This window comes from Ranitomeya imitator, chromosome 3, assembly GCF_032444005.1.
Source record: "Ranitomeya imitator isolate aRanImi1 chromosome 3, aRanImi1.pri, whole genome shotgun sequence".
Classification (NCBI taxonomy): domain Eukaryota; kingdom Metazoa; phylum Chordata; class Amphibia; order Anura; family Dendrobatidae; genus Ranitomeya; species Ranitomeya imitator.
The window spans coordinates 664,107,038-664,179,126 of NC_091284.1; the positions used below are offsets into that span (position 1 = coordinate 664,107,038).

Consider the following 72,089-nt stretch of genomic DNA (forward strand, 5'->3'; position numbering starts at 1 on the left):
TATATATATATATAGACAGTATATATATATATATTTTTTTCTTTTTGGGACACATGGATCACTTCTATAGCGGTATGTTGGTTTTGCAAGCCTGCGAGAAAACCACGCAGTTCGGATGCCATACGGATTACATACGGAGGATGCCATGCGCAAAAAACGCTGACACACCCTGCCTACGGAGGAGCTACGGACCACTATTTTCGGGACATTTCAGCGTATTACGGCCGTAATATACGGACCGTATTTTCATACGCTGAGTGTGAAGCCGGCCTTATAGTGAGATTATCCATCAAAGAGGACAGACCCTGAATGTCCATGTCCACACCTGTGTTCTGAACCACCCTGATGTAAAGGGGAAAAGAAAGACAGAACACAGTGCAAAGGAAAAAAAATGGTCTCAGAACTTCTCTTTTCCCTCTATTGAGAAGCATTAGTACTTTGGGCCTCCAGTACTGTTATGAACAGGTAATTCAGAACCACAATGGACCTTGAAGTTGAGAGCACACAAAGTGACCTGACATTTACCAAAAACATAGGACGAGCTCTGAGACGTGGAAACTCTGCTGACCGCAATCCCTAATCCTATCACGCCACACTAGAGGTAGCCGTGGATTGCGCCTAACGCTCCCTATGCAACTCGGCACAGCCTGAGAAACTAACTAGCCCTGAAGATAGAAAAATAAGCCTACCTTGCCTCAGAGAAATTCCCCAAAGGAAAAGGCAGCCCCCCACATATAATGACTGTGAGTAAAGATGAAACACAAACACAGAGATGAAATAGATTTAGCAAAGTGAGGCCCGACTTACTGAATAGACCGAGGATAGGAAAGATAGCTTTGCGGTCAACACAAAAACCTACAAACAACCACGCAGAGGGGCAAAAAGACCCTCCGCACTGACTAACGGTACGGAGGTGCTCCCTCTGCGTCTCAGAGCTTCCAGCAAGCAAGAAAAACCAATATAGCAAGCTGGACAGAAAATATAGCAAACAAAAATAACACAAGCAGAACTTAGCTTATGCAGGATAGACAGGCCACAGGAACGATCCAGGAGGAAGCAAGACCAATACTAGAACATTGACTGGAGGCCAGGATCAAAGCACCAGGTGGAGTTAAATAGAGCTGCACCTAACGACTTAACCTCATCACCTGAGGAAGGAAACTCAGAAGCCGCAGTACCACTCTCATCCACCAAAGGAAGCTCATAGACAGAACCAGCCGCAGTACCACTTACGACCACAGGAGGGAGCTTGGCCACAGAATTCACAACACTGTGGTTTTTGCAAGAAGGACAACTACATCCACCCATACATTGCTAAAAAAGGCAGCCACATAGGATCCGCGGGACTAACAGAGAGTGTTGCCTGACAAGATCTGAGGCTGCTGGATTGGGACACTGTCGGTAAGGCACTGGGCAGGAGAAGAGGAATGCCAGTGTAGTGAGATGGCTAGAGAAAGGCATACGAAAGGAGTTCTGGAAAGGTGAATCCCAATTTGCCTGGGAGCTTGCTTGACCACTAACCTGAAGAACACAGCATCAGGCTTGCGTTTGTGGACTGGACAATTGTGAGTAAAGCATTGGAACTGCACTTTCCTGTGTCCTTTCTACAACACCTGCCCGGCCTACCACATTCACCACCATCTTTAATGCCATTACTGCCCTGGGGTTTAGCTCTATCTGTGGAGAGGTGTACCAACTCTGCTGCATCACCATCAGCCCCAGCGGTCTCTTCAAACAGCGTCGACTAACACCTTTATTGCTGAGATCCACAGGTGGCGTCACAAACAATTTCCCTTTTCCCATAAACTTTATTCCCCATTTCATCATCACTCTTTTATTGGATGCCCAAGGCCATGGACTGGGTTACTGCTGCCGTGATACATCCCCTTTAAGAACTGAACCAAATGCTCCAAATGCATACCCGGCTTATACTCGGGTCAACTTATACTCGAGTATATATGGTAATAGATCCAATGGTCCAACAATAGACAAACCCATCTTGAGGTGACCTTGCAGTCACTTACCACTAATTGCTGATTAGTTCACTCATAATGAAATATACTAGATCTCCTTGAATATATGTCCTATATATGCTATAATAACAACAAAGATAATGATGCACATTTTCTTGAGCCAAGGAAAATGTTACTTAGTAATTATTTTCAGCAACTTGCAAAAAGTAGTTTTTATATTTGAATAATGACCCAAGTCTATTATATTGCACCTATAACCTGACATGTTGATCCAGAGGAAGGAAAGAAAACATGAGACAAATGCTAATTGCCCCATATTAGAGAAAAAATTCCTTCCCGATTTTACATATGCCAATCAGACTAATTCACTGGATGAACGTGCCATCACAGAATCTAGTACCCATATAAACTGTAATATTGTATTTTTCAAGAAAGACAGCCAGGCCTCCTTGTAGCTTTGCAGTGAATAAACCATTACAGCCTCATGTGGCAGAGAGTTCCATAATCTTATTTCTTCTACAGTTACTTTCTTTCTTCTCCGTGTAGAGAATGCCCTTGTGCCATTGTCGCAGGCCTAGGTGTAAAAAATATAATTAGAAGGATCCGTGCACTGTCCATTCATATATTTGAACAATTTAGTAAGATCTCCCACCCCCTCAAGCCATCATTTTTCCAAACTGAATAATTCCTAATTAATTACCTTAATAACATTGGTCGCTCTTTATTGCATTTGCTATAGTTCAACTTCTTGAACACTGGAGCCAAAAATCGTACACCGTATTCTAAGTGCAGCCACAATGCTGACTTGTAGAGATGCAAAACTATGTTCTTGTCACCAGCATCTATGCCTGTTTTACTGTATCCCAGAGAACAAAGTGATGCTTTAACCCTTGTACTTCCAATGTCAGATGTGGGTGTATGGAGTCCAAATAACTCAATACACATTGGTGCCAGCTATGGTATACAGCCAGTACCTGCCTCTTACAGCAGCAATCAGAGCTAGCTCTGATTGATGCTTAACTGCTTAATTATAATGTTTAATTTCTTACCACAGCAGGTATCAGCATGAAAAGTCCAATCTGGGGGCGTGGCCTAACTTCTGCCATGTGAAGACGCAGGAGCTTTGAGCTCTCTCACATTTCCCCAGTTTAAGCGGCAAACACTCGACTTAATGAGACAAAACTGAAAACCTTTTACATCATTCAACAGCTTTTATTACAAGCTTCAAAAAGAGACTAAAACTGGCTCTTTAGCAGGAGTATAACCGGGACTATCACACAAGCCCTTCTTTGTCTGAGGAGAAGTGTGCGGCCGCCATCTTGGATCCGGTATTTCCTCCTTGCTGACAAGACACTAGGCGCAGCTCATCGTCTGCGGAGGGGGATCCCCCTTCCAGAGGTCCGGTGTAGGGGAGGGAGGATGTGAATCCCCTCAAAAGCAACCGGTTATAAAGACTGGAGTGAAAGCCTGGTCCCTCTTACTACACAGCGACGATCGGCGGAACGCTGTGCTGCGGCGCCTGGGCAGGGGAGCTTCCCTGCAGCTGCATCACCAAGGACACTGCCGACCATGACGGAGGACCGAAGGAGGAACAGCACTCCTCATGGGGACCAGCGGTGAGTGGATCCCCCACCGCTGACTGGGGCTCTCTCCCCACGCTTGATCAGCTGCTATCTGGAGCGCGGCCGAGACTCCTTCCCTTCACATCGCCACACGCAGCCGCTGGGAGTCCTCCAGCTACCACTGCACTGCTGATTCCCCGGATCACAGCGACCGCTCCGGAGCCTTCTGGACTACCGCCAGAGATACCGCTCCTACAAGAAGCAGAGACACCAGCGCGACCTCTCAGAGGACACCGCAGCCAGGCACACAGCAGCGCCAGCACCTGAAGACCGCAGACTGAAGCAGAGGATCGGAGGGAGAGCCACACATTACAAAGTATAACATATACCCTCTAATAATTAAAGGGCCGGGAGCCAGGCTGTGGAATTGCAGCCTGCAGAGTGTGCGCTCTACATAAAGCGGGCGGGAAGTGCTGCAGGGGATATCGCCATTTATTGAAGGACAGGGAGCAACGCTGTGGAACATAAAGCAGGCTCTGTGGATTGATACAGGAAACAAATCTCCCATTCCCTTTTGAGTTTAAGGTACATAGTGCCTATAGTTAAATCTGGACTGGTGACTCCTCTCAGCGCCACAGCTCCACCTGGTGGCTAAATAAATATTTCTCAGTGACAACAGAGAATCTGATGGCAATAGCTCCATTTCTTTTTAGTTTTGTCATTTAAAGAGACAGCACCAAATTTGAGATATATGTGAGATACACGGAAGTTGCTTCTCTTGTCTTCTTAATTACTTAAAGCTGAGAATTTGACTGCTGAAAATAGATGATTCAATCTAAATAACTCGCCTATTCATCACAACTCCCAAATGGAACAAAAGTCTGAAAATAAATCACTACAAGGCCAAAAGAAATCTTCTGCAGCTTATTCCAGATCATATACAGACATTCCTAATCTGCTGGGCCCAATCAAATTTAGATCTCCCCAAAAAGCTGATGACTACAAAACTCATAAAATAACAACACAACCAAACGGTGCTAAATCCACTTCTCAAGAAGCCGCTCCAACTCAATGGTCTAATCCTATCAAAACAAACCTAGATACTAGGAGCAAAAATTCACCCTCCGCGACAGCTGTCTCCTCAGCATCGAGTCAGCTGATGGACACCACTGTCTCGGCCAAGAGAAGTGCATCGGAAGAGGAGAGAAATTCGGACTCTGAAAATAAAAAATAAAAAAGACCGACCAGAATCAGAACCAAATACTCCAAAAATGAGTCACAAAGAAATATTCTCTCAAAAAATAACCTCACTAATTGACGAGAAACTAAATACTGGCTTTGCTAAACATAACGCCTCTTTTGAGGAAGTCTGCAGAGGCTTTACCCAAAAATTGGAATTCTATGAATCCAAAATAACTTATCTTGAAAATAAAACAGACTCTCTAACCAGCCAAAATGTTGTCTTAAAAAAAGAAATTAACGACCTCAGAACCAAAATGGCAGACTTAGAGGACAGGAGTCGGAGAAATAATTTGAAAATCAGAGGTATCCCAGAAGAAGTAAGCCAATCAGAGCTACCAGAATTTGTCAAAACTATCTTTAAAAAAACAATACCAAGCCTCAATGCTTTGGATCTATGCATTGACAGAATCCATAGACTCCCTAAACCCAAAGGCATCCAAGCAGACAAACCAAGGGATACGATCCTTCGCCTACACTTTTTCGGCACTAAGGAAAAGATACAGAATTACGTTAAAACCAAGCGTTCGCTTCCGGAACCTTACCACCAACTAAAAATATTCACAGATCTCTCAAAACACACTCTGGACACCCGCAGGTCCTTCAAGCCTTTAACAGATATTTTAAGAGGGGAAAATATCCAATACAGATGGAGATTCCCTACTAAGTTGATGTTCAGCTAAAGAGATAAATTTGTAGTGATTAACACCTTGGAGGAGGGTCTGGCACTATTTAAATCTCACTCCTGATTTTATTTTAAGGATCTAAAGAGACTTCGGAAACTTTATGGCTATCGTTGTCTCAATACCCGCGGGGTAATAGTGAAGAGCTATTTTTCACAAACTTTTCCCCCAACAGGTCGAGACTTCCTTAGGGAAAAGACCCAAATTTGAATTTCTTGTTCATACCAGTTATATTGTATTGTATTTGATAAAACCGTTTGTTTTTTTATTATTAAACTTTTTATCTTTTCTTGGTGTTCCTACAGCTCCTTTAACATACCAGATTATGCAGCTAAAATGTATATCCTACAATGTCAGAGGGCTTAACAGCCCATGGAAGAGGTAAACGTTGTGGAAAGAAATTAAGCAATCACATGCTGACATCGTGTGCATTCAGGAATCGAAATTTAAAAAAGGTAACCATCCAAATTTCGCCCACAGGGATTTTCTACACGCTTTCTCATCTTCATCACCCAAAAAAAAGGCAGGAGTAATCACATTAATAAAAAATACAGTGCCATTCCATCTTATTGAGGAGGTGGTGGACCCCGCCAGCAGGTACCATATTCTGATATGCGAGATTAACTCGACTCAAAGTACAATTGTTAATGTGTACTGCCCTAACACAAAACAACTGAGTTTTCTCAATAAAGTGACGAGGAAAGTTCAGTTAAACAAGAAGGGCAATTTATTCATTCTGGGAGACTTTAATATGGTGCCTGTTAGGGGTCGAGTTCCCGCTTCTGCACGGGGGGAATCTCGAGCCACTTCCGCTGCAGTCTCCCATTCTTGTCCAGCCGCAGTGGAGCCTGCTCAGCAAGGACGTCGGTCCCAGCGTCTTGCTCATTCTCACTCTGTTCTGAGAGTTAGTGCTGCTTCTCCAGTCTCTGCCATTAAAGTCAGTGCTGGTCAGCAGCGAGCGGACTTCTCTGGGACTAAGTCCTTGTCTGCATGTACTGAGCATGCCCAGCGTAAGGTCTCCCGTTGGAGATCGAGGGTCATGTGCTCAGGCTCTGCAGCACATTCCATTGGTCCTCTTGGCAGGTCCTAGAAGGGCAAAAGTGCTGTGGCCACTTCCTGTGCTGCTGCTATATTAACTGCGCATGACCGCACGGCCATGCGCTAGTATTGTCAAACAATTGCTAATGTGTGTATGTTGTGAGTGCAAGTCGTCCTTGGAAACCCCTACCCTATTGAATGTCTGTTCGCGGAAGGTGTATGGCTGCTATCTAGCGCCCGACTTAGCCTACAGCACTAAACACACATCTCAGCGTCCTGTAGCTGTGCCAGCCAGTACGGCGCCGTGCGCCTGCCTTGCGCTTTCCATACCCGAGTCTGGGTGGTTAGTGGCGTCCGTTAGTGCGGCATCGCTCGCACTCTTGTGCACTTATATTTCTTAAGGTTCTCTACACACCCAGTTGCGGTGTTACGCCAGCAAGGGTCTAATCGGGCTCCAATCCCTTCTGGGGTTAAGTCCGCTGACCACTTGCTCGCGCACTAGTGCGGTACTGCGGTCCTGTGAATTAACAGGATCGCTTTCTTCACGCTGGGTGAGGTTTAACCCACGCGTGTATCCTTTAGTGTACCGCCATATTGTCCGTCTTGCTAGCTGCAGGGTCTTTTACCTGCACGGTGGACCTCGGACTGCGAACGCACCTAGTTTCTTACCATCTATACTTGATGCGTTCCGCCAGTCCTTAACATAATACTAGCGCCAAGGTCTGGCTAGTATGGCGGACATTCAGCAATCTTTGCGGTATATCCAGCAGTTGGAGGGTAGGTTGAAGGTTCTCGAGAACTCAACCTCAGCTGTGGATGTTACCGCAGTTGCTGTAAAGGCTGCTGGCGTGGCGGCAGCAACCTTGTCCACTGCCACCCCTGTTCCGACATTATCCCGCCTCCCGTTGCCAGAAAAATTTTCTGGAGATTGCAAAACTTGTAGGGGATTCGTGAGTCAGTGCTCTATCCACCTCGAGCTCCTGGCTGCACGTTTTCCTACAGAGCGGGCTAAGGTGGGATTTATTGTCTCGCTGTTGTCGGACAGGGCGTTGGAGTGGGCTACGCCGCTGTGGGAGCGTGATGATCATGTGGTGCAGAGTGCTCCGTTGTTTCTGGGCACGCTGAAAAAGGTCTTTCTAGGACCTCAACTCACCCATGATACAGCGCTCCAACTACTGGCATTAACTCAGGGTGAGTCCTTGGTCAGCCATTTTTCCGTCCGATTCCGTACTTTAGCTTCCGAGCTGGAGTGGTCGGATAAAGCCCTTATCCCCATATTCTGGAGGGGCCTGGCTGACCATGTTAAGGACGCTCTGGCCACTAGGGAGATTCCTGCCACACTGGAGGAGTTAATATCTATTTCTACTCGTATAGACCTCCGTTTTAACGAGCGGAGGTTGGAACGAGCCCAGTGTAGGCAGAGGTTTCGGCTGGCTCCTACCTTCGCCAAACCTTTGGAATCTCCAGTCCAGGCATCTGAGTCACATGAGACCTTGGAGGTGACACGAGCGGGATCCAAGTCTCAGTCCGCTCGTGCACATAAGGTCCGTCATGTTTGCCAGCAATCAGGACGTCTTGCCTCCAAGAGTCCTCAGCGGTCGGGGAAACGTCAGCGTCTAGTGGCAGTTGGAGGAGGTACACTAGACACGGCGACGTTTGCCTCAAAGTTGTCCTTCAAGGGGACAATTTCCATAGGTCCATCCACTCTTACGGTCGAGCTATGCTTGGATTCTGGGGCAGAGGGTAACTTTATGTCCTCCGCCTTTGCCCAGCGTCACGCAATACCCTTGGTGATGCTCACCCAGCCAGTGACCGTTTGAGTGGTAAATGGGTCAACACTACCTTCACAGATTACCCACCAAACCATTCCTTTCACGCTATCTGTGTCTCCATCACATCAGGAGATAATCTCCCTATTAGTCATTCCTGAGGGAATTGATGAGGTCCTGTTGGGGATGCCATGGCTTCGCTACCATTCTCCTCATATTGAGTGGTCCTCTGGGAGAATTTTGGGATGGAGTAAATCCTGTGAGGGTAGATGTCAGAGGGAGTGCGTTCAGGTTACTACTACACAGGTACCCGCAGATCTTTCCTCTCTCCCCAAGCACTATTGGTCCCATGCAGACGTGTTCTCCAAAAGAGCTGCGGAGACTCTTCCGCCTCACCACCCCTATGACTGTCCTATTGACCTCTTGCCTGGTGCTGAGCCTCCCCGGGGTCGAGTCTACCCGTTATCTCTCCCGGAGACGGAGGCAATGTCCCAGTATATTCAGGAGAATCTGGCAAGAGGATTCATTAGGAAGTCAGTGTCACCGGCAGGGGCTGGGTTCTTCTTCGTACAGAAGAAGACTGGAGACTTACGTCCATGCATAGACTACAGGGGTCTTAACGCCATTACCGTTAAGAACAAGTACCCATTACCCCTGATATCTGAGCTCTTTGATAGGCTACGGGGAGCAAAGGTATTTACAAAGTTAGATCTGCGGGGTGCTTACAACCTGATTCGCATCCGTGAGGGGGATGAATGGAAGACGGCTTTTAACACCAGGGATGGACACTATGAATATCTAGTGATGCCCTTTGGGCTCTGTAATGCCCCAGCCGTTTTCCAAGACTTTGTGAACGACATCTTTCGGGATATGCTCACCACCTCGGTCGTAGTCTATCTGGATGACATTCTCATCTACTCTCCAGATATAGACTCCCATCGGAGAGATGTTCGCAAAGTCTTCGACCTCTTACGGGCAAACTCCCTCTACGCTAAGTTGGAGAAGTGTGTGTTTGAGCAGGAGTCCTTGCCTTTCCTTGGTTATATCATTTCTGCCCAGGGTTTGGCTATGGATCCTGCCAAGCTACAGGCGGTAATGGACTGGCAGGAACCCCATTCTCTTAAAGCGGTGCAGCGCTTTATGGGGTTCATTAATTACTATCGCCAGTTCATTCCACACTTCTCAACTTTGGTAGCTCCCTTGGTCGCCCTCACCAAGAAGGGAGCAAATCCCAAGTTGTGGTCAGAGGAGGTCTCCAAGGCCTTTCTCTCGATTAAGTCACACTTCGCTAGCGCTCCCATCCTACATCGCCCCGATGTAGATAAACCATTCATCTTGGAGGTGGATGCCTCATCCGTTGGTGCTGGAGCAGTCCTTTTCCAAAAGGATGCTCAAGGTCGGAAGCATCCTTGCTTCTTCTTCTCCAAAACTTTCACACCAGCAGAGAGGAATTATTCCATCGGGGACAGGGAGTTGCTAGCCATGAAGTTGGCTTTTTCAGAGTGGAGACACCTCTTGGAGGGAGCTCGCTTTCCCTTCCAAGTCTTCACTGACCACAAGAACTTGGTGTATATACAGACGGCCCAGCGGCTAAATTCTCGCCAGGCTAGATGGTCCCTGTTTTTCTCCCGGTTCCATTTTACCCTCCATTTTCTCTCCGGGGAGAAGAACGTTCGTGCCGACGCTCTCTCCCGCTCCGTAGTGTCATCTGAGGAGGAGGAGGAGGAGCCTCGGCTTATTGTCCCGCCTGAGAGCCTGAGAACTGTAGCTCCGGTTTCGCTGGAGTCTGTGCCCCCGGGCAAGACTTTCGTGCCAGCTAACTTGCGACCGGAGGTTCTCTCTTGGGCTCATTCCTCCAGAGTGGGTGGGCATTTTGGGACCAAGAGGACGTCTGAGCTTTTGGCGAGAACATATTGGTGGCCGCATATGGTCCGAGATGTCAAGGACTATATTCAGGCGTGCGTTTCTTGCGCCCAGAATCGGTCTCCTCGGCAACGGCCTGCTGGGTTGCTTTACCCTCTACCGGTGGCTGACAGGCCCTGGGAGATGGTCGGAATGGACTTTGTGGTGGGCTTACCCAAGTCGTGTGGCTGCTCCATTATTTGGGTTGTCACCGACCATTTCTCTAAGATGGTACATTTGGTACCGCTTCCTCGGTTACCCTCAGCACGGGCCTTGGCGGTGTTGTTCATGAAGCATGTTTTCCGATTGCATGGTATGCCTGATAAGATTGTCAGCGATCGGGGTCCCCAGTTCGCGTCTCGGTTTTGGAGAGAGCTCTGCCGTTTGCTCAGCATAGAGTTAAACCTCTCCTCTGCATATCATCCCGAGACGAATGGGTTGGTGGAGAGAACCAACCAGACTCTGGTGACATATTTGCGACATTTCGTCTCCACTAGGCAGGATGACTGGGCATCTTTGCTACCTTGGGCGGAATTTGCCTTGAACAACGCCGTAGCCGATTCCACTGGCCAAACTCCTTTTCTCCTTAATTACGGCCAGCACCCGCGTGTTCCTGTGCCCATGCCCGTGTCATCCACCGATTCTAGGGTGGCAGACTGGGCGGTGGAGGCACGGGACATCTGGGACCGCACACAGGATGCCATTCGGGCCTCCAAGGAGAGAATGAGGGTTTCGGCTGATACACACCGGCGTCCCGCTCCGGTCTTTGCTCCCGGCGACTTAGTGTGGCTCTCCGCCCGTAACATCAGGCTGCGAGTTGAGTCCACTAAGTTTGCTCCTCGCTACATTGGCCCGTTTAAGGTTCTGGAACAGGTCAACCCTGTGGTTTACCGTTTGGCCATTCCTCCACGCCTTGGTATCACCGATACCTTTCACGTTTCCCTCTTAAAGCCCGTTCGTTTGTCTCGGTTTTCTGAGTTATCTGCTGGGACATCGGGTTCATCCACGGATGAGTTTGAGGTGAATGCTATTGTGGGAAGCAAGGTGGTACGTGGCAAAAAATTTTATTTGGTGGATTGGAAGGGTCATGGTCCAGAGGATAGAACCTGGGAGCCTGTGGAGCACATTCGGGCTCCGCAGCTCATTGCTGCCTTCGAACGTAGCGAGGCCCAAGGAGGGGGGGGCCCTAGGAGGGGGGGGTAATGTTAGGGGTCGAGTTCCCGCTTCTGCACGGGGGGAATCTCGAGCCACTTCCGCTGCGGTCTCCCATTCTTGTCCAGCCGCAGTGGAGCCTGCTCAGCAAGGACGTCGGTCCCAGCGTCTTGCTCATTCTCACTCTGTTCTGAGAGTTAGTGCTGCTTCTCCAGTCTCTGCCATTAAAGTCAGTGCTGGTCAGCAGCGAGCGGACTTCTCTGGGACTAAGTCCTTGTCTGCATGTACTGAGCATGCCCAGCGTAAGGTCTCCCGTTGGAGATCGAGGGTCATGTGCTCAGGCTCTGCAGCACATTCCATTGGTCCTCTTGGCAGGTCCTAGAAGGGCAAAAGTGCTGTGGCCACTTCCTGTGCTGCTGCTATATTAACTGCGCATGACCGCACGGCCATGCGCTAGTATTGTCAAACAATTGCTAATGTGTGTATGTTGTGAGTGCAAGTCGTCCTTGGAAACCCCTACCCTATTGAATGTCTGTTCGCGGAAGGTGTATGGCTGCTATCTAGCGCCCGACTTAGCCTACAGCACTAAACACACATCTCAGCGTCCTGTAGCTGTGCCAGCCAGTACGGCGCCGTGCGCCTGCCTTGCGCTTTCCATACCCGAGTCTGGGTGGTTAGTGGCGTCCGTTAGTGCGGCATCGCTCGCACTCTTGTGCACTTATATTTCTTAAGGTTCTCTACACACCCAGTTGCGGTGTTACGCCAGCAAGGGTCTAATCGGGCTCCAATCCCTTCTGGGGTTAAGTCCGCTGACCACTTGCTCGCGCACTAGTGCGGTACTGCGGTCCTGTGAATTAACAGGATCGCTTTCTTCACGCTGGGTGAGGTTTAACCCACGCGTGTATCCTTTAGTGTACCGCCATATTGTTGGTCTTGCTAGCTGCAGGGTCTTTTACCTGCACGGTGGACCTCGGACTGCGAACGCACCTAGTTTCTTACCATCTATACTTGATGCGTTCCGCCAGTCCTTAACAGTGCCTGATGGAGGTTTGGACTCCACTTCTTTAACTTGCCAACTATCAAATAATCTTAATAAATGGATTCAAAATAACGAACTATACGACACATTCAGGTGCCTGAATTCTTCATCCAGAGAGTACTCACATTTCTCATCGGTACATAAAACCTCTGCGAGAATAGACCTGCTTCTCACAGACGTATTCACCCTCACTAAAATAAAAAAACTCATCCATACTAGAAAGGTCAATCTCGGACCACTCTCCCATCGTATCCGAAATGTGGATCAGCCCATTTTTTAAAAACTCCACTTTATGGAGGAGCAATAATTTCCTATTGAACATTCCAGAATATAGAAACGAAATTGTCATGACATTAAAACAATATTTCAAAGAAAACGATACAGAGGGGATGAATCCGCTCACAGTGTGGTGCACCCATAAGGCGGTAATAAGGGGGAAATTGATTCAAATAGCAGCAAGACACAACTCCAAAAAAAGAGAAAGGATTAAAACTATACAAAAACAAATAAATACAAAGGAAAATTATCTCTCTAAAACAAACACAAAATCTCAGCAAATTTACAGGGAAATCCTCAATTTGAGACAGGAACTAAACAGGGCTATCCTTGATGACTTTGATAAAATCGTTAAAGTATACTCTGAAATGAACAAACCAACGAGATTCATGATGTCCAAACTGAAAAGTGAGAGAGTCCGTGGTAGAATATACAAAATAAAAAACGCAGCCGGAGATACAAAACAACATCCAATTGATATTGTCGAGGAATTTGCATCTTATTATAGAAAACTATACAATTTAAACGGAGAAAATGCAAACCCTCAACCAGATCCCCAACAAATAACAGAGTTCATTAATAAACTACAACTTCCTAAAATCCGTCCATCAGACCTATCACAACTTAACTCACCTATATCAATGTCAGAAATTACTGAAACGGTAAACTCACTAAATTTAGAAAAATCACCGGGCCCAGACAGACTAACAGATGAATACTTCAAAAACTTTGCAGATATACTTACCCCTTACATGGCAAAAAATTTCAACCAAGTTTCGGGGGGTGGGACTTTTCCTGGGGAGATGCTGAAGGCAACCCTCATTATGATTCCCAAGACACCAAGTGATCTAGAAGAAGTGAAGAATTTTCGCCCAATTTCCCTGATAAATTCAGACTTAAATTTTTTTCCAAAATGCTAGCTACAAGATTAGCCTAATCAATGATGACTAATCTGGCTTCATTGTAGGTAGGCAAACTTCTGATAGCACTAGGAGGCTTATCAATATTATTAATAGAATCAACTCTACCCGAACTCCATCAATTCTCCTAACATTAGACGCCGAAAAGGCGTTTGACAGGGTCAACTGATCTTACTTAAAAACTGTTCTCCTAAATTTTGGTTTCAACAACAAATGGATAGAAACGGTGTTCACTCTGTACTCAAAGCAAAGTACCAAAATTTACATAAATAACACCTTATCCAAATCATTCTATATAAATAATGGGACAAGACAGGGGTGCCCCCTCTCGCCACTGCTGTTCGCCCTGGCGATAGAACCATTAGCCGAAGCAATTTGCATAAACGAAAAAATCACGGGGATCAACACACCGACTAAACAATTCAAAATAAGTCTATTTGTAGACGATATGCTGCTATCACTCACAAATCCGATAGAATCCATTGAAACTTTGCTTGAGATTATAGAGGAATTTTCACAAATATCAAACTTTAAAATTAATAACAGTAAATCGAAAATCCTGCAATTCTACCTTACAAACACCACAATCAATTCTATTAAAAACAACTCAGAGTTTGGCTGGGAAGAGGAACAAATATCACACCTAGATATTGTGTTAAAAAAACAATACGTAACACAGTTAATGCAAATTGCGAGACATTTCTGGCCACTATCACAAGAGATCTCCAACCCTGGGAAAATATAGGCTTGTCGTGGATGGGCAGAGTGCTAGCAATAAAAACGGTGATCCTCCCGAAACTTTTATACATTTTTAGGGCTCTCCCTCTTACCTTCCCAAATAACATTCTTTAATAGTTGCAACAAAAAAATCTCCTCCTTTATTTGGGGAGAGAAGAGAGCTAGAGTAGACAGAACAATTCTTTATAAACATAAATACAACGGAGGAATGGGGATACCAAACATTTTAGCTTACTATCACCTAATCAAACAAAGCCAATACTGGATAACTGAGGATGTCAAACCATCTTGGATGGAACTAGAAAGAGACCATAGCATTTCAAGCCCCCTTAAAAATCTCCTTCTCAATCATATATTCAATCTAAAAAAATACAAACTAAATCACCCTATTTTTCTGGCAATTACCCAATCTGCTTTTTATGTTTCTATATGTTTGTCCTAATAAAAGTTACATGGTTTTTATTACTTTTTTGGTCTTATTGTAAAGGTGTTCTTTTGGTATTTTTTCATATGGTTTCCTTCATGACCCTGTAAGGGATATTATTTGGTGTTTTTTGATGTACATAGTTTGAATATAGAAATTCATGGAAGCTTATTTTACCAAGACAGTTCAATACTGTAGCAGCTATACAAATAGTCACAAACCTGTCTATGTTACTAATGAAGTTTTTTTTCTTTCCCTTCCCTTTCCTTTCCTAAACCTTTTCCATCCCTTCTTTCCCTATTTACCAAGGCGAATCATTACACATACAAATAAAACGCATGTGTCTTAAAAATTGTTAAAATGTTCAATAAAAACGTTTGAAAAAGAAAAGTCCAATCTGTAGGCAGCATGTTATAGAGCTGAACAGATTGATATCTAGTTTAGTGAGAAAATATTTAGTATAACCTGTGCTTTAACATTTTAAACCTCTGCTCTTTCTCGGATTTTTGGGTGGTCCCATCAGTGACTGACAGCGATCTCTATGAACACTTATACAAAGAACACTGTCAGTCACTGATAGGACCGTCCACTGGATCAAAAATTCCCAAAAGAGCAGAGGATTAAATGATGAAAACACAGGTTATACTGAATCTTTTCTCACAAAACTATACATCATTCTGCTCAGCTCCCCCTACTCTATAAGGCCAGTCTCACACGTCCAGATAATTCCGGTACCGGAAAAATCGGTACCGGAATTATCCGTGTCCGTGTGTCCGTGAGCTCACGTAGGCCATCCGTGTGGCACACGGGCGGCACACGTGTGCCACCCGTGTGCCGACTGGGTACCACACGGAGCGTGCAGGAGACAGTGCTAGAGATAAGCGCTGTCCCTTGCATCTGGTGCTGAAGCCGTTGATTCATATCTTCTCTCCAGCAACGTTCGCTGGATGGAAGATATGAAAAATCCATTTTTTTTTCATGTTTAAAATAAAGATCCCTGTCCCCACCCCCCTCCCAACCCCTGGGCACCCCCTGCTGTTAATAAAATACTCACCCGGCTCCCTTGCGGCGTCCTGTCCTTGCCGCAGCTTCTCCTGTATGAGCGGTCACGTGGTGCCGCCCATTACAGTGATGAATATGCGGCTCCACCCCTACAGGGATCTTTATTTTAAACACGGAAAAAAAAGAGATTTTTCATATCTTCTATCCAGCGAACGCTGCTGGAGAGAAGATATGAATGGCGGCTTCAGCACCACGTGGGGGGGGACAGCGCTTACTGTAGCGCTGTCTCCTGCACGGCACACGGACTGTGTGCGGTACGTGTTTTACACGGACCCATTGACTTTAATGGGTCCGTGTAATCCGTGCGCTCCAACAAACACTGACATGTCTCCGTGTTTTGCACACGGACACACGGTCCGTGAAAACACGCTGACATGTGCAGAGACACATTGATTTCAATGTGTCTACGTGAGTCAGTTTCTCCGGTACGTGAGGAAACTGTCACCTCACGTACCAGAGCCACTGACGTGTGAAACCGGCCTAACATGGTGCCTGTAGATTGGATTGTATTTTCATGGTGACATGTTCTCTTTAAGTAGCATGAACCTGGTGGAACTGATGGGCTGTCATGGCAGCCAGAAACCTGCTACCATCACTGCAATCTTGATACTTCTGTGAAGACCACCCACAGGCCTAGCTTCATAAAAGACTATATAAACTGCAGTACTGAAGTATTGCAGTATATAGCAGAAGTGATCAAACAATTGCAGGTTCAAGCCCTCTGTAGGCAATAAAAAGTTTTTAAAAAGTTAAAAACCTTTTTAAGGTTAAAATAAACATTTTTTTTTGCTATTGCCACCTCCATAAAAATCTAATCTATCAACATCTAGAATTATTGAACCTGTAGGGTAAATTGGGGCAAAAAAAAAAACAAAAAAACAGATTTTTTCAATCACAGCAGCTTTCCAAAAGAAATACAATAAAAAGGCAGTCAAAGGATCATGCAAAGATAAAGTTCTAACATAGCTACATTGACAGAAAAATAAAAAAAAGCTAGGGGTCTCAGAAAATGTTTAAAAATACACATTTTTTATACAGATGAAAAACTTTTTTAACTAATAAAATAAAAAAACCTATATAAGTTTGGTATCGCTGTAACTGTACTAACCTGTAGAATCATGTTGCCAGGTCATTCTTGAATAAAAACTGTAAAATAAAAAAAAAAAATAAGGAATTGCATTTTCCACCATTTCACCCAACTTGGATTTAATCAGTACTTTATTTGGGGAAATGAATGGTGTCAAAACTACATTTATACTGCATAAAATAAGCCCATATATGGCTATGTCAATTGAAAATTAAAAAATTATTGCTTTTGCAGGAAGTAGAGGAAAGAACAAAAGCGATGATAAGAAAATTTGCCCAGTAGGACTGTTAAAGTGAATCTATCAGAAGATTTTTGCTATGTAATCTGAAGACAGCATGATCTCAGGGCCAAGACCCTGACCCTGATTCCAGTGATGTGTCACTTACTAGGTGCTCTGTTATACAGAGCTCAGCGTTCAGAGAACTGCTAGATCTTTACATAGAAAACAGTGAGTGACACATTGACATGTTGTTGGAATCAGGGTCTCAGATTGCAGAGCAAAAATGTAGTGACAGATTCCCTATAATGTATAATAAACCAATGAAAGATTTAAAGAGACAGTGCACCTGTGTTTACCTACGTGTACAGTTGAGTGAGCCTATCTATCTTCCTAGTTGTACAGCCGATATAAGGCAAATTGCATGTGCAGCATTCAGTACAATAAACCATAGTTCCTATGAGTCCCAGATTCTGCGGAACTGTCCAGATTTGAGTGACACCTCTCTCTGGCGTCTTCATCACTGTGTTGCTCCTCCTCGGGGGGCGTGGCTGCATATCTCTGCTCAGATCATAAATTAAACTATAACATTCACCAAATCTCTTCGGACTCGAACCTGTATCTCTAAGTTCACAGGCTGAAGCTCTATGAGATGCAGGCCACAATGATGTAGATAGGAGCTGTATTGCAGGAAGTGAACCCAGAAGCAGATTATACATGTCCATCGAGATACAATGTATAAAACAATGTATTTCTATGCTTCCTGTATACTAGAAGTGAGGAAAAAGTCACATTTTTTGTCCTAATAAAGTACTAAAAATAATAAAAAGCAATTACAAAAACAAAATTTTTCTTTTCTGTTAATCTCTCCAGTATTTGAACCCTCAACCTTCAACATAACAGGCAGGAGCTAAAGCAATTGAGGCAGATTGTACTGATGGATTGTACACATATACCAACCAATCCTATATCAATAGTAATATATAGGATAAAGAAGAGATACCAAACAATATAAAAGCTCAAATTTTTATTGATAACATCATAAAATCCCCATTAAAAAGCAAAATGCCGTCTAGGGGACACCAGAGCGCTTACAGGTGGCATAACAAAACTCCCAACAGGTCAAATAGAATGTACCCTATTCATATATGTGACCACAGAATAGATTAACAACATTATATCATAATATGCTCCTATTAATAGTTGTCATAGCAATATATGTGTGAGATCCCATACGATCCCTTCTATATGTAAAGACCTTTTAGGATGACAATAGAAGACATTCAGCAATATCGGAATGAATGGCTGAAACAGAAAAGCCGAAAATAACCCTATGTATAATGACATACAGGTACCTAGAAGATGTGCCTTAGTAGGTTATCTCATCTCCATACGCTCTTCTGCCCATTTATTATCACAATATGCCAGGAATTAGTATGATGTTGTAAAAGATATTTACCAAATGAATCCTGCAGTGCCCATGGCGTCCCCTCACCCCGACGTGCGTTTCGCTGCCAGCTTCTTCCGGGGGCAGCAGGAAAATACACAGCAGTGTATTTCTATGTATTTGCATTCTAGAGAGGGAATAAAATATTTTTTTCATATTATAAAATTGCAAAAAATAATGAAAAACACTTGATAATAAAAAAATATCATTTTTAAGGTTTTTAAAAAATATATAAATAATAAACATCACAAATCAGCAAATAACAGACTTATTGTAATGACGCTGCACAACACAATGGTCAGATTATTTACGCGGATCGGCAAATGAACTAAAAATATGGAGTAATTGATATTTTTCTCTATGAAACTCATAAAAAAGTAATACAAATGTAATGTTGAGGCCATGTTCACATGTAACATAAATACTAAGTTCTTCCTACTGTTTTTTTTTCTGCAGGTGTCCTCACCACACAACACAACAATCTTCTCTGTTTATGTTTTGGATGTGACGGTCAGTTTTTTTAAATTTGTGCTCATTAGCCTTCTGACTGAGCACTCTACCTCTTAGCCTGAGGTGTTTTTAATCACAGCAGGACCATACCTCTCCACAGAGATATAGATTTCCATCCAAGAGAGGATTACCATTATGTTCCCATACAGATGAAGACTTTATTCTAAGAGAGTAATGGCATTGTTAGGTCCTGAAAACAAGAAACGCATTAATGTGGCTTCCAGATACACATGAACTGGTCAATTTATGCTCTAAGCATTCTCAATTTTTCATATTTCTAGTCCAGTAATGCAATTCAATTTTCATATTTCATATTTGCATGCTATGGCGCTACAGAGTGCTGCTTTATTTGTTTGATTGTATATGAGTTGGTGACTCTAGGTAAGCAAATGTTCACACTTAGTTTATGCTTGGATGTGACGGTCAGTTTTTTTAATTTGTAAGAAGAGGCAATTTGCATATTGACCCCAGTCCAGAGCCTCTCACCTAGCCAAATCAGTTCTCATGCTTCGCACTGACGAGGGCCAACAGCCCGAAACAGCGTGTCTGCGAATTGAGATACTGATTTGGCTTTTATCCCAAGTCATATTGCACGACTCGTTAAAGGGTTGATTGTGACTTGTAGGATCGCTACTTCCAACAGGTGGCGCTATAGAGTTTAAGTCCTCTTTTTCTCAAAAGAGGCAATTTGCATATTTAAATTTGTAAAAAAATGCAGTTACTTTTTAAACCCTTTTCCGATAACGGGCGTAATAGTATGCCAATGTCGGACTCCCTCCCTTTGATGTGGGCTCCAGTGAGCCATAGGTCTCCTGGAGACCTCTATGGTTGTCAGTGCCAGATTGCTGTGAGCGCCACCCAGTGAACAGCGCTCATAGCAAGTGAGTAATTCTGCTACATAGAAGTAATCTGATCATCGCCTCTATGTAGCAGAGCCGATCGGGTTGTGGCAGGTTCTAGTCTCCTATAAAAAAAATTAAAGTTCTAATCACCCCATTCAAAATAAAACAATAAAAAAATCACAGATACATGCCCCCCTGTGCTGCTGGAAGACACATGCCCCCCCACTGTGCTGCTGTAAGACACATGATAAAATAACAAACACGTAACTCACCTTCAGATGATGCCCCCTGTGCTGCTGGAAGACACATGCCCCCCTGTGCTGCGGGCAGACACATGCCCCCCTGTGCTACTGGCAGACACATGCCCCCCTGCGCTGCTGGCAGACATATGCCCCCCTGTGCTGCTGGCAGACACATGCCCCCCTGTTGTGAATTCTGTGGCAGAGCTCCCTCCTGTGGTCACAAGTGGTACTTCGGCTGATTCTCTCTGTGAGCTTCCGTTGGTGGAGGAAAGTGGTACTGCGGCTTCTGAGTTTCCTTCCTCAGGTGATGTGGTGAAGTCGTTAGGTGCTGCTCTATTTAACTCCACCTAGTGCTTTGATCCTGGCCTCCAGTCAATGTTCTAGTATTGGACCTGTTTCCTCCTGGATCGTTCCTGTGGCCTGCTGCTCTGCATAGCTAAGTTCTGCTTTGCTATTTTGTTTGCTGTTTTTTCTGTCCAGCTTGTCTATTTGTTTTTTCCTGCTTGCTGGAAGCTCTGGGACGCAGAGGGTGTACCTCCGTGCCGTTAGTTCGGTACGGAGGGTCTTTTTGCCCCCTTTGCGTGGTTTTTGTAGGGTTTTGTGTTGACCGCAAAGTTACCTTTCCTATCCTCACTCTGTTCAGAAAGTCGGGCCTCACTTTGCTAAATCTATTTCATCTCTACGTTTGTCTTTTCATCTTAACTCACAGTCATTATATGTGGGGGCTGCCTTTTCCTTTGGGGTATTTCTCTGAGGCAAGGTAGGCTTATTTTCTATCTTCAGGCTAGCTAATTTCTCAGGCTGTGCCGAGTTGCATAGGGAGCGTTAGGCGCAATCCACGGCTGCCTCTAGTGTTGTTGGAGAGGATTGGGGATTGCGGTCAGCAGAGTTCCCACGTCTCAGAGCTCGTTCTATGTTTTTGGGTTGTTGTCAGGTCGCTGTATGTGCTCTGACCTCTGTGTCCATTGTGGTACTGAATTATCTTATCATAACAGTACTGGAGGCCGAAAGTACTAATGATTCTCAATAGAGGGAAAAAAGAAGTTCTGAGACCATTTTTTTTTCTCTGCACTGTGTTTTGCCTTTTTTTTCCCCTAGACATTTGGGTGGTTCAGGACATAGGTGTAGCGATGGACATTAAAGGTCTGTCTTCATGTGTGGATCAGCTCACGGCAAGAGTACAAAATATTCAAGACTTTGTGGTTCAGAATTCTATGTTAGAACCGAGAATTCCTATTCCTGATTTGTTTTTTGGAGATAGAACTAAATTTCTGAGTTTCAAAAATAATTGTAAACTATCTCTGGCTTTGAAACCTCGCTCCTCTGGTGACCCAGTTCAACAAGTTAGGATCATTATTTCTTTTTTACGTGGCGACCCTCAGGACTGGGCATTTTCTCTTGCGTCAGGAGATCCTGCATTAAGTAATATCGATGCGTTTTTCCTGGCGCTCGGATTGCTGTACGATGAACCTAATTCAGTGGATCAGGCAGAGAAAAATTTGCTGGCTCTGTGTCAGGGTCAGGATGAGATAGAGTTATATTGTCAGAAATTTAGAAAGTGGTCCGTACTCACTCAATGGAATGAAGGTGCGCTTGCAGCTATTTTCAGAAAAGGTCTCTCTGAAGCCCTTAAGGATGTCATGGTGGGATTTCCTATGCCTGCTGGTCTGAATGAGTCTATGTCTTTGGCCATTCAGATCGGTCGACGCTTGCGTGAGCGTAAATCTGTGCACCATTTGGCGGTATTACCTGAGCTTAAACCTGAGCCTATGCAGTGCGATAGGACTTTGACCAGAGTTGAACGGCAAGAACACAGACGTCTGAATGGGCTGTGTTTCTACTGTGGTGATTCCACTCATGCTATCTCTGATTGTCCTAAGCGCACTAAGCGGTTCACTAGGTCTGCCACCATTGGTACGGTACAGTCAAAATTTCTTCTGTCCGTTACCTTGATCTGCTCTTTGTCATCATATTCTGTCATGGCATTTGTGGATTCAGGCGCTGCCCTGAATTTGATGGACTTGGAGTATGCTAGGCGTTGTGGGTTTTTCTTGGAGCCCTTGCAGTGTCCTATTCCATTGAGAGGAATTGATGCTACGCCTTTGGCCAAGAATAAGCCTCAGTACTGGACCCAGCTGACCATGTGCATGGCTCCTGCACATCAGGAGGTTATTCGCTCTCTGGTGTTGCATAATCTGCATGATGTGGTCGTGTTGGGGTTGCCATGGCTACAAGTCCATAATCCAGTATTAGATTGGAAATCCATGTCTGTGTCCAGCTGGGGTTGTCAGGGGGTGCATGGTGATGTCCCATTTCTGACTATTTCATCATCCACCCCTTCTGAGGTTCCAGAGTTTTTGCCTGATTACCGGGATGTTTTTGATGAGCCCAAGTCCGATACACTACCTCCGCATAGGGATTGTGATTGTGCTATCGATTTGATTCCTGGTAGTAAATTCCCAAAAGGTCGACTGTTTAATTTATCTGTGCCTGAGCACGCCGCTATGCGGAGTTATGTGACGGAGTCCTTGGAGAAGGGGCATATTCGCCCGTCATCGTCGCCATTAGGAGCAGGGTTCTTTTTTGTAGCCAAGAAGGATGGTTCACTGAGACCTTGTATAGATTACAGCCTTCTAAATAAGATCACGGTTAAATTTCAGTACCCCTTGCCGTTGTTATCTGATTTGTTTGCTCGGATTAAGGGGGCTAGTTGGTTCACCAAGATAGATCTTCGTGGTGCGTATAATCTTGTGCATATTAAGCGAGGCGATGAATGGAAAACTGCATTTAATACGCCTGAGGGCCATTTTGAGTATCTAGTAATGCCATTCGGACTTGCCAATGCTCCATCAGTGTTTCAGTCCTTTATGCATGACATCTTCCGAGAGTACCTGGATAAATTCCTGATTGTGTACTTGGATGACATTTTGATCTTCTCGGATGATTGGGAGTCTCATGTGAAGCAGGTCAGAACGGTGTTTCAGGTCCTGCGTGCTAATTCTTTGTTTGTGAAGGGATCAAAGTGTCTCTTTGGTGTTCAGAAGGTTTCATTTTTGGGGTTCATCTTTTCCCCTTCTACTATCGAGATGGACCCTGTTAAGGTCCAAGCCATCCATGATTGGACTCAGCCGACATCTCTGAAAAGTCTGCAAAAGTTCCTGGGCTTTGCTAATTTTTATCGTCGCTTCATCTGCAATTTTTCTAGTATTGCTAAACCATTGACCGATTTGACCAAGAAGGGTGCTGATGTGGTCAATTGGTCTTCTGCTGCTGTGGAAGCTTTTCAAGAGTTGAAGCGTCGTTTTTCTTCTGCCCCTGTGTTGTGTCAACCAGATGTTTCGCTTCCGTTCCAGGTCGAGGTTGATGCTTCTGAGGTTGGAGCAGGGGCTGTTTTGTCGCAGAGAAGTTCTGATTGCTCGGTGATGAAACCATGCGCCTTCTTTTCCAGGAAGTTTTCGCCTGCTGAGCGAAATTATGATGTGGGCAATCGAGAGTTGCTGGCCATGAAGTGGGCATTCGAGGAGTGGCGTCATTGGCTTGAAGGAGCTAAGCATCACGTGGTGGTCTTGACTGATCATAAGAACTTGACTTATCTCGAGTCTGCCAAGTGGTTGAATCCTAGACAGGCTCGTTGGTCGCTGTTTTTTGCCCGTTTTGACTTTGTGATTTCGTACCTTCCGGGCTCTAAAAATGTGAAGGCGGATGCTCTGTCTAGGAGTTTTGTGCCCGACTTTCCGGGTTTATCTGAGCCAGCGGGTATCCTCAAAGAGGGAGTAATTGTGTCTGCCATCTCCCCTGATTTACGGCGAGTGCTGCAAAAATTTCAGGCTAATAAACCTGATCGTTGCCCAGCGGAGAAACTGTTTGTCCCTGATAGGTGGACGAATAAAGTTATCTCTGAGGTTCATTGTTCGGTGTTGGCTGGTCATCCTGGAATCTTTGGTACCAGAGAGTTAGTGGCTAGATCCTTTTGGTGGCCATCTCTGTCGCGGGATGTGCGTACTTTTGTGCAGTCCTGTGGGATTTGTGCTCGGGCTAAGCCCTGCTGTTCTCGTGCCAGTGGGTTGCTTTTGCCCTTGCCGGTCCCGAAGAGGCCTTGGACATATATCTCTATGGATTTTATTTCAGATCTTCCCGTCTCTCAAAAGATGTCAGTCATTTGGGTGGTCTGTGATCGCTTCTCTAAGATGGTCCATTTGGTACCCTTGTCTAAATTACCTTCCTCCTCTGATTTGGTGCCATTGTTCTTCCAGCATGTGGTTCGTTTACATGGCATTCCAGAGAATATCGTGTCTGACAGAGGTTCCCAGTTTGTTTCGAGGTTTTGGCGAGCCTTTTGTGGTAGGATGGGCATTGACTTGTCTTTTTCATCGGCTTTCCATCCTCAGACTAATGGCCAGACCTTGGAAACATATCTGAGATGCTTTGTTTCCGCTGATCAGGATGACTGGGTGTCCTTTTTTACTTTGGCTGAGTTCGCCCTTAATAATCGGGCCAGCTCGGCTACCTTGGTTTCGCCGTTTTTCTGCAACTCTGGGTTCCATCCTCGTTTCTCTTCAGGGCAGGTTGAGTCTTCGGACTGTCCTGGTGTGGATACTGTGGTGGACAGGTTGCAGCAGATTTGGACTCATGTAGTGGACAATTTGACCTTGTCCCAGGAGAAGGCTCAACGTTTCGCTAATCGCAGACGCTGTGTGGGTCTCCGACTTCGTGTTGGGGATTTGGTTTGGTATCTTCTCGTCATATTCCTATGAAGGTTTCCTCTCCTAAGTTTAAACCTCGTTTCATTGGTCCGTATAGGATTTCTGAGGTTCTTAATCCTGTGTCTTTTCTTCTGACCCTTCCAGATTCTTTTTCCATACATAACGTATTCCATAGGTCATTGTTGCGGAGATACGTGGCACCTATGGTTCCATCTGTTGATCCTCCTGCCCCGGTTTTGGTGGAGGGGGAGTTGGAGTATATTGTGGAGAAGATTTTGGATTCTCGTGTTTCAAGACGGAGACTCCAGTATCTGGTTAAGTGGAAGGGTTATGCTCAGGAAGATAATTCCTGGGTCTTTGCCTCTGATGTCCATGCTCCCGATCTTGTTCGTGCCTTTCATATGGCTCATCCTGGTCGTCCTGGGGGCTCTGGTGAGGGTTCGGTGACCCCTCCTCAGATCTTGTCGGGCAACACTCTCTGTTAGTCCCGCGGATCCTATGTGGCTGCCTTTTTTAGCAGTGTATGGGTGGATGTAGTTGTCCTTCTTGCAAAAACCACAGTGTTGTGAATTCTGTGGCCAAGCTCCCTCCTGTGGTCGTGAGTGGTACTGCGGCTGGTTCTGTCTATGAGCTTCCATTGGTGGAGGAAAGTGGTACTGCGGCTTCTGAGTTTCCTTCCTCAGGTGATGTGGTGAAGTCGTTAGGTGCTGCTCTATTTAACTTCACCTAGTGCTTTGATCCTGGCCTCCAGTCAATGTTCTAGTATTGGACCTGTTTCCTCCTGGATCGTTCCTGTGGCCTGCTGCTCTGCATAGCTAAGTTCTGCTTTGCTATTTTGTTTGCTGTTTTTTCTGTCCAGCTTGTCTATTTGTTTTCTCCTGCTTGCTGGAAGCTCTGGGACGCAGAGGGTGTACCTCCGTGCCGTTAGTTCGGTACGGAGGGTCTTTTTGCCCCCTTTGCGTGGTTTTTGTAGGGTTTTGTGTTGACCGCAAAGTTACCTTTCCTATCCTCGCTCTGTTCAGAAAGTCGGGCCTCACTTTGCTAAATCTATTTCATCTCTACGTTTGTCTTTTCATCTTAACTCACAGTCATTATATGTGGGGGCTGCCTTTTCCTTTGGGGTATTTCTCTGAGGCAAGGTAGGCTTATTTTCTATCTTCAGGCTAGCTAGTTTCTCAGGCTGTGCCGAGTTGCATAGGGAGCGTTAGGCGCAATCCACGGCTGCCTCTAGTGTTGTTGGAGAGGATTGGGGATTGCGGTCAGCAGAGTTCCCACGTCTCAGAGCTCGTTCTATGTTTTTGGGTTGTTGTCAGGTCGCTGTATGTGCTCTAACCTCTGTGTCCATTGTGGTACTGAATTATCTTATCATAACACCCCCCTGTGCTACTGGCAGACACATGCCCCCCTGTGCTGCTGGCAGACACATGCCCCCCCCTGTGCTGCTGGCAGACACATGCCCCCCTGTGCTACTGGCAAACACATGCCCCCCTGTGCTGCTGGCAGACACATGCCCCCCTGTGCTGCTGGAAGACACATGCCCCCTGTGCTGCTGGAAGACACATGCCCCCCTGTGCTGCTGGAAGACACATGCCCCCCTGTGCTGCTGGAAGACACATGCCCTCCTGTGCTGCTGGAAGACACATGCCCCCCTGTGCTGCTGGAAGACACATGCCCTCCTGTGCTGCTGGCAGACACATGCCCCCCCACTGTGCTGCTGGAAGACACATGATAAAATAACAAACACTTAACTCACCTTCAGATGATGCCCCCTGTGCTGCTGGAAGACACATGCCCCCCTGTGCTGCTGGCAGACACATGCCCCCCTTTGCTACTGGCAGACACATGCCCCCCTGCGCTGCTGGCAGACACATGCCCCCCCCCTGTGCTGCTGGCAGACACATGCCCCCCTGTGCTACTGGCAGACACATGCCCCCCTGTGCTGCTGGCAGACACATGCCCCCCCCTGTGCTGCTGGCAGACACATGCCCCCCTGTGCTACTGGCAAACACATGCCCCCCTGTGCTGCTGGCAGACACATGCCCCCCTGTGCTGCTGGAAGACACATGCCCCCTGTGCTGCTGGAAGACACATGCCCCCCTGTGCTGCTGGAAGACACATGCCCCCCTGTGCTGCTGGAAGACACATGCCCCCCTGTGCTACTGGCAGACACATGCCCCCCTGTGCTGTTGGCACATGCCCCCCTGTGCTGCTGGAAGACACACGCCCCCCTGTGCTGCTGGCAGACACATGCCCCCCTGTGCTACTGGCAGACACATGCCCCCCTGTGCTGTTGGCACATGCCCCCCTGTGCTGCTGGAAGACACATGCCCCCCTGTGCTGCTGGCAGACACATGCCCCCTGTGCTGCTGGAAAACACATGCCCCCTGTGCTGCTGGCAGACACATGCCCCCCCTGTGCTGCTGGCAGACACATGCCCCCCTGTGCTGCTGGCAGGCACATGCCCCCCTGTGCTGCTGGCAGACACATGCCCCCATGTCCTGCTGGAAGACACATGATAAAATAACAAACACTTAACTCACCTTCAGTTGATGGCTCCGTGCTCACAGCTCCTCGGTTGTGCTTCCTGTTTCCCAGGCATCAGATCATGTGACCTGGGCACACAGTGATGTCATCACTGTGCTGTGCCAATCACATGATCAGATGTCAGTACAGACAAAGGAAGCAACCGAGGAGCTGTGAGCACAGGGTCATCATGGGAAGGTGAGTTAAGTGTTTGTTATTTTATCATGTGCCTGCCAGCAGCACAAGGGGGGGGCATATAAGAGTGACAGGGCCATATCAATGATGGGAGGGTGGAGATGCAGGCACATGTAATATTCGCTGCTCCACTGTGAATCAACTCAGCACAGGTTCAGCACTGAGGTGATGGACAGCAGGTGCAGTGAATATTACATGAGGCTAATGAGCAGGAGCACAGGACCTCCTGCTGTCTCTGCAGCCTGCAGCCAGCCCCCTCCAGCCCCCTGACACCACTCCAGAGCTGCTCCCCCTCCTCTACAGCACACAGATTCAGATTATAAGATGCACCCCCCACTTTCCCCAAAAATTTGGGGGAACAAAAATGCATCTTATAGTCAGAAAAATATGGTAGTTCTATGACCTCTAAAACAATGTACACTGTGATTATTTTTTCCTTCCATAAAGTCAATTTTCCGGTAATTAACTCAAAGCCTAGGGTTCTATTGATACAGGAAAGATAGCAGAAATTACATCACACGCCGAAATAACAAGTATGTTGCCAAATTGCAAAGACATATTGCACATTATTTTCAAATATCTAGTCCAAGATAAATGTGAGCTGCTTTGTGCCAAACTGAAAACTGCTAGCATCACTAGTAAAAGAACAGCTCGATCTTCTTCTTATGCTTCTGGGGACAATTTATGACTTTTTTTTTTTAACTAGCAATGCACAAATTTTGCTCTCTTTGAATTTCCATCAAAGACTTAAGTACTTGAGGGCAATATGTGCCCCAGGTTGATTTAAGTGCTATGCTTTCATTTTTCTGTATTATATGTACATCACTGCACTATTCCATGCTTTAAGCTGTAAACTGTAAATTAAGGCAGGAACAATACATTTCCTATCCACTGGCTCTCTGGCACTATGGATTAATACTTATCTACAGCATAGCCCTGAGAATAGAAAATTATATACATTTACTATAATATATATATATATACTGTATATATATATTCATTCTCCGCCCTTTGACTTTTCAGCTTTCAGCTTTTAAACTAATATTGTTTAAAAGTATTTTTTCCTACCATAGATGAGTCCAATTGCTCCCCATACCCACCTGAGCTATTTCTTTAACTCCCATAGTTATTAACATTAGACGTAATAATCTGTCCATGTGACCTGGGTCTATCTGACCAGGGATGAATTATTACATCTGCATGATAGCCCGTGCACATGGGTGGTGTGCGGGTGATCGCCACTGGGTGTCAGCTGATTCACCCTAAAAGTGATCACCTGAGGGTGATTTGTTTGTGCGCACTATATAAACACAGTTTCTTGGTCCTAACACCACCCCCTGACGAAGGAATTTAGTTCCGAAACGCGCGTCGGGTGTGTGCGTGTACTCAGGACGGCGCGGTGCCCTAAGGTAATATCCACTAATATCCACTATTTTTCCCCGAAATCTGTTATAGTTCAGCACTTAGCACTTTGTCTCTATCAGCACTGTGCAGGGTCTGGAAATAACCCTGATGGTTAAAACAATTGTGTTCTTTGAATTTATTTGCACTTCAGCACTTTTTTGCATATATTGCGCATCAATTTTGGAGTTTTTATTATTTTTTATTATTGTTTCCACATTGTGTCACTCAATTTTTCAGGGAACTAATATACCCCGATTGTGGGTAACACTTACCTTGCACTGATATATAAATAATAATTATTATTGTGCGGTTGGGTATCCGTATATTTATTTTTATATGCCGTCCCATGCTGCACACTTTTTTGTATGATTGTTTTGTATTTTTATCGTATATTTTTTAATGGTAGTTTTTTATATATCGTATCGCTGCTTGATAATTAAATAATAAAAGAATATATCTTGATCCAGTCTGGTCTTCCTGGTGCATCCTTTGGTTTGGTGATTGGTTTTGGTTCTTGTCCCACAAAAAGCATACTGCTCCATCAGCAAAAAAAGAAAAAAGTTACAGCTCTCAGAATAAAGCAATGCAAAAAAAGTAATTTGTCTAAAAAATAGTTTTTATTGTGTAAAAGCGCCAAAACATTAAAAAAAACTATATAAGTGGGGGTATCGCTGTAAATGTTCTGACCCGAAGAATAAAATTGCCTTATCAATTTTATCACACAAGGAGTGGCATAACTCACCCCACCCCCCACCCCTCCCAAAAAAAAAAACAATTCTGAATTGCTAGGTTTTGTTCATTATACCTCCCAAAAATCTGAATAGAAAGGAATCAAAAAATGCCATGTGCCCGAAAATGGTACCAAAACAAAACGATATCTCGCCCCGCAAAAAAAAAGCAATCACATGACTCTGTGGGCCAAAATATGGAAAAATTATAGCTCTCAAAATATGGTGATGCAAAAACTAGTTTTTGCAATAAAACGCATCTTTTAATGTGTCACAGCAGCAAAACATAAAAACCCCGATATAAATATGGTATCGCTGTAATCACACCGACCCAAAGAATAAAGTCGCCTAATCATTTACACCGCTTGAGGAATAGTGTAAAAAATAAATAATATCAATTCTTCACCTGCTCTTGATTTTTTCATTCTGCCTCCCAAAGATCGCAGTAAGGTCGGCCTCACACTCAGCGTATAAAAATACAGTCCGTATTCTACGGTCGTAATACGCCTCAAGATTCGAAATACGGTGATCCGTAAGTACTCCGTAGGCAAGGTGTGGTCGCGTATTTTGCGCATGTAATGTTGCGTATGTAATCCGTATGCCCACCGTAATGCGTATTTTTCTAGCAACCTGACAAAATGGACATTTAACGGTTTTGGAGGCTGAAATTGATTTAAATTACCCTCACCAACCCTATTTAAGGCCTCTACAACAGGTGGCTCACTCCCATATGGTCATTTTGTGGTTTGACATCTGTTGTAGTGTTGTGGTAACATTTGTACCATGTCTGACCACCTGCAGTTCACCCCAACGCAGCGGGTTTTGTTTAACTGGCTATTGTCTCGTCAGTTTGGGCACCCATACCCTGTGATTGTTGATCCGCGAAAGAGGAGCAGAAGAATGTGGGTGCATCCTCTTTTGACTAAACGCCTCACTAAAGGCCATTTTCATAGGCTCTATACAGCTCTGCGGGAACATCCAGAAAAGTTTTATCTCTACTGTCGCATGACAATCCAAACATTTGACAGATTGTTGGAGATATTACGCCCAGGAATCACATTTCAGGACACATTGATGAGCAAAGCCATCTCCGCCGAGGAGCGTCTTCTCCTTACCTTACGGTATGTATTCTACATCCTCACTTACTGTATGTTGATGATATTTTTTATTTTATGTGTTTGTTTCAATCTATTTTTTCCCAGAATATGTGTACATTATGTCCCAAGCAGATGTGACAAAGTTACGTAAAGGTTATAGTTAAGCACCCTAAGGACATTTTTCCCTTTCCAGCGTTAATCTAGTATCAGAAAAATGCAAATATGATTGTGCTTATTCATGTTTTGTGTGCACTCTTGAAACATACCTAATTTTTTGTTTGTTTCACTTTCAGATTCCTGTCCACTGGATTGTCCTTTGTGGGACTCCACCTGGAGTTTTTGATTGGCCGATCCACAATTTCTGGCATTGTGCAGTTAACCTGTCGGCAAATATGGGATAGACTCAAGGACCTTGTGATGCCTGAGCCAAAACAGGCTGATTGGCACAAAATAGCCCGTGGGTTCCAGGTCAATTGTGACTTCCCAAACTGCATTGGAGCGGTGGATGGGAAACATATCAGGGTACGTAAGCCGCTGAACTCTGGCTCCCAATTCTACAACTATAAGCAGTTTTTCTCTGTAGTTCTGTTAGCTGTAGTTGACAGTAACTACGAGGTTTATAATTGTAGACATTGGGGCCTATGGCCGAACTGGAGACTCTAGGGTCTTCAATTAGTCTATAATGGGTCGGTGGCTACGTGACAACCAGTTACATCTCCCACCACCACAATAACTCCCAGGCTCCACTGCAGAAGCACTGCCTTTTTTTTTGTTGGAGATGAGGCGTTCCAACTCACCAGACACGTCATGAGGCCTTATCCCCGGCGCAACCTGGACCACCGTCGGAGGATATTTAATTTGCGCCTTTCTAGGGCGCGGAGACTGGTGGAGTGCGCCTTTGGTATTCTGGTGGCCAAATGGCGTGTCCTACAGACTGCCATACAGCTCAGTGAGGCTACAGTAAATGAAGTTATCAAAGCATCAGTAATTTTGCACAACTATACCCGCATACATGATTGCTTCTCAGATGGTAATGATGATCACATGTTGCGTAGTGTAATTAGGCCAACACCACATGGCCCTCCTCCGCGCCGTCCCCTTTCTGACCTTAAAGTTAGGGATATTTTGACCAATTTTTTTGTTTCTCCTCAAGGTTCTACTCCCTGGCAAGATTATGCTGTTTCTCAGTTGTGATTTCATTATTTTCTAGATATCTTTGAGAAATATACTATTTTCATCCACTGAAACAGTACTGTGTGAGTTGTGTTTCCTTAATGACCATATGTTTATGTTTTCTGAATATGTGTGTGATGCAAAAATGATTTATCCACAAACATCAATTGGCTTTTGTGATAAATTTTTACTAACATACCAAGCCTTTTTTTGGTAACTTTAAACCATATTTTGGTCATATGGTTTTTTTAAACCTTTTTTTGGTTTTTAAAACAAGGAACTACGACAAAGTGGAAATGGTGCCCAAACAAATAACGAACATGGTAGGCAGCTCACAAAAAACAAGATAATGCAGCAAAACAAAAAACACATTACAGATCCCTGTAAGTTGGCGGGGGAGATGGTGGCAGCTCAGGGTCCTGGTCAGGGGGCCTTTGTTGGGCCGATGGGACTTTATCCTGTGAGGATGCAGTGGCTTGTGGGCCAGAATACTGGCCTTGTCCATATTGGCCAGTTGTGTGGTGACCATAAGCCAATTGTCTCTGTGCCTCATGCTGACGGACATATTGCCTTGCATCATACCCAACCCCAAAATGGCCATGTTGTCCAAACCCAGGTTGGGACCAGCCTACATCACTGGGTCTGGAAAAGTGGCCATATTGGGATTGGGAGTTGTAGCCTGCCATTTGGTAGTCTGATGGCCTTTGTAGATTTTGTGGTGGGAGGGGTTTTGATGTAGGTATACGTGGAGTAGGTGCTGCAAATCCTGATTGATCCTGCTCCTGTTGAGGGAATTGAAGGCGCAAGAGGTTGGTTTGGCCAAGCTGCCTTCGCTCCAGATATTCAAACACCTGATAGGAGTTATTTGGAGGGGTGCTTAAATCAATCAGGATTTGCATACACCCTCTCACACGTAGCCTCACCTCACGGGGAAGGGGTCTAAGGTAACGGGCAAGGCTGCGGGCAAAGGCCTCCTCTCCATCATCCGTGGCTGCCCTGGCCAAATAATTGAGGACCCCAGCATCAACATCAGTTCTTCTGGCTTCCAGCTCTCTCCTTTGGCGGGATCTCCGTAAAGGCCCAGCTGCCTGTGGGGATGACACCAGTGGGCCTGTAGGGCTGCTGCTCTGGCCATGTTCCTCATGCCTTTCCGCATCATGTGCTGCTGAGGGTGGTGGTGCTGCATCTTCCTCACTTGCTGCTGCCTGCAGTGATGATGATGCTGATGGGTCCTCAAGGATGGATGCTGAAGATTCCAAAGATGGGCCTGCCACCTCTTCATCCACACTTACAGGATCTATCAGAGCCTCCGATTCCGACCCTGTGTCCCTCTCTGTGAGGTTAGACTGTGTTCTGTTAATAAAAAAAAAAGGTTATTTATTTGTGGCCATTGTTTAATTACACATCTGTGAGCAATATTCCCAAAAAAACATACACACAACCTCAGATCAGCACAACATCTCCTTCTCTACTCCCCTCTTATCTCATATTCCCACAAGAATATACAAGATTTGTCTTGGGGATCACCACAAATGTTACAAACACTATCACATCACATCATAATGTCGCATACCATTTCACGCTACACAAAAACCATGAAGACCCACCTCTTCAAACAATCAGATAACCTGCAGGAACAACCCATCCAACAAACCACTGCATGAACATCTCTAAACTCGCATACTACATTCTCACCCATCCCTTGTTGAAGCTTGGGATGCTTTGCGGGCAGGGTCCTCTCTCCTCCAGGACCCTTTTTGAATTTATGCTTGTTTCCATTATTGTTTGCACTATATTGACACATCCTTACATGGAATTCGTAATGTAATAACCCTAAACCACAAAACTGACTAAGAATTATTTGCCTTAAAAATGTGTTGAGAGGTTATTACTTACTGCCTAAGATCCATACTGACATCCAAAAAGGAAAGACGGTCATAGTATATATATTTCCGCTTCTTGAGTGGGGCTGCTGACCCACTTCTTGCCCGCTGCTGTCTTTCCCGCCGGTATTGGTCCCGGATGCTGCGCCATCGTGTCATAACATCATCCACTGCAATTACATGGTCAGAAATATTGTTCAGTATCATTCTGAACATAGCTTATTCCAGTTGTCAGTGATATATTCTTCTTATTTTTTTTTCTTTTTCTTGCACCATTATTTCCATGGTGCTGCAGATGATAAAGGGGTTACATGCAGAGGTCTATATATCGGCCACAGTTAATAACTTTACAGTCACAGACTGGTAGAGAGGGGAGAGAACCCTGCTCTTGCAAACATACATTAGGTAAGATTTGGGATAGGAAAGGAAAATGCCTTGTGCAATAATGAGCCTAATGTGCGAAATTATGTCAAAAAAAGACAAGGGTCAACACCCCTCTGGACGAGGTATGAGGCCAAGAAAATATTTAGCAGGGCAAGATCAAGATTACCTATGTACAGAAACACTTTTGCATGTTAATCAGCTTTAGAAATTGCCAAAAATGGCCATAAATAACATAGAAAGATAAAAATGATTGTTCAAGTAATCATGTAGGGAAAGCATCTTGTAAAGTTCAATCTTGTGAATACATGAGTGTACTTACATAGACTTGTCTGCTCCGCACGTGGCCGTTGGGCATAATCGGGGAATAGAAGCCCACAGATGGCCCTCCAAGCTGCCTCTTTCCTGGCCCGGTTTGAGTAGTTGGGATCCCGCTGGTCCCATATTTCTGGCCTTTCTTGGACCAGGATGAGGAGCATATCTACGTTGATTATGCTGGCCATGCTGCTTGGAACTCCGTGGAGGCGAGCACCAGACTTCCGGGATGTCTGTGTGGCTTTTTGAGCTAATTAGCATGTCTGAGATTCATGATTGAGGGCTTGGCTCAATTCCTTGCACCTGGCGATGTCTGGCGTATTTCACGCAAGTCACACTGTTGGCCCATGTGTAATCCGTATTTTTCTAGCCCCATAGACTTTCATTGGCGATTTTTTTGTGCAATACGGTGACAAACGCAGCATGCTGTGATTTTCTACGGCCGTAGAAGCCTGTACAATACGGATCAGTAAAATACGGCAGGTAGAAGCTTGGCCATAGAGATGCATTGTACCGTATGCAATCCGTATTTTCTGCACCTCTCTTACGTCCGTAAAACTCGCTAGTGTGAGGTCGGCCTAAGGCTCGACGCACGTTTTCCTGCACTCTGCACTAAGCACTTACAACAGGGTTTCCATGTAAATCTCTGAAATACGTGTTTCAGACGGAACCTCTAGCAGAAGATTTCCTATAATGAGGCTGATTGAGGCACTGTGGATGCCATAGGACCTGTGATTTGGCGGCGTCTGTCTTTTTAGGATTGCATAAAAGTGGTGTCGTCCACAGTTTTGTGCACTTCTGAAAAGAATGACATGGCTGAACAGAGGCCAGACGGAGTCCAGAGTAACTCTGCTGCCTCATTATAGTGAATGGATCCCTCAGGGGTTTCATCTGTCATGTTACTAAGAGATTTAGATGTAAACCCTGATGTAACTCCTCAGCGTAGAGCGCCGAATAAATGTGATCATAAATGATATGTAAAATGTGCCCAATGAAAGCTTCCACCCAATCCACGAAAAAACAAGCCCTCACGCAGGTCTGTCATAAGTTAACAGAAATATAAGGGCTTCCACTGTTGTGAATTCTGTGGCAGAGCTCCCTCCTGTGGTCACGAGTGGTACTTCGGCTGATTCTCTCTGTGAGCTTCTGTTGGTGGAGGAAAGTGGTATTGCGGCTTCTGAGTTTCCTACCTCAGGTGATGTGGTGAGGTCGTTAGGTACTGCTCTACTTAACTCCACCTAATGCTTTGATCCTGGCTTCCTGTCAATGTTCCAGTGTTGGACTTGTTTTTCCCTGGATCATTCCTGTGGCCTGCTGCTCTGCATAGCTAAGTTCTTCTTTGCTATTTGTTTGCTATTTTTTCTGTCCAGCTTGTCTAATTGTTTTGCTGGAAGCTCTGGGACGCAAAGGGTGTACCTCTGTGCCGTTAGTTCGGTACGGAGGGTCTTTTTGCCCCCTTTGCGTGGTTTTCTTTAGGGTTTTGTGTAGACCGCAAAGTTATCTTTCCTATCCTCGCTCTGTTAAGAAAGTCGGGCCTCACTTTGCTGAATCTATTTCATCCCTACGTTTGTCTTTTCATCTTACTCACAGTCATTATATGTGGGGGGCTGCCTTTTCCTTTGGGGTATTTCTCTGAGGCAAGGTAGGCTTATTTTCTATCTTCAGGCTAGTTAGTTTCTCAGGCTGTGCCGAGTTGCATAGGCAGAGTTAGGCGCAATCCACGGCTGCCTCTAGTGTTGTTTGGAGAGGATTAGGGATTGCGGTCTGCAGAGTTCCCACGTCTCAGAGCTCGTTCTATGATTTTGGGTTATTGTCAGATCACTGTATGTGCTCTGACCGCTATGTCCATTGTGGTACTGAATTGCCTCTCACAACAGTACAGGAAGCCAAAAGTACTAATGATTCTCAATAGACGGAAAAAAGAAGTTCTGAGACCATTTATTTTCCTTTGCACTGTGTTTGGCCTTTTTTTTCCCCTAGACATTTGGGTGGTTCAGGACACAGGTGTGGACATGGACATTCAGGGTCTGTGCTCTTCATTGGATAATCTCGTTATAAATGTACAAAAGATTCAAGATTTGGTGGTTCAGAAGCCTATGTTTGAACCAAGAATTTCTATTCCTGATTTGTTTTATGGTGATAGAGTCAAGTTTGTGAATTTCAAAAATAATTGCAAACTGTTTCTGGCCTTGAAACCTCACTCCTCTGGTGACCCAGCTCAACAAGTGAGAATTGTTATTTCTTTTTTGCGTGGCGACTCTCAAGACTGGGCATTTTCCCTTGCGCCAGGGGATCCTGCATTGAGTGATGTTGATGCGTTTTTCCTGGCGCTCGGATTGCTGTACGATGAGCCTAATTCAGTGGATCAGGCAGAGAAAAATTTGCTGGCTTTATGTCAGGGTCAGGATGAGATAGAGGTATATTGTCAGAAATTTAGAAAATGGTCTGTACTCACTCAATGGAATGAAGCTGCGCTCGCAGCGATTTTCAGAAAGGGTCTCTCTGAAGCCCTTAAAGATGTCATGGTGGGATTTCCTATGCCTGCTGGTCTGAATGAGTCTATGTCTTTGGCCATTCAGATCGGTCAACGCTTGCGTGAGCGTAAATCTGTGCACCATTTGGCGGTATTACCTGAGATTAAACCTAAGCCTATGCAGTGCGATAGGACTTTGACCAGAGTTGAATGGCAAGAACACAGACGTCTGAATGGTCTGTGTTTCTACTGTGGTGATTCCACTCATGCCATCTCTGAGTGTCCTAAGCGCTCTAAGCGGTTCGCTAGGTCTGCCACCATTGGTACGGTACAGTCAAAATTTCTTCTGTCCGTTACCTTGATCTGCTCTTTGTCATCGTATTCTGTCATGGCATTTGTGGATTCAGGCGCTGCCCTGAATTTGATGGACTTGGAGTATGCTAAGCGTTGTGGGTTTTTCTTGGAGCCCTTGCAGTGTCCTATTCCATTGAGAGGAATTGATGCTACACCTTTGGCCAAGAATAAGCCTCAGTACTGGACCCAGCTGACCATGTGCATGGCTCCTGCACATCGGGAGGATATTCGCTTTCTGGTGTTGCATAATCTGCATGATGTGGTCGTGTTGGGGTTGCCATGGCTACAAGTCCATAATCCAGTATTAGATTGGAAATCCATGTCGGTGTCCAGCTGGGGTTGTCAGAGGGTACATGGTGATGTTCCATTTCTGTCAATTTCGTCATCCACCCCTTCTGAGGTCCCAGAGTTCTTGTCTGATTACCGGGATGTATTTGATGAGCCCAAGTCCGATACCCTACCACCGCATAGGGATTGTGATTGTGCTATCAATTTGATTCCTGGTAGTAAATTCCCAAAAGGTCGACTGTTTAATTTATCCGTGCCTGAGCACACCGCTAAGCGCAGTTATGTGAAGGAATCCCTGGAGAAGGGGCATATTCGCCCGTCATCGTCGCCATTAGGAGCAGGGTTCTTTTTTGTAGCCAAGAAGGATGGTTCGCTGAGACCTTGTATAGATTACCGCCTTCTTAACCCCTTCCCGACCCATGACGCCACGTAGGCGTCATGAAAGTCGGTGCCAATCCGACCCATGACGCCTATGTGGCGTCATGGAAAGATCGCGTCCCTGCAGATCGGGTGAAAGGGTTAACTCCCATTTCACCCGATCTGCAGGGACAGGGGGAGTGGTAGTTTAGCCCAGGAGGGGTGGCTTCACCCCCTCGTGGCTACGATCGCTCTGATTGGCTGTTGAAAGTGAAACTGCCAATCAGAGCGATTTGTAATATTTCACCTATTATAACGGGTGAAATATTACAATCCAGCCATGGCCGATGCTGAAATATCATCGGCCATGGCTGGAAATACTAATGTGCCCCCACCCCACCCCACCGATCGCCCCCCCAGCCCCCCGATCTGGCCGGTACACTGCTCCGGCTCCCCTCCGTCCAGTGCTACGCTCCCCCCCGTGCTCTTGTCCGCTCCCCCCGTGCTCCAATCACCCCCCCTGCACTCCGATCCACCTCCCCCCGGTGCTCCGTTCCACCCCCCCGTGCTACATTCCAGCCCCCCCGTGCTCCGTTCCACGCCCCCCGTGCTCCGTTCCACCCCTCCCGCGCTCCGATTCCCCCCCCCCGTGCTCCGATCCCCCACCCCCACCCCATCATACTTACCGATCCAGCCGGGGTCCCGTCCGTCTTCTCCCTGGGCGCCGCCATCTTCCAAAATGGCGGGCGCTTGCGCAGTGCGCCCGCCGAATCTGCCGGCCGGCAGATTCGTTCCAAAGTGCATTTTGATCACTGAGATAGATTATATCTCAGTGATCAAAATAAAAAAAATAATAAATGACCCCCCCCCCCCCCCTTTGTCACCCCCATAGGTAGGGGTAACATTAGTGGGAAAAAAAAAATTTCTTTATTTTTTTATAAAGAAATTTTTTTTTTCCCACTAATGTTAGAATAGGGTTAGGGTTAGGGTTAGGGTTAGGGGTAGGGTTAGGGTTAGGGGTAGGGTTAGGGGTAGGGTTAGGGGTAGGGTTAGGGCTAGGGTTAGGGCTAGGGGTAGGGTTAGGGGTAGGGTTAGGGGTAGGGTTAGGGCTAGGGTTTCGGTATGTGCACACGTATTCTGGTCCTCTGCGGATTTTTCCGCTGCGGATTTGATAAATCCGCAGTGCTAAACCGCTGCGGATTTATGGCGGATTTACCGCGGTTTTTCTGCGCATTTCACTGCGGTTTTACAACTGCGATTTTCTATTGGAGCAGTTGTAAAACCGCTGCGGAATCCGCACAAAGAAGTGACATGCTGCGGAATGTAAACCGCTGCGTTTCCGTGCAGTTTTTCCGCAGCATGGGCACAGCGATTTTTGTTTCCCGTAGGTTTACATTGAACTGTAAACTCATGGGAAACTGCTGCTTTTCCGCAGCATGTGCACATACCTTTAGAATTAGGCTATGTGCACACTGTGCGGATTTGGCTGCGGATTGGCCGCTGCGGATTTGCAGCAGTGTTCCATCAGGTTTACAGTACCATGTAAACATATGAAAAACCAAATCCGCTGTGCCCATGGTGCGGAAAATACCGCGCGGAAACGCTGCGTTGTATTTTCCGCAGCATGTCAATTCTTTGTGCGGATTCCGCAGCGTTTTACACCTGTTCCTCAATAGGAATCCGCAGGTGAAATCCGCACAAAAAACACTGGAAATCCGCAGGTAAAACGCAGTGCCTTTTACCCGCCGATTTTTCAAAAATGGTGTGGAAATATCTCACACGAATCCGCAACGTGGGCACATAGCCTTAGGGTTAGGGTTGGAATTAGGGTTGTGGTTAGGGTTGTGATTAGGGTTATGGCTACAGTTGGGATTAGGGTTAGGGGTGTGGGGGGGTTAGTGTTGGAGTTAGAATTGAGGGGTTACCACTGTTTAGGCACATCAGGGGTCTCCAAACGCAACATGGCGCCACCATTGATTCCAGCCAATCTCGTATTCAAAAAGTCAAATGGTGCTCCCTCACTTCCGAGCCCTGACGTGTGCCCAAACAGTGGTTTACCCCCACATATGGGGTACCAGCATACTCAGGACAAACTGCGCACCAATTACTGGGGTCCAATTTCTCCTGTTACCCTTGTGAATCTAAACAAATGCTTGCTAAAACATAATTTTTGAGGAAAGAAAAATGATTTTTTATTTTCACGGCTCTGCGTTGTAAACGTCTGTGAAGCACTTGGGGGTTCAAAGTGCTCACCACATATCTAGATAAGTTCCTTGGGGGGTCTAGTTTCTAAAATGGGGTCACTTGTGGGGGTTTCTACTGTTTAGGCACACCAGGGGCTCTGCAAACTCAACGTGACACCCGCAGACCATTCCATCAAAGTCTGTATTTCAAAAGTCACTACTTCCCTTCTGAGCCCCGACGTGTGCCCAAACAGTGGTTTACCCCCACTCATGGGGTATCAGCGTACTCAGGAGAAACTGGACAACAATTTTTGGGGTCCAATTTCTCCTGTAACCCTTGGGAAAATAAAAAATTCTGGGCTAAATAATTATTTTTGAGGAAAGAAAACGTATTTATTATTTTCACGGCTCTGCATTATAAACTTCTATGAAGCACTTGGGGGTTCAAAGTGCTCACCACACATCTAGATAAGTTCCTTTCGGGGTCTAGTTTCCAAAATGGGGTCACTTGTGGGGGGTTTCTACTGTTTAGGCACATCAGGGGCTCTGCAAACGCAACGTGACGCCCGCAGAGCATTCCATCAAAGTCTGCATTTCAAAACGTCACTACTTCAATTCCAAGCCCCGGCATGTGCCCAAACAGTAGTTTACCCCCACATATGGGGTATCACCGTACTCAGGAGAAACTGGACAACAAATATTGGGGTCAAATTTCTCCTGTTACCCTTGGGAAAATTAAAAAATTCTGGGCTAAATAATTATTTTTGAGGAAAGAAAACGTATTTATTATTTTCACGGCTCTGCATTATAAACTTCTATGAAGCGCTTGGGGGTTCAAAGTGCTCACCACACATCTAGATAAGTTCCTTTCGGGGTCTAGTTTCCAAAATGGGGTCACTTGTGGGGGGTTTCTACTGTTAAGCCACATCAGGGGCTCTGCAAACACAACGTGACGCCCACAGAGCATTCCATCAAAGTCTGCATTTCAAAACGTCACTACTTCAATTCCAAGCCCCGGCATGTGCCCAAACAGTAGTTTACCCCCACATATGGGGTATCACCGTACTCAGGAGAAACTGGACAACAAATATTGGGGTCAAATTTCTCCTGTTACCCTTGGGAAAATTAAAAAATTCTGGGCTAAATAATTATTTTTGAGGAAAGAAAACGTATTTATTATTTTCACGGCTCTGCATTATAAACTTCTATGAAGCACTTGGGGGTTTAAAGTGCTCACCACACATCTAGATAAGTTCCTTTGGGGGTCTAGTTTCCAAAATGGGGTCACTTGTGGGGGGTTTCTACTGTTAAGCCACATCAGGGGCTCTGCAAACGCAACGTGACGCCCACAGAGCATTCCATCAAAGTCTGCATTTCAAAACGTCACTACTTCACTTCCGAGCCCCGGCATGTGCCCAAACAGTGATTTACCCCCACATATGGGGTATCAGCGTACTCAGGAGAAACTGGACAACAACTTTTGGGGTCAAACTTCTCCTGTTACCCTTGGGAAAATAAAAAATTGCAGGCTAAAAGATCATTTTTGAGAAAATATATTTTTTTTTTTATTTTCATGGCTCTGCGTTATAAACTTCTGTGAAGCACTTGGGGGTTCAAAGTCCTCACCACACATCTAGATTAGTTCCTTTGGGGGTCTAGTTTCCAAAATGGTGTCATTTCTGGGGGATCTCCAATGTTTAGGCACACAGGGGCTCTCCAAACGTGACATGGTGTCCGCTAATGATTGGAGCTAATTTTCCATTTAAAAAGCCAAATGGCGTGCCATCCCTTCCGAGCCCTGCCGTGCGCCCAAACAGTGGTTTACCCCCACATATGGGGTATCAACGTACTCAGGACAAACTGGACAACAATATTTGGGGTCCAATTTCCCCTATTATCCTTGGCAAAATAGGAAATTCCAGGCTAAAAAATCATTTTTGAGGAAAGAAAAATTATTTTTTATTTTCATGGCTCTGCGTTATAAACTTCTGTGAAGCACCTGGGGGTTTAAAGTGCTCACTATGCATCTAGATAAGTTCCTTGGGGGGTCTAGTTTCCAAAATGGGGTCACTTGTGGGGGAGCTCCAATGTTTAGGCACACAGGGGCTCTCCAAACGCGACATGGTGTCCGCTAACAATTGGAGCTAATTTTCCATTCAAAAAGTCAAATGGCGCGCCTTCCCTTCCGAGCCCTGCCGAGTGCCCAAACAGTGGTTTACCCCCACATATGAGGTATCGACGTACTCGGGAGAAATTGCCCAACAAATTTTATGATCCATTTTATCCTACTGCCCATGTGAAAATGAAAAAATTGAGGCGAAAAGAATTTTTTTGTGAAAAAAAAGTACTTTTTCATTTTTACAGATCAATTTGTGAAGCACCTGAGGGTTTAAAGTGCTCACTAGGCATCTAAATAAGTTCCTTGGGGGGTCTAGTTTCCAAAATGGGGTCACTTGTGGGGGAGCGCCAATGTTTAGGCACACAGGAGCTATCCAAACGCGACATGGTGTCCGCTAACGATGGAAATAATTTTTCATTCAAAAAGTCAAATGGCGCTCCTTCCCTTCCAAGCCTTACCATGTACCCAAACAGTGGTTTACTCCCACATGTGAGGTATTGGTGTACTCAGGAGAAATTGCCCAACACATTTTAGGATCCATTTTATCCTGTTGCCCATGTGAAAATGAAAAAATTGAGGCTAAAAGAATTTTTTTGTGAAAAAAAAGTACTTTTTCATTTTTACGGATCAATTTGTGAAGCACCTGGGGGTTCAAAGTGCTCACTATGCATCTAGATAAGTTCCTTGGGGCGTCTAGTTTCCAAAATGGGGTCACTTGTGGGGGAGCTCCAATTTTTAGGCACACGGGGGCTCTCCAAACGTGACATGGTGTCCGCTAAAGAGTGGAGCCAATTTTTGATTCAAAAAGTCAAATGGCGCTCCTTCCCTGCCAAGCCCTGCCGTGCGCCCAAACAGTGGTTTACCCCCACATATGAGGTATCAGCGTACTCAGGACAAATTGGACAACAACTTTCGTGGTTCAGTTTCTCCTTTTACCATTGGGAAAATAAAAAAATTGTTGCTAAAAGATAATTTTTGTGACTAAAAAGTTAAATGTTCATTTTTTCCTTCCATGTTGCTTCTGCTGCTGTGAAGCACCTGAAGGGTTAATAAATTTATTGAATGTGGTTTTGAGTACCTTGAGGGGTGCAGTTTTTAGAATGGTGTCACTTTTGGGTATTTTCAGCCATATAGACCCCTCAAACTGACTTCAAATGTGAGGTGGTCCCTAAAAAAAATGGTTTTGTAAATTTCGTTGTAAAAATGAGAAATCGCTGGTCAAATTTTAACCCTTATAACTTCCTAACAAAAAAAAAATTTTGTTTCCAAAATTGTGCTGATGTAAAGTAAACATGTGGGAAATGTTATTTATTAACTATTTTGTGTCACATATCTCTCTGGTTTAACAGAATAAAAATTCAAAATGTGAAAATTGCGAAATTTTCAAAATTTTCGCCAAATTTCCGTTTTTCTCACAAATAAACGCAGAATTTATTGACCTAAATTTACCACTAACATGAAGCACAATATGTCACGAAATAACAATCTCAGAACCGCTAGGATCCGTTGAAGCGTTCCTGAGTTATTACCTCATAAAGGGACACTGGTCAGAATTGCAAAAAACGGCAAGGTCTTTAAGGTCAAAATAGGCTGGGTCATGAAGGGGTTAATAAGATCACGGTTAAATTTCAGTACCCCTTGCCATTGTTATCTGATCTGTTTGCTCGGATTAAGGGGGCTAGTTGGTTCACCAAGATAGATCTTCGTGGTGCGTATAATCTGGTGCGAATTAAGCAAGGCGATGAATGGAAAACTGCATTTAATACGCCCGAGGGTCATTTTGAGTATCTAGTGATGCCGTTCGGACTTGCCAATGCTCCATCAGTCTTTCAGTCCTTTATGCATGACATCTTCCGAGAGTACCTGGATAAATTCCTGATTGTGTACTTGGATGACATTTTGATCTTCTCGGATGATTGGGAGTCTCATGTGAAGCAGGTCAGAACGGTTTTTCAGGTCCTGCGTGCTAATTCTTTGTTTGTGAAGGGATCAAAGTGTCTCTTTGGTGTGCAGAAGGTTTCATTTTTGGGGTTCATCTTTTCCCCTTCTACTATCGAGATGGATCCTGTTAAGGTCCAAGCCATCCATGATTGGACTCAGCCGACATCTCTGAAAAGTCTGCAAAAGTTCCTGGGCTTTGCTAATTTTTATCGTCGCTTCATCTGCAATTTTTCTAGTATTGCTAAACCATTGACCGATTTGACCAAGAAGGGTGCTGATGTGGTCAATTGGTCTTCTGCTGCTGTGGAAGCCTTTCAAGAGTTGAAGCGTCATTTTTCTTCTGCCCCTGTGTTGTGTCAACCAGATGTTTCTCTTCCATTCCAGGTCGAGGTTGATGCTTCTGAGATTGGAGCAGGGGCTGTTTTGTCGCAGAGAGGTTCTGATTGCTCAGTGATGAAACCATGCGCTTTTTTTTCCAGGAAGTTTTCGCCTGCTGAGCGAAATTATGATGTGGGCAACCGAGAGTTGCTGGCCATGAAGTGGGCATTCGAGGAGTGGCGTCATTGGCTTGAAGGAGCTAAGCATTGCGTGGTGGTATTGACTGATCATAAGAACTTGACTTATCTCGAGTCTGCCAAGCGGTTGAATCCTAGACAGGCTCGTTGGTCGCTGTTTTTTGCCCGTTTTGACTTTGTGATTTCGTACCTTCCGGGCTCTAAAAATGTGAAGGCGGATGCTCTGTCTAGGAGTTTTGTGCCCGACTCTCCGGGTTTGTCTGAGCCGGCAGGTATCCTCAAGGAGGGAGTAATTATGTCTGCCATCTCCCCTGATTTGCGGCGGGTGCTGCAAAAATTTCAGGCTAATAAACCTGATCGTTGTCCAGCGGAGAAACTGTTTGTCCCTGATAGGTGGACGAATAAAGTTATCTCTGAGGTTCATTGTTCGGTGTTGGCTGGTCATCCTGGAATCTTTGGTACCAGAGAGTTAGTGGCTAGATCCTTTTGGTGGCCATCTCTGTCGCGGGATGTGCGTACTTTTGTGCAGTCCTGTGGGATTTGTGATCGGGCTAAGCCCTGCTGTTCTCGTGTCAGTGGGTTGCTTTTGTCCTTGTCGGTCCCGAAGAGACTTTGGACACATATCTCTATGGATTTTATTTCAGATGTTCCTGTTTCTCAAAAGATGTCAGTCATTTGGGTGGTCTGTGATCGCTTTTCTAAGATGGTCCATCTGGTACCCTTGTCTAAATTGCCTTCCTCCTCTGATTTGGTGCCATTGTTCTTCCAGCATGTGGTTCGTTTACATGGTATTCCAGAGAATATCGTTTCTGACAGAGGTTCCCAGTTTGTTTCGAGGTTTTGGCGAGCCTTTTGTGGTAGGATGGGCATTGACTTGTCTTTTTCCTCGGCTTTCCATCCTCAGACTAATGGCCAGACCGAACGAACCAATCAGACCTTGGAAACATATCTGAGATGTTTTGTTTCTGCTGATCAGGATGACTGGGTGTCCTTTTTGCCTTTGGCTGAGTTCGCCCTTAATAACCGGGCCAGCTCGGCTACCTTGGTTTCGCCATTTTTCTGCAACTCTGGGTTCCATCCTCGTTTCTCTTCAGGACAGGTTGAGTCTTCGGACTGTCCTGGTGTGGATACTGTGGTGGACAGGTTGCAGCAGATTTGGACTCATGTAGTGGACAATTTGACCTTGTCCCAGGAGAGGGCTCAACGTTTTGCTAATCGCAGACGCTGTGTGGGTCCCCGACTTCGTGTTGGGGATCTGGTTTGGTTATCTTCTCGTCATATTCCTATGAAGGTGTCCTCTCCTAAGTTTAAACCTCGTTTCATTGGTCCGTATAGGATTTCTGAGGTTCTTAATCCTGTGTCTTTTCGTCTGACCCTTCCAGATTCTTTTTCCATACATAACGTATTCCATAGGTCATTGTTGCGGAGATACGTTGCACCTATGGTTCCATCTGTTGACCCTCCTGCCCCGGTTTTGGTGGAGGGGGAGTTGGAGTATATTGTGGAGAAGATTTTGGATTCTCGTGTTTCTAGACGGAAACTCCAGTATCTGATTAAATGGAAGGGTTATGCTCAGGAAGATAATTCCTGGGTTTTTGCCTCTGATGTCCATGCTCCCGATCTTGTTCGTGCCTTTCATGTGGCTCATCCTGGTCGGCCTGGGGGCTCTGGTGAGGGTTCGGTGACCCCTCCTCAAGGGGGGAGTACTGTTGTGAATTCTGTGGCAGAGCTCCCTCCTGTGGTCACGAGTGGTACTTCGGCTGATTCTCTCTGTGAGCTTCTGTTGGTGGAGGAAAGTGGTATTGCGGCTTCTGAGTTTCCTACCTCAGGTGATGTGGTGAGGTCGTTAGGTACTGCTCTACTTAACTCCACCTAATGCTTTGATCCTGGCTTCCTGTCAATGTTCCAGTGTTGGACTTGTTTTTCCCTGGATCATTCCTGTGGCCTGCTGCTCTGCATAGCTAAGTTCTTCTTTGCTATTAGTTTGCTATTTTTTCTGTCCAGCTTGTCTAATTGTTTTGCTGGAAGCTCTGGGACACAAAGGGTGTACCTCTGTGCCGTTAGTTCGGTACGGAGGGTCTTTTTGCCCCCTTTGCGTGGTTTTCTTTAGGGTTTTGTGTAGACCGCAAAGTTATCTTTCCTATCCTCGCTCTGTTAAGAAAGTCGGGCCTCACTTTGCTGAATCTATTTCATCCCTACGTTTGTCTTTTCATTTTACTCACAGTCATTATATGTGGGGGGCTGCCTTTTCCTTTGGGGCATTTCTCTGAGGCAAGGTAAGCTTATTTTCTATCTTCAGGCTAGTTAGTTTCTCAGGCTGTGCCGAGTTGCATAGGCAGAGTTAGGCGCAATCCACGGCTGCCTCTAGTGTTGTTTGGAGAGGATTAGGGATTGCGGTCTGCAGAGTTCCCACGTCTCAGAGCTCGTTCTATGATTTTGGGTTATTGTCAGATCACTGTATGTGCTCTGACCTCTATGTCCATTGTGGTACTGAATTGCCTCTCACAACATTCCACATAACTGGTAGCACAAAGGTTCTGGAAAAGCGAGATGGCTCCTCGCCTCCCAAAAGAAATTCAGCAAATTCTCCACTCCCAAATCCAAATGCCCCCACCCCTCCCTTCTGAGCCTCAGTGCATCTAAACCACATTTAGGGGGGAAAAGATATTGTGGTTTTAAGAAGTGCTGGGGCAAAATGGGACAAGGCAATTAAAAATTAAAAAGCATAGATCTTTATTAAAACACTCCACAACGCATTTCAATAGCGGCACGCTAAACCACATTTAGCGCCCACATGTTTGGCATTTCTGTAGTGATCAGTAGTGTTGAGCGATACCGTCCGATACTTGAAAGTATCGGTATCGGATAGTATCGGCCGATACCCGAAAAATATCGGATATCGCCGATACCGATATCCGATACCAATACAAGTCAATGGGACATCAAGTATCGGAATGTATCCTCATGGATCCCAGGGTCTGAAGGAGAGGAAACTCTCCTTCAGGCCCTGGGATCCATATTAAAGTGTAAAATAAAGAATTAAAATAAAAAATATTGTTATATTCACCTCTCCGGCGGCCCCTGGACATCAGCGGGAGGATCCGGCGTCCGGCACGGCTTCTTTCTTCAAAATGCGCGCCTTCAGGACCTGTGGAATGACGTCCCGGCTTCTGATTGGTCGCGTGCCGCCCATGTGACCGCCACGCGACCAATCAGAAGCCGCGACGTCATTCCTCAGGTCCTAGAAGGCGCTCATTCTAGGACTTTAGCTGAGGAATGACGTCGCGGCTTCTGATTGGTCGCGTGGCGGTCACATGGGCGGCACGCGACCAATCAGAAGCCGGGACGTCATTCCACAGGTCCTGAAGGCGCGCATTTTGAAGAAAGAAGCCGTGCCGGACGCCGGATCCTCCCGCTGATGTCCAGGGGCCGCCGGAGAGGTGAATATAACAATATTTTTTATTTTAATTCTTTATTTTACACTTCCGATACCGATACCCGATATCACAAAAATATCGGATCTCGGTATCGGAATTCCGATACCGCAAGTATCGGCCGATACCCGATACTTGCGGTATCGGAATGCTCAACACTAGTGATCAGAGCCCACCTAATTTACAGGTGTGTGTCTCCAGAAATATGAGCTGAGCATAATGTACTGGTCACTACAATGGCAGTTTGCAATTTTCACTCAGCAAACATCCACTGTTGCTTGCTTCTGGAAAAAACTCATGAAGTCAAAATTGTCACTATACCTTTAGATAAATTGCCAAAATGGGGTCACTTGACGGGGAATTCTATTTTCTAGCACTTAGGGGCTCTGTATATGGAATCCGCAAACTATTCTAGGAAAATCTGCTCCAGGAGGCAAATAGCGCTCCATCCTGTTATGATCCGGTGACCTTGGAGCAGCATGAGAACTTTCACTGGAGAAGGTGGTCACTATACTGACCGCAATCCTGAACTTAACACCGCAACTAGAAGTAGCCGTGGAGTGTACCTAACAATCCTAGACACCTCGTCACAGCCGGAGGACTAAATACCCCTAAAGATGGAAATAGGAATACTATCTTGCCTCAGAGCAGATCCCCAAAGGATAGACAGCCCCCCACAAATATTGGCGGTGAGTCGGAGAGGAAAAAACATACACAGGCAGAAAAACAGGATTTAGCACAGGAGGCCACTCTAGCTAAAATAGGACAGGATAGGACAGAGTTCTGTGCGGTCAGTATTAAAACCCTTCAAAAATATCCACAACAGAATATACAAAAACTTCCTACATCTAACTAAAGATGTAGGAGCGTATATCTGCAACTCCAGCGAATCCTACAATCAGAGCAGGAATACAAACAAAAACAAGCACACAGCAGTGTGCCACAGACATAAAAAACCAAACACTTATCTTTGCTGAATTTGGCAGCTAGCAGGAGAAGCCAGAAAGTGATCCAACACTTCACAAGGAACATTGACAACTGGCAAGGGCTAATGAATCCTGCACACTTAAATATCCCAGTCAGAACAGCAATTAGCAGATACACCTGGCCAGGACTGTGACTCAGAGACAACTGCATTCCCACCTACAACCACTGGAGGGAACCCAAGAGCAGAATTCACAACACCATCCCTCCAGAGTCTCTCCGCATGGTTAAGTAGTACTGAACAGTCACGTATGGGGTATTGCCACATTCTGCAGAAATTGTGGGACAAATTTTGGTGCCACCTTTACCATTTTCCCAGGATGAAAATGTAAAATTTGTGGCTAACACACAATATTGGTGGTAAAAATGAAAATTAATTTTTCTTCACTGCCCAATGGTATAAAATTCTGTGACACACCTGTGGTGTCAATATAATCACTGCATCCCTAAATGAATTCAATGAGAAGTGTAGTTTGTAAAATGAGGTCATAAATAGGGGGTTTTGTTGTGTTGGCACCTCGGGGGCACTGCCAATGTAACATGGCACGCTCAAACAAGTGCAGCAAAATCTGCACTGTAATATGCCGATACTTCCCTTCTGAGCTTTGCACTCTGCCTCAAAAGTAGTTTTCAACCACATATAGGGTATTGGTGAACAAAACAATTTTTGGGGTCTATTTCTCCTGTTACGCTTGTGAAAATACAAAATTTTATGCTGACAAATTTTTTGCTGGAGAAATGTGATTTTTTTTATTTTCACAGCTTAACCGTATAAAGTTTTGTGAAGCACTTGGGGGCTCAGGGTCTTCAATGCACATCTAGATAAGTTCCCTAAGGGGTCTTATTTCCCGAAATGGTGTCACTTGTGGGGATTTCCACTGTTTAGGCACATCAGGGGCTCACAAAATGCGACATGGCATCTGCTAATTATTCCAGTAAATTTTACTTTCAAAATGTCAAATTGCGTTCCCTTCTTTCTGAGCCCTGCCGTGTGCCCAAACAGTAGATTTCCAACACATGTAAGGTATCGACATGCTAAGTATAAATTGCGCAACAAATTGTGTGGTCAATTTTCTCCTGTTACCCTTGTGAAAGTAAAAATAAAATAGGTCTAAAGGAACATTTTTATGAAAGAAAAGTAAATGTTTTTTTTTCTTCCACATTCCAAAAATTCATGAAGAAGCTGAAGGATTAATAAACTTCTTGAATGTGGTTTTCAGTATCTTGAGGGGTGCAGTTTTCAGAATGGTGTCACTTTTGGGTATTTTCTGTCATATAGGCCCCTCAAAGTCACTTCAAATGTGAGATGGTCCCTAAAAAAATTGTTTTGCAAATTTTGTTGTAAAAATTAGAAATCGCTGGTCAACTAGTGATAAAAATTCCCCATTAAATGTCACCTGCTTAACCCAGCAGGAAGTACGACGGCGTCTAAAAATTACTAAACTCTGCAGGGTAATCAATACAGAGGAGGACAATTTTATATTACAGGATGATTTATGTAAACTAGAAGCTTGGGCTGATAAATGGCAAATGAGCTTTAATGGGGATAAATGTAAGGTCATGCACTTGGGTAGAAGTAATAAGATGAATAACTATGTGCTTAATTCCAAAACTCTGGGAAAAACCGTCAATGAAAAAGACCTGGGTGTATGGGTGGATGACAAACTCATATTCAGTGGCCAGTGTCAGGCAGCGGCTACAAAGGCAAATAAAATAATGGGATGCATTTAAAGAGGCATAGATGCTCATGAGGAGAACATAATTTTACCTCTATACAAGTCACTAGTTCGACCACACTTAGAATACTGTGCACAGTTCTGGTCTCCGGTGTATAAGAAAGACATAGCTGAACTAGAGCGGGTGCAGAGAAGAGCGACCAAGGTTATTAGAGGACTGGGGGGTCTGCAATACCAAGATAGGTTATTACACTTGGGGCTATTAAGTTTGGAAAAACGAAGGGGTGATCTTATTTTAATGTATAAATATATGAGGGGACAGTACAAAGACCTTTCTGTTGATCTTTTTAGTCATAGACCTGAGACAGGGACAAGGGGGCATCCTCTACGTCTGGAGGAAAGAAGGTTTAAGCATAATAACAGACGCAGGTTCTTTACTGTAAGAGCAGTGAGACTATAGAACTCTCTGCCGTATGATGTTGTAATGAGTGATTCATTACTTAAATTTAAGAGGGGACTGGATACCTTTCTGGAAAAGTATAATGTTACAGGGTATATATACTAGATTCCTTGTTAGGGTGTTGATCCAGGGAACTAGTCTGATTGCCGTATGTGGAGTCGGGAAGGAATTTAATTCCCCAAAGTGGAGCTTACTATTTGCCACATGGGTTTTTTTGTCTTCCTCTGGATCAACATGTTAGGGCATGTTAGGTTAGGCTATGGGTTGAACTAGATAGACTTAAAGTCTTCCTTCAACCTTAATAACTATGTTACTATGTTTTAACCCTGAAGACTCATCTCTTCCGACAAGCCTACAGCCTGCAGTGATCCTGAAGTTACTGAACCGCCGCGCAACCTGCCCTACCCTCTCCTAGTGTTTCATCACCCATCCCCTGCAGACTGTGAGCCCTCGCGGGCAGGGTCCTCCCTCCTTATGTACCCGTGTGCCTGTTATCTGCTCATGTTTAATGTATTTGTCTATATTTGCCTCGTATTCACATGTAAAGCGCCATGGAATAAATGGCGCTATAAAAATGTATAATAATCTAATATATAATTGCCTAGAATACTACTTCCTGCAATTTGTGCCAACTTCCGTGGCTTTGTCCGGAGCTAATGTCCGGAGCTAATGTCTGGAGCTAATGTGCGGAGATAATGTCCGGAGCTAATGTCCGGAGCTAATGTCCGGAGCTAATGTCCGGAGATAAGTGACGTCAACAGTGTCCAGTGTCTGATTGGTTGCCGCCTGCTGCGAGCGACCAATCAGAAACGTGCCGTACTGTGACACACTCTGCCCGCCATTTTGGTGTGATTTTTGAATTTTTACCTCACAGCAAGTTTCTACTGCGTGGAGGCGGGCCCAGTGACGTTGCTCTTCAAGCTCCTGCCGAATTTCAAGTATATATGGATTCTAGACTCCCGATTCTTTAGAATCGGGCTGCCATCTAGTAATAATAATAATAACCCTTATAACTTCCTAACAAAAAGAAAATATGTTTCAAAAGTTGTGCTTTTGTAATGTTATTTAATAACTATTATGTGTGATATGACTCTCTGATTTGAGAGTATAAAAATTAAGTTTGAAAATTGCTAAATTTTCCAAATTTTCGCCAAATTTCCATTTTTTTCTCAGAACCAGTGGGATCTATTGAAGCGTTCCAGAGTTATCTACTATATAAAGCTGAATGTGTGTATGTGTGTGTGTATGTGTGTGTGTGTGTGTGTGTGTGTATGTCCGGGATTGGCATCTGCACCATCGCAGCTACAGCCACAAAATTTTGCACAGTCACACGTCTGGACCCCGAGAGCGTCATAGGCTATATTGTATTGAAATTTTAACCCCGCGCGTTCCAATTCACCAAACAATTTTTCCCCTATCTACATAATGGGGAAAAAAGTGAAAGGAAAAGTGTTGGAAGCGTTGCAGCTACAGAAACAAAATTTTGCACAGTCACACGTCTGGACCCTGAGAGCGTCATAGGCTACGTTGTGAGGTGAAATTTTAACCCCGCGCTTTCCAATTCACCAAACAATTTTGCCCCTATCTACATAATGGGGAAAAAGTGAAATGAAAAGTGTAGGAGGCAAATTGACAGCTGCCAGATGTGAACAAGGGGGACTTAAAGAATGAGAGCGATGGCGCAAAAGAGTATATACCGTACATTTGCTAAGGTGGGGCCCCGACATGAGATACTCACCACACATGGGGATATGAACACACACACAAAATGCGCCACACACTACCACGTGCTTGAACACATATTACCCTCAGCACACATTTCACCACACATACACCAACCTCGCCACATAAAAGTCGAAACACAAAAGTCGCCGCTCAAAACTCGCCACGCGCAAAACTCACCACATGCAAAAACTAGGCTCATGCAAAACTCGCCACAAGTGCAAAACTCACCTCATGGAAAACTCGCCACACGCAAAACTTGCACATGCGGAAAAATTGCCACATTCACAAAATTTGCAACACATGCAAAAGTTGCCTCACACAAAACTTGCACACTCAAAAGGCACCAGACATAAAACTCACCACGCGCAAAACTCGCCATGCCCAAAACTTGCTGCACACAACTTGCTACACTAACCTGTCACATGCAACTCGACACACAAAAAGTTGCTACACGCATGTTGCCACACAAAACTCATCTCACAAAAGTCGCTACATGCATGTCGCCACACACAACTCAACACACACAACTTGACAAACGAAACTCGCCCTAAAACACACACAAGTCTGGTATTAGCCTTCAAAAATAAAAATCTGATTAATAAGCAGACAAACTACAAGAGCAACAAATGTACCATATAGGAAATACAGCAGCTGTCAGTCACATGACCTGTCTATTATGTGTATGTGTGAGCTAATATATACTGCCAGGGGGAGGGCTTCCTGTTGGCTGGGGATTTATCAGGCTGCCAATTTATCTTACAAATACTGAGGTAAAAATACTGAGCAAATAACGTGTTAACGAGGTCTAATACAGGAGATCACACAGGTATATACTATATACAGGAGGAGATGACATACAGGTATATACTATATACAGGAGGAGATGACACACAGGTATATACTATATACAGGGGAGATGACACACAGATATATACTATATACAGGAGAGATGACACACAGGTATATACTATATAGAGGAGGAGATGACATACAGGTACATACTATATACAGGAGGAGATGACATACAGGTATATACTATATACAGGAGGAGAAGACACACAGGTATATACTATATACAGGAGCAGATTACCTACAGGTATATACTATATACAGGAGGAGATGACATACAGGTATATGCTATATATAGAAAATGGCATACAGGTATATACTATATACAGGAGGAGATGACACACAGATATATACTATATACAGGGGAGATGACACACGTATATACTATATATATAGAAGGAGATGACATACAGGTATATACTATATATAGGAGGAGATGACATACAGGTATATACTATATATAGGAGGAGATGACTTACAGGTATATACTATATATAGGAGGAGATGAGATACAGGTATATGCTATATACAGGGGAGATGACACACAGCAGGTATATACTATATACAGGGGAGATGACATACAGGTATATACTATATATAGGAGGAGATGACTTACAGGTATATACTATATATAGGAGGAGATGAGATACAGGTATATACTATATACAGGGGAGATGACACACAGCAGGTATATACTATATACAGGGGAGATGACATACAGGTATATACTAAATACAGGAGATGACATACAGGTGTATACTATATATAAGGGAGATGACAAACATGTACTGTATATACTGAGGTGAAAATGAGAGGTGTGAGGTGAAAATGAAAAGGTGTGAGTGCAAAATGAGAGGAGTGAGGGAAAATAGTGTAGTGATCGGAAAATGACAGATGTGAGGTCGAAATGACAAGTGTTAGGGGGGAATGAGAGGAGTGAGGGAGAAAATGAGAGGTGTGAGGGAGAAAATGAGAGATGTGAGGGGGAAAATTAAAGATGTGATTGGGAAAATGAGAGGCGTGATGGGAAAATAAGAGAAGTGACGTGCTATAACTAACCACAGATATTTACTATGCCCAGGCAACGCCGGGCTCTTCAGCTAGTGACCTCATAAATTGACAGTAGTCAGAATTGTAAAAACTGGCCTGTCAGGAAGGTGAAAACGGGCTTCGGTGCGAAGGGGTTAATATTCTCACTGCATCTCTAGATGTATTCACTGAGGGATGCAACTTATTAAATGGGGTCACTTATACAAGGTTCTGCTTTTCTGGCAACTACGGGACTCGGCCAATGTGACATCACACTGGGAAACCATTTCAACAAAATCTGCAATTCAATATGGACCTCATTCCCTTCTGAGCTTTGCACTGTGCCTGAAAAGTAGTTTCCGACCACATATAGGATATTGGCGAAATAGGGAGAAATTGCGTAGCAAATTATTTTGTACATTTCTTTCTAACTAGTTGGTCCATGCAAAATTTTCGCACACTGGTTGTCGGGGACGCAGGCAATTTCAGGAAAATCAAGCTGGTCAAATATAAATGTATTTAGTGAGATAATAAGCAGAGAGGTATTTATATATGTAGATTGGCAATACAATAAATTGGTTTGATAAGTAGAGGCTAAAGAAAGTTTTGAGGTTGTGGTGCCACCTGCAGGTTATTGTTTTTTCAGCACGCTTCTGAAAATGAATGTTTAAACTGTATTTATTGATCAAATCATGAATGTGTGGTTTGTTTGTGTCTTTTCTTGCTGAAGGGGGCAAGTTTACCTTTCAAATGGTGTATTATTTGTGTGTGTGTGGGGCAAAGTAATTACCAAAAAAGCAGTGCATGTTTACAAATGTGTTTGGATATGTGACTCACCATTTGTGTGTGTGGGGCGAAGTAATCACTGAAAAAGCACTGCATGTTTACAAATGTGTTTGCATATGTGGCTCACCTGCAGAGAAGTGTGCAATCCTCGAATTTGCCTGAAATAGGCTGGGCAAGCACTTTGGCAAACTGGAAAGATCCCAAGGCAAATGCCACCTGGAGGTAATTTGACCTTTGAAATGGTGTATCATTTGTGTGTGTCGGTGGAGTATAAACGGAGAAAGTGTGCAATTGAATATGCAGTGCATGTTTACAAATGTGTTTGCATATGTGACTCACCTGCAGTGAAGTGTGCAATCCTCCAATGTGCCTGAAATCGGCTGGGCAAGGAGGTGCAAGCTGGAAAGCCCCCAAGGCAAATGTTAGGATTTGTTTGTGATGTCTGTAAGCAGCTTTGTGGTAGTGTGCTTTGGGGTACTGTGGTGCCACCTGCAGGTCATTTTTCCTTACTGCAGATTTATGAAAATTAATGTTTAAACTATATTTTGTGAGCACATAGTGGATGTGTGGTTTGTTTGTCTATTTTCTTGCTGAAGGGGGCAAGTTTAACTTTCAAATGGTGTATCATTTGTGTGTGTGGGTGCAGTATGAACAGAGATACAAAGTAATCACCGAAAAAGAGTGTTTAGAAATAGTATATAAGGATAGCCCTTTTGAAAACTAAAGTTAAAAACTTGGGGCTAAAACAACATTTTATTGGAAAAGATGAAAAATTTAACTCATTTTTTTATTTTCCAGGGTTACACAATTTTGCAAAACATCTGTGGGTTTAAAATGCTCACTACACCCCTAGACGAATTCCTCAAGAGGTGCACTTTCCAAAATGAGGTCACATGTGGGTGGCTTCTGCTGTTTTGGCATCATAGCGGCTCTTCAACTGTGATATGGCGCCTGAAGTCTATTCATGACAAATCTGTGCTCGAAAAGTGAAATAACGCTCCTTCAGGATAAATTGCACAACAAATTATAATCTTCATTTTCTCATGTTACCCTTCCCATCCGAGCCCTGCTGTGTGTCCAAACAGTAGTTTTTCACCACATATAGGATATCTGCGTATTCAAAATAAATTGCACAACAAATTGTATGGTCTATTTTCTACGGTTACCTTGGGAAAATGAACAATTTAGGGCTAAAGCAACATTTCTGTGGAGAAAATGTGATTTTTTATTTCACGGCTCAACTTATTAAAATTCATTGAAGCATGTGTTGGTTTAAGGTGCTCACGTCACCACACCTACAGATACATTTCCTGAAGGGTGTAGATTCCAAAATGGGGCCACTTGTGGGGGGTTTCCACTGTTCAGGCACATCAGGGGCTTTCCAAATATGACACAGCGTCCACTATCTATTCCAGCCAATTTTGAGCTACAAAAGTCAGATGGTACTCCTTCTCATCCAAGTCCTGCATTGCACCAAAACAGTTTTCCACCACATATGAAGTACCGGTGTACTCAGTGGAAATTGCTCAACCAATTGTATATTCCATTTTCTCCTGTTTTCTCTTGTGAAAATGCAAAATTTTGGGGGAAAAAAGCAACATTTTCGTGGAAAAAAGTTAAATTTTCATTTTTTCCTTCCACATTGCTTTAATTCTTGCGCAGCACGTGAAGGGTTAATACACTTTTTGAATGTGGTTTTGAGCACTTTGAGGGGTGCAGTTTTTAAAATGGTGTTACTTTAGAGTATTTTATGTGAAATAGGCAGCTCAAAGTCACTTCAAATGTGATGTGGTCCCTAAAAAAATGGTTTTGTAAATTTTGCTGGAAAAATTTGAATTAGCCGGTAAATGTTTAACCCATCTAACTTCCTGACGAAAAAAAAAATTATGTTTACAAAATGATGAAGTAAAGTAGACATTTGGTAAATGTTATTTATTAATTATTTTGCATGAAAAATAAAAATTTAAAGTTTGAAAATTGCTAAATATTTGCAAAAATTCTCACACATTTTCACAAGTAACTGCAAAAAAAATCATGCTATATTTACCACTAGCATAAAGTACAATGTATCATGAAACAAACTGTCTGAGTATCATTGGGATCTGTTGAAATATTCCAGAGTTATTACCTCATAAAATGACACTGTCAGAATTGTAAAATTTGGCCTGGTCAGGAAGGTGAAAACAGTCGTGAAGGGGTTAAATCGATGAGATAGGACATGCTTTGAGTCTCACAGACTTGAGACCCAGACTCCTTTTTTAAACTAATGTATGTATGGATTGATGTGTCTCCATGGATCTGTGTGTTGTCGGAGAAAAAAAAGGCAGCACAAAGATGTGTCATACTGTGTGAATGTGGTTTTAGGTTAATACCTTTTATCTCTATGTACTGAGTGAAAAACAAGCAAAATAATGATTTATATTGATGTAAGCAAATGTAGGCACAATAAAGAGGTGAAAAGCAAATGCAGAAATTAAATGAAACATGCCAGTGTAACTGCACTGGGTCGTAGCACTTGTCTAGAGCACCCCAGCATGTTGCTTGAAAGAGATGGTTCTGGCTAGGTGTGCTGTTAGAGCATTACGCCTGTGCAGGCCGCATGTAACCATGTAACCATTGTTGTACATTTGCCAGGACCAGATGTGTCATCGTTCCATGAGGGAAACCAAGATTGAAAAATAAAATCTTTACTGAACAGCAAATTAATAATGGTTATATACAAGGAATAGTGGGTACACAGTCTTATGAACGTCTCCTTTACAACTCGAAGCATTTTCCACAGTTTCCTTCCAGTCAATAGTGCTCTCTATGGCCACTGTTTCACATTACTTCACCACAATCCAGCTTTAACACTACACTCCTGATTAACAAGTGTCATTTACTTGTTCCGCGTTTTTTTCCGGTCATGCTGACTCTCTGGAACTCCCACCCGGGACTCTTTACTTAGTCCTGCTTTAGGCTCATTACCTTCCAGCGTTATAAGCTTGAAGTCTCGTTATTAGGTGTCTTCTACTAGGACCCGTTTCCAAAAGGTCACTATGTCTCTTAGTCACTTGTGCTCCAGATCTCGCTATCCCTTTTTAATTGATAACCGAAACCAAAGCCATTTCTTATCTTATTAATTTTCAGTGGCCATTTCCTTGTTTGGTTTATTATATTATGGTTCTCATTTTATATCTGTGCGGCATATTATTATTCATACTTGATTATGTAACACATTATTCATGTAATTGTGTTTTCATTTTTCCTGCACATATTTTTTGTTGTCCGAATTTTCATAAGACGACTTTTTAACCCCTAAAAATTTTCCCAAAAGTCGGGGGTCGTCTTATACGCCGGGTACGGCGTGTGCAGGCAGCGATCCTGGATGTTCCCAGGGTTTGAAGGAGAGGAGACTCTCCTTCAAGCCCTGGGATCCATATTCATGTAAAAAATAAAGAATAAAAATAAAAAATATGGATATACTCACCCCTCCGACGAACCCTGGCTCTCAGCGCTGCAAGCGTCTGCCTCCGTTCCTAAGAATGCAGTGAGTGAAGGACCTTACCTGACCGATCACCTGACCACGACGTCATCGAAGGTCCTTCACTCTCTGCATTCTTAGGAACGGAGGCAGACGCTAGCAGCGCTGAGAGCCAGGGTTCGTCGGAGGGGTGAGTATATCCATATTTTTTATTTTTATTCTTTATTTTTTACATGAGTATGGATCCCAGGGCCTGAAGGAGAGTCTCCTCTCCTCCAGACCCTGGGAACCACACGCCGTATAAGATGACTGGGCGTATAAGATGACCCCCGTCTTATACGGCGAGCGTATCCCAAATTCCATATTTTATATGGAAAATTTGGGGGTCGTCTTATACGCCCAGTCGTCTTATACACCAGAAAATACGGTATATGCATATGTGCATTTGTGCATTCAATAATTGCAGTGAGCTGGTACATTTTGTTAGTATATACTTTGTATATTGATCATGGCATATGTACTCCTGTGCATTTAATGAGTACCAGAGTACTGCTGGTCTTATCCGTATATTTTTCTCACTGAATGTACGTTAAAGTTTGTTGTGGGAACTCATCCCAACTTGAAGACATATTCGTGAACTTAGACTTCACCTTAATAAAAGAGAATAAGGCCACTTGCACACGTTGAGTATTTAGTGAGCTTTCTATCTTGGTATTAGTAATCCAAAATCAGGAGAGAAACAATCAGAGGCAAAGTATAATAGAAACACGTCACCGCTTCTATATTTTTCACCCACTCCTGGTATTGCCTTACAAATACAGAGGTAAGAAACTCACCCCCTGGCCACGTGGCCTGCCAGTACAGTTGTGAAGCAGTTTGGATGTAGTCCAAGATTGCATGCTGTTTTTGAATTAAAAAAAAATTATTTTGATGCCCCAAATTTAATAGATCAATTTAATTAGCGTGGAACATCTGTGGCCATCATCATTCAGTTAAAACCACCCTTTTTATGCAAAATATGTCTCACACCTGCACTGAGTGGCCATTGCTCTCAAACATCTTCACAAGTGCACAATCATTGGTCATTAATTTATTTTCTATTCACGGCTCACTGAACAGAAACGTCTTTCACTAAAGCAAAGTGATTTATTGCCCACATTCGTCTGATGAGGCATGTGAACAATTTGTTTCCTATTTCTTAGCTACTTTTTCTATTCATCTAAATGACGTTTCATCTGTATAAAAATATCAACCGAGACGTAAAGAAAGGAAAGGTTAAATGATAATGCTGTTGTCAATTATTTCACTTTTCTGAAATATGAATAAAAAAAATGCGTTATAGACAATATAAGTTCAATAACTCGTGTTTCATTGTTCTTACTCATTGAATACAAGGTCATACTCATACACAGTCCCTTATTAATTTGCCTAATTGTTAAAGAAAAGGCAAACAACAAATAATCCATGTGATTCTCCCACGTGTGATGCTTCATAATGTCTGTGAGCAGCAATGAGAAATCCTTGCAAGGCCGGCATCACACCTAACGTATAAAAATACGGTCCATTTTTTATGGCCGAGATACACAGAAATGTTCATGAACAGTGATCCGTATGTCATCTGTATTCAATGCGAGGATGCAATTTTTTCTCCAAAGTATCAGTGTGTCAGCTGTATGGCATCCGTATGGCGAGATTTTCTTTCTGGCTTGCAAAATGGACATATAATGGATCCATGGGCTCAAATATTCGTGAAAACATATATACAGTCTATATATATATATAGACGAAACCTGAAAACCCATCTCTTTAGGAAAGCCTACAGCCTGCAATAACCATTCTGCAGCGTCACCAACCGCCGGATCTGCCACCTCCCCACTGCCAGACCTTCTGTCTCCTCCCCATTATCCCGTAGAATGTAAGTCTGCAAGCACAGGGTCCTCTCCCCTCTGCACCAGTCTGTCATTGTCAATTTCTTTACTGTAAACGTTATCTATAACCCTGTACATAACCCCTTTTCTCATGTATATAAATAATAATACTAATAAAATATATATATATATATATATATATATATATATATTTATATATATATGTATATATATATATACAGTACATATATATATATATATATATATATATCTCTATATTTCATACAGAGCTAGATATCAGAAAAGACGGTAATTCAATTGTCAGCTTTTGCTAAATCATTACCGAACCCGACAGGATATGAGACGTGGTTTACATGCAGTAAACCATTGCATATCCATTATATTTTTATATATCCCTCACTAATAATGTTAGTAGTGTGTGTGCAAAATGTGGGAGCTCTAGGTATTAAACTAAAGGGTTAATTCATGGAAAAAACTGGTGTGTGCTCCCGTGCAATTTTCTCCGCCAGAGAGGGAAAACCAGTGACTGAGGGCAGATATTAATAGCCTAGAGAGGGACCATGGATATTGGACCCCCGGCTAAAAACATCTGCCCCCGGCCACCCCAGAAAAGTCGCATCTATAAGATGCACCTATTCAGGCACTTAGCCTCTCACTTCCCACTGCCCTGTGGCATTGGCATATGGGGTATTGGAATATTGCTATTGCAAGGTGACATTAAGCCTGGTTAATAATGGAGAGGTGTCAATAAGACACCTAATCATTATTAGGCCACTAGTCTGAAAGGGTTAAAAATAACACACACATTAAGAATAAAGTATTTTAATGAAATAAATAAACACACAGGTTTCATTATTTTTATTGTACTCTCAATCCAACTGAAAATCCTTGTTCTCCTGTAAAAAATTCCAAAATAAAAAAGCAACAATATTCCATACCTGTCCGCCGCACAGTCAAGTCCCACGCTGTAAATCCATCTCAAGGAGTTAAATGCATTTACAACAGGGAGCGCTGCTAATGCTGCGGCTCCAGGCTGTAAAAGACTGGGAAATGAATGAAATCTATAAAACTGAGCTTCGGTAACTAGCGGTGCCGTCACCGAAGCTGAACTCATATGAACTCTGTAGCATGGGAAAGTTTTTGAATACTTTCTCATGCTACAGAGTACAGTTTTTTTAATGCATAGCATAGGTCCGTATTACTCCCTAGCGTGACTCCGGCCTCACTCATGTAAACCAGAGAGGTTTCACACCTAAGTAGAATTTCTCTTTCACTCCTTGTAAGATACTGCTGATCCTTAAAAATTAACTAAAAATAGAGAATACTTTGGCAACACAATCTAAAGACCACAGCAAGTGGGGGGGATTTCACCCTCCATGGGTAATGCTTGTCATTTGTTCATAACACATACTTATTCTAGACAAATAATTTCTCCCCCGAATTAAATAAACAAAAATGACAAAATTGCTTAGTTGTTGCTAGAGTTGAGCGACTTTTACTTTTTTCGGATTGAGTCGGGTTTCGCGAAACCCGACTTTGTCAAAAGTCGGGTCGGGTGAAATCGGCCGATTATTGCGAAAAGTCGGGGGCCGACTGAAACACGAAACCCAATGCAAGTCAATGGGGAATCAAAGTCGGCAGTGAGTGGAAGGCAGGAAAACACCTACAGTGCCCATTTTAATGCCAAAAACATCAATTCTTATTACTTAAGCTTGTCAATCTTAATTTACTTTATAATAATAGTTAGGCATTGAAAACTGGGGGTCATTTGGCTAAAGTTGTGGGAGGGTAGGGCTGGCTCAAGATTTTCGTGGGCCCAGGAAATGCAGAATACGTCACGTCGGTGGAGCAGGGAGAGGTATGTATTTCAACTTTGCAAGTGCTGTGATCCAGAGCAAGCAGGGGGGGCCCACTCGTTGGCACTGGCACAGGGCCCCTCATAGTACGGCGGTATGTTTGATGGCAGGTGGCGCCTCCCACTGGCAGAGACACTTTTGCATACTATGAGGGGCCCTGTGCCAGTGACATCGCCAATGAGTATGCCCCCCCCACCTGATGAAAGAAAGTGCACTTTCATCTGCACCTTCCTCTTTGCCTCCGTGTAAGGTGGTATAGTATGCGGGAAGGGGAACCTGACTTTCAGCAGGGTCAGGTTCTGGCTGTGTAGAGTGCAAGGGGAATGTAGTGGTCTGGGTCAATGTACCAGCAGACTCATATAGCAGTGGCTGCGCAATGGGCAGGATGAGGAGGAAACACAGATATAGGCCCAAATAATAAAGTAGGCTAAATGCAGTTCAAAATTGGTAACAGGACTAAACGGGCGACATTGCTTTGTTCAGTGGAGGACAACTGTAATGAGTGGCAGACAAAGTTAGTAGGCCCAAATAATAAAGTAGGTTAAATGCAGTTCAAAATTGGTAACAGGACTAAACAGGTGGCATAGCTAGGTACAGAGGTGGGCTTCTCTGCTGAGTAGCAGACAGTGGTAGTAGGCGCAACGTATTAACTGGTCTAAATGGAGGCCAGAGCCCCTGTATATTTTAACTATCATCTATCATTTCAACAAATTTGTATTGGCAGTGCCATTAAAGGATTTAACAGCACAGACTACACAGTGGTGGAGCAGGGAGAGGTATTGCAAGTGGTAGAGCACTGTTCGAGCTGGGGGGGAACACTCTCTCGTGGGCGGCGGTACTGGCACAGGGCCCCTCATATTACGACGGTGTGTCTGACGTTGGTTGTGCACCACCACCGTCAGAGACACTTCATTGTACTATGAGGGACCCTGTGCAAGTGCCGTCGCCCAAGAGTGGGCACACCCGCCTGTCCAGGGAAATGGCACTCGCACGGGTGCTTGCGCCAGGTGTATAAAACAACACAATGTAAGTGGCAGAAAGTGGCTGGCTGATATACGACAAACTAACAGGACTGCAGTATATCCACTTTGTGAGAATTTGAATCTCACTTTTGTGGGGGGAGATTGAACCAAAACTCAGGCCCAGTGTATATAACAACGCAATATAAGTGTCAGAAAGTGGCTGGCTGACATACGACAAACTAACAGGACTGCAGTATATCCACTTTGTGAGAATTTGAATCTCCCTTTTTTGGGGGGAGACTGAACCAAAACTCAGGCCCAGTGTATTACACTACACAATGTAAGTGGCAGAAAGTGGCTGGAAGATATATGAAAAAATACAAGGACTGTAGTACAATTTCAATCTTCCTACAATGATCTCAGGAAAAGTATGGCAGCAATAAAAAGGACTGCTGCACACAAAAGTGTGGACAAATAAACAAGATAACTGTGCAGAAAGGCGCAACAGGATTTTTGCTTTTAAAAAAGCAGTTGATTTGCACAGCGGCGTGCAAACAGCAATGCAGCTATCAGGGAGCCTTATAAGGCAGCCTAATAACCTACAGAGCTGATGCACAAAAGTATAGCCTCTACTGTCCCTGCAAACAAATGGTGGTGTTGGACAGTGGAAATCGCTACAGCACAAGCAGTTTGGGGCTTTATCTTCCCTCCCTAACTATATCCCTTCTTCTGATGAAGTTGCAGCAACCTCTCTCTATGCTAAGATCGGCATAGGTAAGATGGCGGCCGGCGTGTACGCCCCTTTATAGCCCTTGTGACGCCGCAGAAAGCAAACCAGTCACTGTCATGCCCTTCTCTAAGATGGTGGGGACCGAGACCTATGTCATCACGCTGCCCACACTCTGCGTCCTCCTACATTGGCAGAAAAATGGCGCTGAAAGCGTCATACGAAACACGACTTTTGCGCGCAGATCGCCGACCTCATGGCCGATCTCACACTAGGATCGGGTCGGATTTCATGAAACCCGACTTTGCCGGAAGTCGGCGATTTTTTAATTTGTCTGATCCGTTTCGCTCAACCCTAGTTGTTGCATTTACTGTGATATTTTTGTAAATCATTTATGTTGACAAGATCTGTATCATTGCTACAATCTAAGTATTGTGATCACTAAATTTACCATTAGCAGAAAAAAAGATAAAGAAATGCAAAACATTTGAGAAATTGTCCTTGCCTCTGCAGGTACCGTAATTTGCATTTTTCCCTCTCTTTCTTCCGAGAACCGCTAACATAGAAAAAACTCAGAAAAAATACATACCATGAGATACGGCCTTCCCAAAACCCTGTTTGATGACAAATGCACACATAGCAGGATGCAGCAGGCCTCCACTGATAAAGGCTAGGAGCGGCACAGGTGCAAACTACTTGATAAAAACAACCACCCCAACCAAACATTGCAGGGGTTGGCTGCCTAGCAGAAAAAATGCACATTAAACAAACTCACATAGGACGCCAGTCACACTGATAGGTGCGGTGCACAGTGTCTGTATGCAACCTATTGATGACGCCCCTTGTATTAACAGGCGGGCTGCCCAGCACTATAAAATGCAGCGCACAGTGAAAGACGCCCCAGAAAAACTTAGCCAACATAAAGAGGCCTGGCCACATCCTGCAGAAAAGGATATGATATAGTGCAAAAAAATGCATGCATATGATAAATACATACACTATATGAGGTATTGGTTTAATATTTTGGCCAAAATAAAGTAAGCCCGCAACCCAACGTCAAGGGTCCCCATAATATTGCGGGTCTTACCACTAATATCAAAAACAGCTAACATAGAAAAAACTCAGAAAAAATACTTACCATGATATACGGCCTTCCCAAAACCGTGTTTGATGACAAATGCACATATCCTTTTCTGCAGGATGTGGCCAGGCCTCTTTATGTTGGCTAGGTTTTTCTGGGGCGTCTGTCACTGTGTGCTGCATACTATAGTGCTGGGCAGCCCGCCTGTTAATACAAGGGGCGTCATCAATAGGTTGCATACAGACACTGTGCACCGCACCTATCAGTGTGACTGGCGTCCTATGTGAGCTTTATCAATGTGCATTTTTTCTGCTAGGCAGCCAAACCCTGCAATGGTTGGTTGGGGTGGTTGTTTTAATCAAGTAGTTTGCACCTGTGCCGCCCCTAGCCTTTATCAGTGGAGGCCTGCTGCATCCTGCTAAGTGTGCATTTGTCATCAAACAGGGTTTTGGGAAGGCCGTATCTCATGGTATGTATTTTTTCTTCCGAGAACCGTAACTTTTTTATTTTTCCGTTGACATACCCATATGAGGGCCCTTTTTTGCAAGACAAGTTGTAGTTTTTAATTGCATCATCCTTTTTGTTATAAAATATAGTGACAAAGGGAAACAAATATTCAAATTGGGATGAATTGTTTTGTTTTTATTGCCTTTACTGGATAGTAAAAATAACCAGGGAATATGATTCTCCATGTGGAATTACAGCTATACCAAATTTCATACATTTTATTCATGTAAGTTATGACAAAAAAAAAACAGAAGTTTGTAAAAAAGAAACAAAAAAAAAACAGTTGACTTGTATTGTCATTTGTCGAAACCTGCATTAGAGCTGTGTGAGAGCTTGATTTTTCCAAGGTGAGCAGTTTTATTGATGCTAATGAAGTGCATATTCTGGAGTTTTTCTTTTTTGTTTTCCTTTTATGCGTTTACCATACCAATTAATTAATTTTATATTTTGACTAGACTTTTACAGCGATTCTAAATATGTTATTTTTTATTTTTTTATTTAGTTGTTTTTAATTGGGGAAAAAATATATATTTTTTTATATTTTGAAAAACGTTTTTTCTTAATTTTTTACTTTATTGAACCTGTGATTGTTAGATCATATATATATATATATATATATATATATATATATATATATACTGCAATACTACAGAATTGCAGTATATAGTGAAAATAGAGCATAAGGCTGAGATTTACAGGGGTACCAAGATGGCAGTGATAAGGACCTTTAGCAAGCTCCCATCTGCCAGGCTCCCATCAGTGCCCCACAATTTAATTACATTGACAGCAACATCTAAATTGTTAACAGGTTTTATAAGAGCTCAGCTCTGCTGTTGAGACAGATGACAGCTATTTAATATAGTTGTCATTAACTGCTTGTGGAGGAAACAGCATCTGAGCCCTCTCATACCCAGTGACCAATGGCGTACCAATAATAGCCACTGACCATACAGCTACAGTGGTAACGAGGAGACGGGGAACCAAGCGCCAGCCCCCATATCATCACTCTTTCAACTGTTCCTGCTTCTTGGATGCAGATACAGTTGACAGCTATGATGGAACAAGCAGCCATCAGCCTCCTCACCCTTCATTCTCCTGGAGTGTCTGGCATCTCAGCAACATCACTACATAACGCCTGCTGTGCAGAGAAAGTGGAGCTTACTATTTGCCACATGAGTTTTTTTTTGCCTTCCTCTGGATCAACATGTTAGGGCATGTTAGGTTAGGCTATGGGTTGAACTAGATGTACTTAAAGTCTTCCTTCAACCTTAACCCCTTCATGACCCAGCCTATTTTGACCTTAAAGACCGTTTTTTGCAATTCTGACCAGTGTCCCTTTATGAGGTAATAACTCAGGAACGCTTCAACGGATCCTAGCGGTTCTGAGATTGTTTTTTCGTGACATATTGGGCTTCATGTTAGTTGTAAATTTAGGTCAATAAATTCTGCGTTTATTTGTGATAAAAACGGAAATTTGGCGAAAATTTTGAAAATTTCGCAATTTTCACATTTTGAATTTTTATTCTGTTAAACCAGAGAGATATGTGACACAAAATAGTTAATAAATAACATTTCCCACATGTTTACTTTACATCAGCACAATTTTGGAAACAAAATTTTTTTTTGTTAGGAAGTTATAAGGGTTAAAATTTGACCAGCGATTTGTCATTTTTACAACGAAATTTACAAAACCATTTTTTTTAGGGACCACCTCACATTTGAAGTCAGTTTGAGGGGTCTATATGGCTGAAAATACCCAAAAGTGACACCATTCTAAAAACTGCACCCCTCAAGGTACTCAAAACCACATTCAAGAAGTTTATTAACCCTTCAGGTGCTTCACAGCAGCAGAAGCAACATGGAAGGAAAAAATGAACATTTAACTTTTTAGTCACAAAAATTATCTTTTAGCAACAATTTTTTTATTTTCCCAATGGTAAAAGGAGAAACTGAACCACGAAAGTTGTTGTGCAATTTGTCCTGAGTACGCTGATACCTCATATGTGGGGGTAAACCACTGTTTGGGCGCACGGCAGGGCTTGGAAGGGAAGGAGCGCCATTTGACTTTTTGAATCAAAAATTGGCTCCACTCTTTAGCGGACACCATGTCACGTTTGGAGAGCCCCCGTGTGCCTAAAAATTGGAGCTCCCCCACAAGTGACCCCATTTTGGAAACTAGACGCCCCAAGGAACTTATCTAGATGCATAGTGAGCACTTTGAACCCCCAGGTGCTTCACAAATTGATCCGTAAAAATGAAAAAGTACTTTTTTTCACAAAAAAATTCTTTTAGCCTCAATTTATTCATTTTCACATGGGCAATAGGATAAAATGGATCCTAAAATGTGTTGGGCAATTTCTCCTGAGTACGCCGATACCTCATATGTGGGGGTAAACCACTGTTTGGGCACACGGCAGGGCTCGGAAGGGAAGGCGCGCCATTTGACTTTTTGAATGGAAAATTAGCTCCAATTGTTAGCGGACACCATGTCGCGTTTGGAGAGCCCCTGTGTGCCTATGCATTGGAGCTCCCCCACAAGTGACCCCATTTTGGAAACTAGACCCCCAAGGAACTTATCTAGATGCATATTGAGCACTTTAAACCCCCAGGTGCTTCACAGAAGTTTATAACGCAGAGCCATGAAAATAAAAATAAAAAATTATTTTCTCAAAAATGATCTTTTAGCCTGCAATTTTTTATTTTACAAAGGGTAACAGGAGAAATTTGACCCCAATATTTGTTGTCCAGTTTCTCCTGAGTACGGTGATACCCCATTTGTGGGGGTAAACTACTGTTTGGGCACATGCCGGGGCTCGGAATTGAAGTAGTAACGTTTTGAAATGCAGACTTTGATGGAATGCTCTGCGGGCGTCATGTTGCGTTTGCAGAGCCCCTGATGTGCCTAAACAGTAGAAACCCCCCACAAGTGACCCCATTTTGGAAACTAGACCCCGAAAGGAACTTATCTAGATGTGTGGTGAGCACTTTGAACCCCCAAGTGCTTCATAGAAGTTTATAATGCAGAGCCGTGAAAATAATAAATACGTTTTCTTTCCTCAAAAATAATAATTTAGCCCAGAATTTTTTATTTTACCAAGGGTTACAGGAGAAATTGGACCCCAAAAGTTGTTGTCCAGTTTCTCCTGAGTACGCTGATACCCCATGTGTGGGGGTAAACTACTGTTTGGGCACACGTCGGGGCTCAGAAGGGAAGTAGTGACTTTTGAAATGCAGACTTTGATGGAATGGTCTGCGGGCGTCACATTGCATTTGCAGAGCCCCTGGTGTGCCTAAACAGTAGAAACCCCCCACAAGTGACCCCATTTTAGAAACTAGACCCCCCAAGGAACTTATCTAGATATGTGGTGAGCACTTTGAACCCCCAAGTGCTTCACAGACGTTTACAACGCAGGGCCGTGAAAATAAAAAATCATTTTTCTTTCCTCAAAAATGATGTTTTAGCAAGCATTTCTTTATTTTCACAAGGGTAACAGGAGAAATTGGACCCCAGTAATTGTTGCGCAGTTTGTCCTGAGTATGCTGGTACCCCATATGTGGGGGTAAACCACTGTTTGGGTGCACGTCGGGGCTCGGAAGTGAGGGAGCACCATTTGACTTTTTGAATACAAGATTGGCTGGAATTAATGGTGGCGCCATGTTGCGTTTCGAGACCCCCTGATGTGCCTAAACAGTGGAAACCCCTCAATTCTAACTCCAACACACCCCTAACCCTAACCACAACCCTAATTCCAACCCAACCCTAGCCCTAAGGCTATGTGCCAACGTTGCGGATTCGTATGAGATTTTTCAGCACCATTTTTGAAAAATCCGCGGGTAAAAGGCACTGCGTTTTACCTGCGGATTTACAGCGGATTTCCAGTGTTTTTTGTCTGGATTTCACCTGCGTATTCCTATTGAGGAACAGGTGTAAAACGCTGCGGAATCCGCACAAAGAATTGACATGCTGCGGAAAATACAACGCAGCGTTCCCGCGCGGTATTTTCCGCACCATGGGCACAGCGGATTTGGCTTTCCATATGTTTACATGGTACTGTAAACCTGATGGAACTCTGCTGCGGATCCGCAGCGGCCAATCCGCACCGTGTGCACATAGCCTAATTCTAAAGGTATGTGCACACGCTGCGGAAAACGCTGCGGATCCGCAGCAGTTTCCCATGAGTTTACAGTTCAATGTAAACCTATGGGAAACAAAAATCGCTGTACACATGCTGCGGAAAAACTGCACGGAAACACAGCGGTTTACATTCCGCAGCATGTCATTTCTTTCTGCGGATTCCGCAGCGGTTTTACAACTGCTCAAATAGAAAATCGCTGTTGTAAAACCGCATTGAAATGCGCAGAAAAAACATGGTAAATCCGCCATAAATCCGCAGCGGTTTAGCACTGCGGATTTATCAAATCCGCAGCGGAAAAATCCGCAGAGGAACAGAATACGTGTGCACATACCGAAACCCTACCCCTAACCCTACCCCTAACCCTAACCCTACCCCTAACCCTACCCCTAACCCTACCCCTAACCCTAACCCTAACCCTAGTTCTTACCCCAACCTTAGTGGAAAAAAAATATATATATTTTTTTTATTGTCCCTACCTATGGGGGTGACAAAGGGGGGGGGGGGGTCATTTACTTTTTTTTTTTTTATTTCGATCACTGAGATATAACCTATCTCAGTGATCAAAATTCACTCTGGAACGAATCTGCCTGCCGGCAGATTCGGCGGGCGCACTGCACATGCGCCCGCCATTTTGGAAGATGGCGGCGCCCAGGAAAGAAGACGGACGGTCCCCGGGAGGCCAGGTAAGTATAAGGGGGGGGAGATCAGGGCACGGGGGGGGCGTCGGAGCACGGGGGGGGGGGTGGACCGGAACACGGGGGGGTGGATTGGAGCACGGAGTGGGGGATCGCTGTGCGGGCGGGTGGATCGGAGCACAGGGGGGGAATCGCTGTGCGGGGGGGGATCGCTGTGCGGGGGGGGATCGGAGTGCGGGGGGGTTTGATTGGAGCACGGGGGGAGCGGGCAGGAGGACGGGGGAGCGGAGCACAGGACCGAGGGGAGCAGACCGCAGATCGGGGGGCGATCGGAGGAGTGGAGTGGGTGCACATTAGTGTGTCCAGCCATGGCCGATGATATTGCAGCATCGGCCATGGCTGGATTGTAATATTTCACCATTTTTTTAGGTGAAATATTACAAATCGCTCTGATTGGCAGTTTCACTTTCAACAGCCAATCAGAGCGATCGTAGCCACGAGGGGGTGAAGCCACCCCCCCTGGGCTAAACTACCACTCCCCCTGTCCCTGCAGATCGGGTGAAATGGGAGTTAACCCTTTCACCCGATCTGCAGGGACGCGATCTTTCCATGACGCATATGCTGCGTCATGGGTCGGAATGGCACCGACTTTCATGACGCAGCGTATGCGTCAAAGGTCGGGAAGGGGTTAATAACTATGTTAATATGTTACTATGAGATTCAGAGCACATACTGCAGAGAACGTGAGGAACAGGGAAACAAACAGGGAGAGATTTTTTTTAAATCAATGAGTACATTGAGGAGCCATCTGTCACGGGGCCACCGCGACAGAGAGGTTCCAGAGAACCGCAGCGCTCTGGGCCTCGTTCACACACAGTGAACAGAACTCTTCACCTGTATTCTGACCTAGCTGCTTTGTGCCAGCAGTGCAGGAGTTAACCATATTGCTAAGTTGCTAAGAGCTGTGTCTCTCAGCTGAAGTGGATTTTGTAATCTGATCCTCTATATAGACCCAGTCCTGACTTCAGCTAGTGTCAGTGATCAGTTCTACTGCCTGGCTTGGAGGTTGAAGGAGCGTAGTGTTGGTGTTGGAGGTTTATTTACTGAGATTGGTGTCTGCAGTTTTGGTTGCATGT

The 72,089-nt window shown here is 44.3% G+C and overlaps 1 long non-coding RNA gene across 1 annotated transcript; it reads right to left on the reverse strand.

Moving 5' to 3' along the window:
• Nucleotides 1–2,329: 2,329 nt before the first annotated feature.
• LOC138672252 (uncharacterized) lies at nt 2,330–27,412 on the reverse strand. The gene is made up of 4 exons (XR_011319670.1): nt 27,366–27,412; nt 18,541–18,655; nt 16,886–16,923; nt 2,330–2,547 (listed from the first exon to the last, which is right to left on the reverse strand). It is a non-coding gene; the product is annotated as an uncharacterized lncRNA (long non-coding RNA).
• Nucleotides 27,413–72,089: the final 44,677 nt, after the last annotated feature.